Source organism: Aegilops tauschii, chromosome 7 (assembly GCF_002575655.3).
Source record: "Aegilops tauschii subsp. strangulata cultivar AL8/78 chromosome 7, Aet v6.0, whole genome shotgun sequence".
Taxonomy (NCBI): domain Eukaryota; kingdom Viridiplantae; phylum Streptophyta; class Magnoliopsida; order Poales; family Poaceae; genus Aegilops; species Aegilops tauschii.
The window spans coordinates 625,377,190-625,449,278 of NC_053041.3; positions in this window are offsets into that span (position 1 = coordinate 625,377,190).

The window sequence follows — 72,089 nt, forward strand, 5'->3', positions numbered from 1 at the left end:
ACTGGATACTAGCCCACGCAATTGATACGTACCAAGGAGTACCTAGTCATAGCCCCGGTAGTACGAAAAAGTTAATTGGGGCTGGGAATCCTGTTTCACATCGTGATATGTTTAGATGGTGCATTTTTTATTGGAAGTAAATCTGTATAACGGAAGCTTTATATGCTGTCCCATACACCAGGATTTAGTAGGCTCCTTGAAAATCTAATGACGAGTTGATGCCCCCGGCCTCTTATGAAAATACTCAAACAGAATAGACGCGGGAGTATACTTTAAGTCTTGTCTTAGTGTGCCACTTAAAATTAGCTAATCGATCAAGCTAGTTAACCATCAGCTTCGATGGTAGTTTTATTTTATATTCGATGTACTCCCTTCGTCCGAAAATACTTGTCAGGGAAATGGATGTATCTAGACATATTTTAATTCTAGATATCCAATTTTATCCATTTGTACGAAAAGTATTTTCGGACGGAGGAAGTACGACATGCCACCCATAGCCCGCACAAGATCGGTTTCTCATGATATGTTCTATAGCCATTGCATTGCTCAACAGAAGTTGGTTACACTCGTTTGCCAAAATACAAATCAGATAATGAAGACAAATTCTCATATCACAAAATTATTTTCGAATGGTTCCTGACCAAACCAAGAAACAAAAAACATATCTCTTTCTAGGAAAATAAAGGCAAGTAGACTATTACAGATTCACTAAATTGCACATGAAAACTTATTGATTCAAGAACCGGAGTGACACAAAATTTGTATTAAGAACAAAACATTTCGGATGAAGAAAGACGATGCCATGAGTTAAACATAAAGTTAGTCCCATGAGCAAAAAATTATTGTGTGATTACTCTGAGCGCACACAGCCTCATTCCGCTCTGCCGATTTTACCTGTTTGACTGTGAAGTGAAAAGTTGGTCTCGGTGGTGTCGCCTGTCGCGTAGTACTACTGGCCCGTGATCCTTGCGTAGTTATTGAGGTCACGTGCATGGCGTACGCTAGCCATCCTTTGCTTGCCAGCCTTGTCTGCGCGAGTGCAGCAAAGGTGCAGTTCGTCCACGAGAGCCCGGGATTGTGCGGATGGCCGGACCAAAGACGAAAGCCACTATGTTGGGCTGGTGTTCCAACGCCTTTCCCCATACCAAGTTGGGATTCCCTTGTGGATTTCATCTCTACTCTACTCGCTTATGTTGTTTGCTGCTGCTGCAGCAGCAGAGGGGGGTGAGATAGGCGAAATTTCGTGTTTTGACCATTTTCCCTAACAAAATCAGGATCTGACCCTGGTTTGAATTATTTTCAGGATTTGACCCTTTTGCTACCGCCAGGCCCTCTGGCGGTAGGGTTAGACAGGCTACCGCCAGAGCCCCTGGCGGTAGGGTGTGACGAAGGGGGACGGCGGCCGTTTGGCTGTGCTGACGTGGATAAGTACCTTACCGCCAGGGGCCCTGGCGGTAGGATGTCTAACCCTACCGCCAGAGTCCCTGGCGGTAGGGTGTGGCAGGGTTTTGCCGTACAAACCTTCTGTAACGAAATTGCAATGGCCCTGGCAGTAGGGTTCACCCTACCGCCATGGGGGCTGGCGTTAGGCTGTCTGACCCTACCGCCACGTCCCCTGGCGGTGGGTCCCGTGGGTTTAGGTTTTTACAAATTTTATTGATTGTTTGTTTTGTCACAAGTTTCACGAATAGCAAAATACGAGCTCACATATTAATAAAGGTCCCATATAGCAAATATCAAAGAGATTACACATAGATTCATAAGTACGAAATAGATAATAGCAAACTTGTCCCAAAGATTGACAACCCGTACTAAAACATAGATGCATATCCAATAGACATGTTTATAGGTTGGATAAACCTCCCCCCCCTCCCTCGTATGTTACGTCTGGCCGTGGAGACAGATACGGCAGCGGATCCACCGGTTCAGGCGGAGGCGGAACGCTGGTCGGCATCCGACCGTTCAAGCACTCCCACCTTGCCTTGCCCGCTGGAGTTTTCGCCTCCGCCCTTCCCCAACTGATGATATCGAACGTCGATGCACTTGGGGGCGGCATCCTGGCTCTCTCCTCCGCAGTGCTCTCGAACTAGATCCTTCGGCCCAAATTGCGCAGCTCCCAGTTGGAGTGCTGCTTGGCAACTTCAATGGTCCCTTCCCGGCGTTCACGGCAGATAGTTGGATCTCCCTCCATCTCTGCCTTCACTCTCTTCCACTCCTTCACACTCTGCGACCAACACTTCACATTGTCGGCGATCCGTTCTGCCCTCTCGTGCCACCGCACGTACTGCCCTCGTCTCCTGTAGGAACTCGTCTGAAGCGGTCACCGGCACCAGAAGCTCGGGGAAGGACTCGTACATGTACGGAAGTGGCAAGCCGGACGGGTCATGTTGGAGATGAATGGGCAATGGTTGCGCCATTGTTCCAGACCTACACATATGGATCAAATAAATAAAATACATATATCAAGATGTGTCAAATGCAAAATCATACCATATCATATTTACTCCAACCAAATCCACTACTTGCATCATATATATTTTGTTTACTCCAATATGCATCATATCATAAAAAAAATTCTCCAACATCTTCATATCATCATATCAACATGCATCATAAAACTACTATCAAGTCCTCCCACATGCATTACATCATAATTTTTTTAACAAAAAAATGTATGAACTAGGGTTCATCTTCACACTAACATATGAATATTGATTAGAGTTCATATTCAATACCACTACTTACTAAAGAACTAAGAACTACAACTACAATCAAGCTAAAACAATCTTAGGTACAAAAAAAATCCAATCTAAGTTCAAAAATATGAGGGATTTGAAGCAAATCATGCGTCGAATCGGAAGCAAGTTTGCAAAAACTAATTGGAGGGATTGGAGGAGCTTACGTTTCTCTCTTCGGGGCCATCTCGATCCGCAAAAACGGTGAAGAAACGATGAAGATCCGAGGGGGGAGTGGAGGAGATGAGAGAGGGAGAGAGGGGCGACTTGGGGGAGAAAATGAGGAACTGCCGACGGGGGAGGGGGAGGGGTGGGGAGATGGGCAGGGGCGCGGGGGTTTCGGGCAAAATAACTGTCCGGACCCTACCGCGAGGGGCTCTGGCGGTAGGGTTAGACAGGCTAGTGCGACGGAGGGGGACGGCGGCCATTTCCGCGTGCTGACGTGGATAAGTACCCTGGCGGTAGGCTGTATAACCCTACCGCCAGCTCCCCTGGCAGTAAGAAAAAGGGTCAAATCCCGAAATATTTTCAAACCAGGGTCAGATCGTAAAATTGTTAGGGAAAAGGGTCAAAACACAAAATTTTGCCGTTGAGAGAGACCCAGCCAAGCAAAGGCGCCGGGTTCCCACATTACCAAGAACCTGTGAATATTTGCCATCACTTGCCCTGTCGTTTAAAATATAATCATCACCCATCACTATACATGCCATTGTTTTGTTTGTCCTCATATATCCAGTCTAACAAACAATAAATTTGTTGCCTGAAATGACTAGGAAGAACATTCCGTTTTTAGTCTTGATGGCGACGATGCAGCCGTGGAGAATAATGTGTTCCTCACTCCGGTCCCATCGCAGGGCTTCTTCTTCGAAAGGCTCTGAGGAGTGTGCGGAAAGCGTCTTGTGCAGGAGTTTGCCATCGCATGTTGCTTCATATGGCGACGATGGTTTCTTCAGTGTGATTGTTGTTTTCGCATTGGGTTGCAGACTGCAGGCAGGCAGATCCGGTGTTCTTCGTCGACTACGTCGACCGGAGACGGCAGATCTAAGGCCCAAGGAGCACGGGGTTGAACCCCGGTCGACGCGCCACAGTGATAAATGCTCTGTCATCTACGGTAGTGCTTTCTTAGGCTCACAAAGCAGTGATGCGATAGTGCTCTGACAGTTTTTTGGTTTGCGGTGCATGTCTCCTCCTCCGATGGCGATGTCAATGGTGTTGCTGGTGGTTGGTGGACGGCGACGATTTGGTTCAGCAATCGAGTCCCTTAAAAGCCTATATGTAATTTTTTTTATGTGAGACGTTTTTTGTTTATGTGCCAAGATGGCTGTCCTCACTGGTATTGTTCAGTGTGGTCCACATATGTTGTATTTTTAAACTTTATGTAATGATGAATATGTGGTTTAAAAAAAACCCGCTATACAGCAGCGCACAACGGAAGGACGGGACGCTCGTGCTGGTTGCCACGTCCGGTTCTTTATGATTGGTTCAAATTTTCTTTTTTAGGTTTTTTCTGATATCTTGATTTCTCCTTTTCATTTTTTCTTCTGAAATTCTAGTTTATATTATTGTTTTCTCTGAGTTTAGGCTTTTTCGTCTTACCCATTTTTCTTTCTCCATTTTTTATTTGTGTCCCTGGTGTTCTGGATTTTTTCAATTTAATATTAACTAGTAGATTTAACATCTTTTCAAATACATGAAACTTTTAAAGCAGAGAGAAATTTCTAAATTACAAGGACACTATATCTTAAACGCGCAAACACTTTCTAAAATACATGAATATATTATTAAAAGTATGAATATTTGTCAAATTACATGGAGCACTTCCTAAAATTACATATTCTTAAGTGCGTAAATAGTTTTTAAAAATCACATGAACATTTAAAGATGCCAACACTTTTTCAAATTTCTATTAAAATCTTTTCAAAATTTATGAGCACTTTTTCCTGATTGCATGAGTGCCTTTCTATAACACAAGAAACTTTTTTTAAAAACATATTTTTAAATACACTAATATTTTTCAAAAGATGGTAAAACATTTTAGTTTCTCATGATTTTTTTATAAACATTCAGAAATATTTTTAAAAAGTCTACTGACAATTAGAAAAAACACACAAACACATTTTTGAAATGTTATGATCATTTTATAAAAATACCTGAATATAATCTTAAATGATCTTAACATGAAAAATTAAAATTAAAATGCAACAAATAACATAAAAATAAAAAAAATTCCGGCCAAACCTGCATAAACGTGGCATGCAGCAACGCTCACTCGACCACTCAGGGATGGTCACTTGATGTGCAGGCACAGCCAGAACGCGCGCAGGCGGCACCGAGCTTCACTCACCGCATCAAGCAGTGATATCAACAACCGATGTTTCCTCTGTAAATGCTATGTATTGCCCTCAGCGTCCTAATGGACGGCGCACTAGAAGAGATATTTTTCTTCTGCTCGTCAAGTGGGCCAACTAAGCTGGGTTTTCCATTTTGTGTGTATTCTGCTGCGTTCGCGCGAGCGCTATATCTCGCATTCAGCGAGGCCGAAGGTCCTCTCGCTGAAGCGTCTCTACTAATCAGGCCGGCCCACTAGCACATACTAAATAGAAAAAGTACGTAGAAAATGACGGCACGAGGGGATTCGCCACGTCGTTTCGGTTGTGCGTGGAGCTGCAAGCCACTGAGCACTTTTTCCTTATTGCATGAGTGCCTTTCTATAACACATGAACCTTTTTAAAAACATATATATTTTTAAATACACGAATATTTTTCAAAAGATGGTATAACATTTTAGTTTTTCATGATTTTTTAGAACCATTCACATATATTTTTAAAAAGTCTACAGACAATTACAAAAAACACACAAACACATTTTTAAAATGTTATGAACTTATGATCATTTTATAAAAAATACATGAATACAATCTTATATTATCTTAACATTTAAAACATAAAATCAAAATGCAACAAATAACATAAAAAGGAAAACAAGATTCCGGACAGACCCGCATAAACGTGGCATGCCACAACGTTTAATCGATCACTCCGGGAAGGTCGCTTGATGTGCCGGCACAGCCAGAGCGCGCAGTGGCGACACCGAGCTTCACTCCACGCCACCCATAGCGAGCACAAGATCGGTCTCTCATATATGTTCTATAGCCATCGCATTGCAACAGAAGTTGGTTACACTCGTTGGATGAACAAAGATGCTGCCATGAGTTGAACATAAAGTTAGTCGCATGAACAAAATTGTTGTGTGATTACTCTGAGCGTACACAGCACCGTTCCGCTCTAAGTTGATCTTGGCGTTGTCTCGTACGTACTACTGGCCTGCGGTCCTTGCGTAGTTAACGAGGTCACGTCCATGGCGTACGCTACCCCTCTTTGCTTGCCAGCCTTGTGTGCGCGAGTGCAGCAAAGGTGCAGTCCATCGAGGAGAGCCCTTGATTGCGCTAATGGCCGGACGAAAGACAAAGCCGTTGTGTTGGGCTGGTGTTCCCAACGTCTTTCTCCATACCAAGTTGGGCTGGTGTTCCCAACGTCTTTCTCCATACCAAGTTGGGCTGGCGTTCCATTGTGTGTGGTCACATCGCATTGGATTTCATTTCCTGTACTCTACTCGCTTATGTTATTTGTTGTGCAGCTGCTGCAGCAGGGGGAGGGGGAGACCGTCATAGAGACCCAGCCAAGCCAAGGCGCTGGGTTCCCACGTTACCAAGAACTTATAAATATAAAAATGGCATTGCGACTAAACTCCACCCCCGCGTCGCCTCTCTCTTGCGGCATGGGGGAACCCCTCCACCGCCGCCTCCTTCCCACCTCCCTCCACCCCCTCACCTCTGTTAGCAGCAAGCCATGCTTCTCACGGTGGCGACCACGTCGGGTGCGTGTGCGTGCGCGCACCGGACGCGTCGAAGCTGCATCGGGTCCGTGGCGGGAGTGTGTGCGTGTGTGTGTTAGTTAGACGAATGTGTCGGGGTGTGACCGCATAGGGCGCTGGACCCAGTCGCGTCCCGTTAGGCGTACGTGCGCGGCGGGCGCGGGAGGCCGTGGAGCGCAGGGGCGTGGGCAAGTGGGCAGCGGGGATGCGGCGGGAGCGGACAGGGCATTGGTGCGCGCGCGTGTATAAGCCCCGTTCTGCGTGTTGTAGCAAGTGCTTGAGTTTGTGGCTTGAGTGAAAAAATGGGTGTTCGTGCAGCCGGGCGGTGTTCGTGCGCCGGATATATCTGTTGTGTGCGCCTCGCTCTGCTTCCTCCTTTCTTCTATGTCCGCGAGAGAGAGGGTGAGAGCTCTGGTGAGAGGCAAGGCCAGGCTACGGCAACAACATTTGGTATCATGAGCTGGTTCATCTTGGGCGTCGTTCTCCTTGCCAGAGGCGTGCCGGCGGTGGCGGAGTTCGCCGGCGGCTGCGCGATGCTTCGGGCCGTGTGTCGTTCTATGGAAGTGCACGGCGCGGCGAGGAGGCCGCGGTGGCTGCGGCGGCACGGTGAGGAGGCCGCAGAGGACCTGCATGGTGGCGGTTTCAACGACACACAGCGGCATGGCGGCATGGAGGTGTTGCGCTGCAGTTGAGGCCGCAGCGGTGCAGGACAATAAGCCGCGGCGGCGAGCCGGGCGCGACCGGTGCGTGTTATGGGTGCGCACTGGACGCGTCGGGCGCATCGGGACCGCGGGCGCGCGTACGAGCGCGCGGTTGACGTTGGGTGGAGGCGTATGTCGCCATTGTGCTCGAGTCCGTGCTCGAGTTCGGCTACATCCTTGATCCTTCCGGCGTTTGTCGCTGGCTGCTCGGCGGCGTGGAGGAGAAGCCGTTCGTGCGGCGGGTGAGGCAGCTCGAGCGGCCACGTTGCTTGCGTCAGGGCGTGGCATGTGCGTGAGCTGAGGGCGTGCGGATCACCGGAGGAGAACACGTCCAGCGGAGCGCAGGGCAGCCGCGTCGATCACGTCAGTACGTGTGTGATCGTGTGCGCGAGCCGGGGCGTGTAGGGCGTGGTCGCCGAGGACCTCGACGTGGCCGGTGGAGAAGAAGCTCGGCGTGCGATCGTCGAGGAATAACATGGAGGCAGCGTCAAGCATCGAGGAGGCCGTAGGAGAGGCCACAGTGCGACGTCGACGACGAGCCTGACATGTGCAAGGTCATGGCTTGGGGCGTGAATGTTACCAGCAAGCCATGCTTGTCACGGTGGCGACCACGTCGGGTGCGTGTGCGTGCGCGCGCCGGACGCGTCGGAGCTGCATCGGGTCCGTGGCGGGAGTGTGTGCGTGTGTGTGTTAGTTAGACGAATGCGTCGGGGTGTGACCGCGTAGGGCGCTGGACCCGGTCGCGTCCCGTTAGGCATACGTGCGCGGCGGGCGGGGGAGGCCGTGGAGCGCGGGGCGGGAGGCCGTGGAGCGCGGGGGCGTGGGCAAGTGGGCAGCGGGGCTGCGGCGGGAGCGGACGTCGGAGTTAATGCGCGCGCGTGTATAAGCCCCGTTCCCTGCATGTTATAGCAAGTGCTTGAGTTTGTGGCTTGAGTGAAAAAATGGATGTTCGTGCAGCCGGGCGGTGTTCGTGCGCCGGATATATCTGCTGTGTGCGCCTCGCTCTTCTTCCTCCTTTCTTCTACGTCCGTGCGAGAGAGAGTGAGAGCTCCGGTGAGAGGCAAGGCGAGGCTACGGCAACAACAACCTCGCCGCCGCCTGAGGAGGCCACCGGCAAAGCCCGGTCAGGCTCCAGGGAGGGCGGCGGGGGGCATCTCTTCGCAAGGCGCAAGGGCGCATCTAGCGTGGTGGCGTGGCGGCCTTGGGCAGGCGCGCGAGCGTGGCTCCGGCGCGGGCTGGCGAAGTTCCGGCGCGGGCGGACGAGGCTCCGGTGGTCCGAGCGGAGGGGCGACGCATCGGTTGGCTCGTGGCGGCCTCAAGCGGCGCGGGATCTGGCATTCGGGGACGCCGTCAAGGGGTTCGTCATTCTAACGATGGCAAGGAGCGACGCGGTCACTCGAGGCCACGACGGAGGCTCCAGAGCGCGGTGCACGCATATCTGCAGAGCCTACCGTGCGGTTCATGCGATGTGGCAAGGGGCGGCGGTTCACGGCGCAGGTGTGGCGAGGTCGTGCAGTGCGCGTTGGCGCGGTTTCAGGCGCTCTGGCAGGGGCGCCAACGAGGCGCGGTGCGGATGCGGCAGGCGCGCATCTTGGGTTGGCGGCTAGGGCGGACTCCGTCGGCCTCTCTACATCAGGTCCGGCCTGGTGGTGGCTCTAGGCTGCGACCTGCAGACGAGATATCTCTTCCTGATGCGGTGAAGAGGCTGCAATTTTTGGCTGTCGAGGTGGAGGACATGTGGAGATGCCGGATTGGCTGTCGACCAGAGGATTACGAGGGCTGGGTGAAAGCCCGTCTCTGGCCATGGCCGGAGCCTGTGACGGCGGCGTCTGTGGATGCTGTAACCTTCTTGAAGGCATCGGCAGGATGCTCTCTCTTCCTCTGCGAGGGACAGCTCCGGGCGAAACCCCAGACCCGGAGGGTTGGTCGTTGGCACCATGTTGGCGTCGTTTCCCTCTCGAGGGCATCGATTTTGGAGTTCAATCTGGTCAGAGGGACCAGATGGTGTGTTGGGAGGTTGGTGGTATGCATTGGTCTGGCGTCGAGGCTTCTGTGGCAACGACGATAGGGCAAGTGAAGTCGGAGACATTGCAGTGGTAGTTGGCTCTTCTTCGGCGTGTTCGTGGGATTACCTCGGTTTGGTTGTTATGGTGAAGTCTGAGCTGCGGCGGCGGGGCCCCTGTGGCAACGATGACAGGCAGCATGTGGTCCGTTCGGTGGTCTTCCACGACGTCAGTCTTGCGTAGTTCTCCTTTGGATCTTTGCTTCAGAGTCGGAGTTGCGTCGCCCTCGATGCGGGAGGTTGAGTTCTGGCATGGATCTTCATGTTTTCCTACACAGCCTCTGTGGTGAGTGTTGGTTCGACGTTCATCTACGATGAAGTCGGAGTCGCTTGCTCGGGGATTAGGGATGGCGATGACGCCTGTTGGGAGAAGTGATGACGATGACGCTTGTGTGCTAGCTTGACGAGGCACTTTTTGTAAAGGTGTGCGTGGGATATCTTGGTGTGCTGCTCAGCGGTTTGTGACGGTTTTTGCCCGGTTTTCCTTTGATTAACTGGGCAATTCTCTTCTGCTTAATTAATGGATGAGGCAAATCTTTTGCCTCCGTTTCAAAAAAAAAGAACCTATAAATATAATTGCACCCTGTTGTTTAAATATAATCATCAGCCATCACCATACATGTGATTGTTTTGTTTGTGCCTCATATATCTAGTCTAACAAACTATAAATTTTGTTGCCATAAATGACGAGGGAGAACATTCCGTTTTTAATCTGCCATCAGTCGGTCATCCAATGGCCGATTCTTATGATTGGTTCAATTTTTCCTTTTTTGTTTTTTCTGATTTCTTGATTTCTCCTTTTCGTTTTTTCTTCTGAAATTCCTGTTTTTATTACTAGCATGGTGGCCCTCGCAAATGCGAGGGCATCATCTTTAGAGTGTTGAACCAAATGTGAGGGCATCATCTTTAGCATGGCGAGTGTTTAGAAATAAATAGAGTATTTTGTAAATAATAATATTGGTTGTATTCATTTGAGTGTGATGATTTATTTGTACATAAATAATAAAATTTTAGATCCCAAGGTAGGAGTTAGTTAGTGTGTGACATTGCATAGGTCTGTGGAGATAGATCCTCGCATGTGCACAACAATATTAATTGTTTTATTTAATGAGATGCGGTATAAAATGGTTGTTAATTACATAGAGATGTGTAGCATAATTTTCCACAATTAGAGTTTAATTTTAAAAATATTAAAAAGAAAAGGTTGCCAATAGTATGATATTGAATTGGATTAATGGTGGTCAATTTATGTTGAAAACAATGTATTTCCAGAATATATCTTTACGCATTCGGATCTTTCCTTTCACTACTCTCATAATTCAACTCATGTACTTTTTCTATGATTTTGCATGTTGATAAATATTAAATAGATTTAAATACATATATAGAATACACACATTTGATGGTACCACTTCTTCCAGTGATCATAATTTGTGAAATAAAGACATGGTTGTTATTTTCCTAAGTATGCCCAAAAGAGGAACCACCTATTGGCGATTTGATGCCCCCTCATCATAGGAAAATACTCAAACAGAACTGACACGGTCCTCTCACACGGCGTCCTTTATATTTGATGCCCTATAAAAGAAAGTATACTTCAAGTCTTGTCTTCTTGACCTGCTATTTTGTGTGTTAGTGTGCCACTTAAAATTAGCTAATCGATCAAGCTCGTTAACCATCAGCTTCGGTGGTAGTTTTATATTCAATGTAGAACACGCCACCCATAGCTAGCACAAGATCGGTCTCTCATAATATGTTGTATAGCCATCGCATTGCTGGACAGAAGTTTGCCAAAATACAAATCAGATAATGAAGACAAATTCTCATATTCACACCATTATTTTCGAATGGTTCCTGACCAAACCAAGAAACAAAAAAGCATATCTCTTTTCCTAAGAAAAATAAAGGCAAGTACTGTAGATTATTTTAGATCTATTAAATTGCACATGAAAACTTAGTGATTCAAAAACCCGAGAGACACAAAATTTGTAGAAAGAACAAACCATTTTGGATGAACAAAGATGCTGCCATGAGTTGAACATTTTGTCTGTCAGTAAATTAGTTTGCCATGAGTTGAACATTTTGGATGAACATTTTGTTGATGCTGCCATGAGTTGAACATTTTGGATGAACATTTTGTTGATGCTCGCTGGCCCATTATAATTTAGTTTGTCACGACTTTTTTTGGAAACATTCACAAACATTTTTAAAAAATGTATGGACAATTAGAAAAGGAACACAAACACACTTTTAAGTTTTATGAACATTATATAAAAGTACGTTAATGCAATCTTAAATTATATTAACATTTACCAGCAAAAAAAATTATATTAGCATGTAAAACATAAAATAAAATGTCAAAAACACACAAAAAAACAAATTCCGGCCAAACCCACGTAAACGTGGCATGCCACAACGCTCACTCGGGGATAGTCGTTTGATGTGCGGGCACAGCCAGAGCATGCGCGGGCGACACAGAGCTTCACTCCCCGCATCAAGCAGAGTATCGCAATAACGAGAGCAACTAATTGAGGAGCGCTTCTTCGGGAGCCTCCCCAATGATCACATGGGGTGGGTTGGACGCTCCCTTCGGATTTTGTTTTCTTGTTTCCACACGCGTTTACTGCTTTTTAGATAGGTTTTTTTTTTACTTTTCATTTTTCCATCGGTCTTTCTTAGCTTTTTGACAAAAAAAATTGAATTTCTTTTTACGCAAAAAAGTGTTTTTTCTTTTGTGGGAGGCATGGTTTTGCTTCCGCGAAAATCCTAATGGGCCAGCGCACTAGAAGAGATATTTTTCTGCTGCTCGTCAAGTGGGGCCACTAAGCTGGGCTTTTCGTTTTGTCTGTATTCTGTTGCCTTCGCGCCAGCCCTATATCTCACGTTCAGCGAGACCGAAGGTCCTCTCACTAAAACGTCTTGACTAATCGAACCGGCCCACTAACACATACAAAAATAGAGAAAGAAAATAGCGGCGCGAGGTGATTCAAACATGGGTCGTTTCCATTGTGCGTGGAGCCGCTAGACACTATGCAACTGACACATTCGTGTTTACATAGGAGGCTCACACTACTTGAGGTAGTAGAGAATTTTTTTATTTCTCCTTTTCTTTGGCTTCTTTGGTTATTTGTTTGCTTTTCTTATTTCTTCTCTGACTATATATTTTTGTCATTATACTTCATTTTTCCTTTTTGTTTTTGCATCGTTTTTTACTTTTTTATTTCTCATTTTCCTTCTTTTATTCTTCTCCGTTCTTTGATTATTTTATTTTATATTTTTGGGTTACATTTATTGTTTTGTTCGTTTCTTTTGGTTTTCATTGTACATTTTTATATGTCACCAACAATTTTTCTAATGCATGGTGAAAAATTCAAGTAAAACATTAACATTTTTTTAATAGATAAAAACATTTTTTCTAGACACATTTTTAATTTTTTGGATGAACAAACCATTTTGGATGAACAAAGATGCTGCCATGAGTTGAACATTTTGGATGAACATTTTGTTGATGCTCGCTGGCCCATTATAATTTAGTTTGTCACGACTTTTTTTGGAAACATTCACAAACATTTTTAAAAAATGTATGGACAATTAGAAAAGGAACACAAACACACTTTTAAGTTTTATGAACATTATATAAAAGTACGTTAATGCAATCTTAAATTATATTAACATTTACCCGCAAAAAAAATTATATTAGCATGTAAAACATAAAATAAAATGTCAAAAACACACAAAAAAAACAAATTCCGGCCAAACCCGCGTAAACGTGGCATGCCACAACGCTCACTCGGGGATAGTCGTTTGATGTGCGGGCACAGCCAGAGCATGCGCGGGCGACACCGAGCTTCACTCCCCGCATCAAGCAGAGTATCGCAATAACGAGAGCAACTAATTGAGGAGCGCTTCTTCGGGAGCCTCCCCAATGATCACATGGGGTGGGTTGGACGCTCCCTTCGGATTTTGTTTTCTTGTTTCCACACGCGTTTACTGCTTTTTAGATAGGTTTTTTTTTTACTTTTCATTTTTCCATCGGTCTTTCTTAGCTTTTTGACAAAAAAATTTGAATTTCTTTTTACGCAAAAAAGTGTTTTTTTCTTTTGTGGGGGGCATGGTTTTGCTTCCGCGAAAATCCTAATGGGCCAGCGCACTAGAAGAGATATTTTTCTGCTGCTCGTCAAGTGGGGCCACTAAGCTGGGTTTTTCGTTTTGTCTGTATTCTGTTGCCTTCGCGCCAGCCCTATATCTCACGTTCAGCGAGACCGAAGGTCCTCTCACTAAAACGTCTTGACTAATCGAACCGGCCCACTAACACATACAAAAATAGAGAAAGAAAATAGCGGCGCGAGGTGATTCAAACATGGGTCGTTTCCATTGTGCGTGGAGCCGCTAGACACTATGCAACTGACACATTCGTGTTTACATAGGAGGCTCACACTACTTGAGGTAGTAGAGAATTTTTTTATTTCTCCTTTTCTTTGGCTTCTTTGGTTATTTGTTTGCTTTTCTTATTTCTTCTCTGACTATATATTTTTGTCATTATACTTCATTTTTCCTTTTTGTTTTTGCATCGTTTTTTACTTTTTTATTTCTCATTTTCCTTCTTTTATTCTTCTCCGTTCTTTGATTATTTTATTTTATATTTTTGGGTTACATTTATTGTTTTGTTCGTTTCTTTTGGTTTTCATTGTACATTTTTATATGTCACCAACAATTTTTCTAATGCATGGTGAAAAATTCAAGTAAAACATTAACATTTTTTTAATAGATAAAAACATTTTTTCTAGACACATTTTCAATTTTTTTAAATGCTTGATTATCATTTTACAAGTACAAGTTTAACATTTTTTATATACATGGGCAACTTATTTCCTATACAGACTTTAAACTCTTTTCAAATGCTTGATTAATATTTTGCTTCCGCGAGAAGCACGTCTGTGCTTCTCGGAAAAGGAAAGAAACACGTTTTCTCTTTATTTTTTTCCACGACACGTTTTTTCTTTTTTTCTCTTTCATGAGAGACACGGTTTTGCTTCCGCGAGAGGCACGGTCGTGCCTCTCGGAAACGAAAAAAACATTTTTTTTCTTTGTTTTTTCTTCCGTGAAAGGAATGATTTTGTTTACGCGAGAGGCACGGTTTTGCATCCGCGAAAGGCATGGACGTTCCTCTCAGAAACGAAGAATTTTTTTCTCTTTTTTCTGAGCTAAAGGCCCGGTTTTGCTTCCGCTAGAGGCACGAATTTGCTGCAGTGAGAGCCACGGTCGTGCCTCTCGGAAATGTCTTCCGGAATGGGAAAAAAAGTGTTTTCGGTTTGGTTTTTTGTTCGGTTTTTTCGTGAAAAAAAGTTCGTCAAATCCTATCAACATGAGATCTAGTTTTGAAGAAGTTGACGTGAGGAATCCAATGGTGAAAACGGTTCGAGATTTGGACGTACGGTTTAAGAAAGAAAACGTTTTGAATAAACTGACCTAAAAAATGGGAAAATTCACAGGTTGCGACAAGTGGCGCACATCTTTGGAAGGAGTACTCAACTAGTGATTTTGCCCACAGCGTCCTAATGGGCCGGCGCACTAAAAGAGATATTTACATGCTGCTCGTCAAGTGGGCCGACTAAACTAGGTTATTCGTTTTGTCTGTACTCTGTTGCATTCGCGCCAGCTCTATATCTCGCATTCAGCGAGACCAAAGGTCCTCTCGCTAAAACGTCTCGACTAATCGGGTCGGCCCACTAACACATACAAAAATAGAGAAAGTAGGAAGAAAATAGCTGCGCGAGGGGATTCGAACCCGGGACGTTTCCATTGTGCGTGGATCCGCTAGCCACTACGCCACTGACACATTCGTGTTTACGCAAAAGGCACGGTCGTGCCTCTCGGAAACGAAAAAAAACATTTTTTTTCTTTGTTTTTTCTTCCGTGAAAGGAATGATTTTGTTTACGCGAGAGGCACGGTTTTGCTTCCGCGAAAGGCAGGGACGTGCCTCTCAGAAACGAAGAATTTTTTTCTCTTTTTTCTGAGCTAAAGGCCCGGTTTTGCTTCCGCTAGAGGCACGAATTTGCTTCAGTGAGAGCCACGGTCGTGCCTCTCGGAAATGTCTTTCGGAATTGGAAAAAAAGTGTTTTCGGTTTGGTTTTTTGTTCGTTTTTTCGTGAAAAAAAGTTCGTCAAATCCTATCAACATGAGATCTAGTTTTGAAGAAGTTGACGTGAGGAATCCAACGGTGAAAACGGTTCGAGATTTGGACGTACGGTTTAAGAAAGAAAACGTTTTGAATAAACTGACCTACAAAAATGGGAAAATTCACAGGTTGCGACAAGTGGCGCACATCTTTGGAAGGAGTACTCAACTAGTGATTTTGCCCACAGCGTCCTAATGGGCCGGCGCACTAAAAGAGATATTTACATGCTGCTCGTCAAGTGGGCCGACTAAACTAGGTTTTTCGTTTTGTCTGTACTCTGTTGCATTCGCGCCAGCTCTATATCTCGCATTCAGCGAGACCAAAGGTCCTCTCGCTAAAACGTCTCGACTAATCGGGTCGGCCCACTAACACATACAAAAATAGAGAAAGTAGGAAGAAAATAGCTGCGCGAGGGGATTCGAACCCGGGACGTTTCCATTGTGCGTGGATCCGCTAGCCACTACGCCACTGACACATTCGTGTTTACGCGAGAGGCACGGTCGTGCCTCTCGGAAACGAAAAAAAACATTTTTTTCTTTGTTTTTTCTTCCGTGAAAGGAATGATTTTGTTTACGCGAGAGGCACGGTTTTGCTTCCGCGAAAGGCATGGACGTGCCTCTCAGAAACGAAGAATTTTTTTCTCTTTTTTCTGAGCTAAAGGCCCGGTTTTGCTTCCGCTAGAGGCACGAATTTGCTTCAGTGAGAGCCACGGTCGTGCCTCTCGGAAATTTCTTCCGGAATGGGAAAAAAAGTGTTTTCGGTTTGGTTTTTTGTTCGGTTTTTTCGTGAAAAAAAGTTCGTCAAATCCTATCAACATGAGATCTAGTTTTGAAGAAGTTGACGTGAGGAATCCAACGGTGAAAACGGTTCGAGATTTGGACGTACGGTTTAAGAAAGAAAACGTTTTGAATAAACTGACCTAAAAAATGGGAAAATTCACAGGTTGCGACAAGTGGCGCACATCTTTGGAACGAGTACTCAACTAGTGATTTTGCCCACAGCGTCCTAATGGGCCGGCGCACTAAAAGAGATATTTAGATGCTGCTCGTCAAGTGGGCCGACTAAACTAGGTTTTTCGTTTTGTCTGTACTCTGTTGCATTCGTGCCAGCTCTATATCTCGCATTCAGCGTGACCAAAGGTCCTCTCGCTAAAACGTCTCGACTAATCGGGTCGGCCCACTAACACATACAAAAATAGAGAAAGTAGGAAGAAAATAGCTGCGCGAGGGGATTTGAACCCGGGACGTTTCCATTGTGCGTGGATCCGCTAGCCACTACGCCACTGACACATTCGTGTTTACATACGGTTTTGAAGATCTCGACATGAGGAATTCGATGGGAAAACGGTTCGAGATTTGGACGCGCGGTTTAAGAGATAAAATATTTTAAATAAACGGATCTAAAAAAAGAAAAACTCTCAAATTACGACAAATGGCGCACTTCTTTAGAAGGAGTACTCAATTAATGATTTTGCCCGCAGCGTCCGAATGGGATGGCGCACTAGAAGAGGTACTTTTCTGCTGCTCGTCAAGTGGGGTGACTAAGCTGGGTTTTTCGTTTTGTCTGTATTCTGTTGCCTTCGCGCCAGCCCTGTATCTCACATTCACCGAGACCGAAGGTCCTCTCACTTAAACGTCTCGACTAATCGGACCGGCCCACTAACACACACAAAAATAGAGAAAGAAAATAGTGGCGCGAGGTGAATCAAACATGGGTCGTTTTCATTGTGCGTGGAGCCGCTAGACACTGCGCCACTGACACATTCGTGTTTACATAGGAGGCGCACACTACTTGAGGTAGTAGAGACTTTTTTTGTTTCTCCTTTTTTTTGCTTCTTTGGTTCTTTGTTTGCTTTTCTTATTTCTTCTCCGACTATATATTTTCGTCATTATACCTTGTTTTTCTTTTGGTTACACTTTGTTTTTGCATTGTTTTTTTACTTTTTTGATTTCTCATTTTCCTTCTTTCATTCTTCTCCGTTCTTTGATTATTTTATTTATTTTTTGGGTTACATTTATTGTTTTCCTCGTTTCTTTTGGTTTTCATTGTACATTTTTGTATGTCACCAACAATTTTTCTAATGCATGGTTAAAAAAATTCAAGTAAAACATTAACTTTTTTTAATAGATAGAAACAACTTTTCTAGACACATTTTTATTTTTTAAATGCTTGATTATCATTTTACAAGTACAAGTTTAACATTTTTTATATATATGGGCAACTTTTTTCCTATACAAACTTTAAACTCTTTTCAAATGCTTGATTAATATTTTGCTTCCGCGAGAAGCACGTCTGTGCTTCTCGGAAACGGAAAGAAACGCGTTTTCTCTTTCTTTTTTTCAACGACACGTTTTTTTCTTTTTTTTTCTCTTTCGTGAGAGACACGGTTTTGCTTCCGCGAGAGGCACGGTCGTGCTTCTCGGAAACGAAAAAAACATTTTTCTTTGTTTTTTCTTCCGTGAAAGGAATGGTTTTGTTTACGCGAGAGGCACGGTTTTGCTTCCGCGAGAGGCATGGACGTGCCTCTCATAAACGAAGAATTGTTTTTCTCTTTTTTCTGCGCTAAAGGCCCGGTTTTGCTTCCGCGAGAGGCACGAATTTGCTTCCGGGACAGCCACGGTCATGCCTCACGGAAAACGGCTTCTAGAAAGGGAATACGTTCTTTCGGTTTGGTTTTTCGTTCGGTTTTTTCGTGAAAAAATGTCGTCAAAACCTATCAACATGAGATCTAGTTTTGAAGATCTTGACGTAGGGAATCCAATGGTGAAAACGGTTCAAGATTTGGACGCACGGTTTAAGAGAGAAAACGTTTTGAATAAATGGGTCTACAAAAAATGGAAAAGTCACAGGTTGCGACAAGCGGCGCACATCTTTGGAAGGAGTACTCAACTAGTGATTTTTCCCATAGCGTCCTAATGGGCCAGCGCACTAAAAGAACTGGCCACTGCATGTCATGTTTGAAAATTAATAGCATTGCATGCAATGAACTAGCCACTGCATGTCATGTTTGATACTCCCTCCGTCTAGGTGTGTAAGTCATCTTACGTTATGCACCGCGATCAAGGCGGAGAGGAAAACGAGAAAACTTAATGTCTTTTTGAAAATTAATAGCATTGCATGCAATGAACTAACCACTGCATATCATGTTTGGTAGTCTCAAGTCATTGAAAGAATGCACGGCCCACATCTCTTATTGGTTAATATGTCACAAAATAAAAAAACGAGAAGGGAGTTAATGTATCGTGCCTAAGTGTTTTGGGATTATTTTGTTTTCATAAGGTGACTTACACACCTATACAGAGGGAGTAAAAAAGATGTGGTGTGGAGTGGACTACACTGCTGTATGGGCGTTTTTGTAGGCGGATGCTACACTACTACTCCTACTCAACCAAGTCACGAGCACAAGCAACTCAGCAGCAGCAAAGTATCGTGGGGAGTTGGTCTTTCTCGCCCTCTCCCTCTCCTGCAAACAGTAAAAACGTGTAGTGGAGTAAAGAAACGGAAGCCACCTCTCTCCGGTCCGTACTCCAGCTGAGGCACAGCCCATGCATGTCTGCATCCTTATCTTCACCTGTCGTCAGGGGCGGAGCCAGGATTTGAGTATAGGGGGGCCAAAAATCCAATGACCGGGGGACCAAGAAGCAATGATCGGATAAGCGACATAATGTAGAAATATGATAAATCTTAGTATGAATATATAATGTAATAAGAATATATAATGTAACATCTGTCTTGTGATCCAACGACAATATCATGAAGACTATAGTTCTACGGCCATGACAAGGAAATAATCTGCAGCCATAACAAGTCAATTAATTTATATATACCCTAAAAAGCCTGCCACACTGAAGCTAGATGGGGCGTCCCAGGATTGAAAAGCCTGAATTAATCTGATTTTCTTTTTCTCTTCATAATTAACTGTCAAGCCACACTATATAGTGTAGCGCCTAGCTCTCAGGCGCTGCACACTGACTTAGTAATTTTCTGATCACACGGGTGCGACGCTGGCCGTGTAGCGCCTATCTGTGAGGCGTTGCACAGTGTAGTGTGACGCCTTCGTGTCGGGCGTCACACAAAAAGATCAGCCGCGTGAAATAGTTTCACGGATAGTTGATTCTGTGATTTGATTTCGTCTATAAGGCAAATTTCCTCGCTCGGTGAGCTATGACTTCAACGCACTGAGATCCAGTGCCTTACTGTGGCCAAGGCACAGCGTACCTTGCCCCCTCTCATCCACTGTTGGAATTGATCCAGCGACCAGCAGCAGTTCACAGCCAAAAGAAACTGAATGAGTGGACAAAACAACAAAAAAACAGAGTGCAGTTTCTTCAGACAAAGAATAGAGCAGACCATTGGTTCAGTTAACACAATACAGTACAGTTCAGTTTAGCAAACTTCAACAAAAAAGGAGTACGTCCCAACACTTCAATACAGATACAACTTCCTAAACTTACTAGAAGCTTAAGCACAACACAACAGCAGAAAGTTGAACACAATACAGATTCTTTTGCAAGTCTGAACAAACTAATTTTTAAAGCACTTGACATTGAAAATTGTTCTTACATAATCATTCAAGTACATAGAGTTGGCCCTTTTACTAGTACACATAGGCCACAAAAGACTATAGTTCACCCACAAGTCCAAAATACTATAGTCAACCGTGTCCAAAATACAGTCGACACCGCCCAAAATACAATCTAACAAGCTTGTACATGCTAGAACAGATTTTCACTCGTCCGGCGCGCCCAACGAAAAGGAAACCCCGAAAGCGATTTTAATTCGCAGCGCTGACTACCTGCACTGTCCCGGATTTGCAGCGCAAGCAAAAGATCCGCAATCGGCAGCTCGGTTCAGCTCGTGATTCTCCAACGAGTAAATCCAAAGGACAATGGGCAAGCTCGCTGTAAATCCAAACGACACTCTTTTCGGTCTTCTCTTCCTTCGGGAGAAGCAAAACACGGATGTTTTCTTTTTTAATCTTCGGATGCTGCATTATCTTGAATGATACTCTTGTGAGGCCATATATAAAAAGTTTGATTGGGTAAAGCAAGAGAGAACCAACTCAAACAAGAGGTTATTGTTTTCCAGGGACTTGCTCTCATTTTTTCCCTTAACCCTAGGTGGTTAGGGCAAACTTTTCTCCCCAGACTTCATCCACGAGCTTGTGGATTCACCCTAGATGGTTGGCGCAAATTCTCCCCTCCAGACTTCACCGCCGAGCCCGTGGTTTCGCCTTCCCTTTCCATGACGCTCCGGCGGCCGGTGACGGGGAGGAGAATCCTGGTGCCTCCACTTCGGTTGGCAGTTCAGGTTAGGATTTTTAGTCCTCGTAGGTGCGGCACTCGGAAGGATGGCGACGCTTCTTCTTTGAGTTTGTCTTCCGAGTTTCAATCCTCCTGGAGTTGGTACTTTTGGACGTAGTCGACGAAGCTCCGGCATAGATTCTTGCCGTCTCCTTGGGGCGCTGAGGTTAGAGTTTCCTGTCATGTGCCGAGAGTTGGTGTCCGATGCTTCAGATCTATGCAAGGGTTCAACCGCGACGACTATGGCTCCAGGGCGCTGGCCCTTAGGGGCATGTGCACGAAGATGATGGGAATCGTAGCATAATTTAAAATTTTCCTACGCTCACCAAGATGCATCTATGGAATCTACTAGCAACGAGGGGAAAGGAGTGGATCTACGTACCCTTGTAGATCGCGAGCGGAAGCGTTCCAATGAACGTGGATGACGGAGTCGTACTCGCCTTGATCCAAATCACCGATGACCGAGTGCCGAACGGACGGCACCTCCGCGTTCAACACACGTACGGTGCAGCGACGTCTCCTCCTTCTTGATCCAGCAAGGGGGAAGGAGAGGTTCATGGAGATCTAGCAGCACGACGGCGTGGTGGTGGATGTAGCGGGTCTCCGGCAGGGCTTCGCCAAGCTTCTGCGAGAGAGAGAGAGGTGTAGCAGGGAGGAGGGAGGCGCCCAAGGCTGTTGTGTGTTGCCCTCCCTCCCCCCCTTTATATAGGCCCCCTGGGGGGGCGCCGGCCCTGGGGATCAGATCCAAGAGGGGGGCGGCGGCCAAGTGGGGGGGAAGGGGTGCCTTGCCCCCCAAGGCAAGGGAGAACTCCCCCCTAGGGTTCCCAACCCTAGGCGCATGGGGGGGAGGCCCAAGGGGGGCGCCCCAGCCCACTAGGGGCTGGTTCCCTTCCACTTTCAGCCCACGGGGCCCTCCGGGACAGGTGGCCCCACCCGGTGGACCCCCGGGACCCTTCCGGTGGTCCCGGTACAATACCGATAACCCCCGAAACTTTCCCGGTGGCCGAAACTGGACTTCCTATATATAATTCTTCACCTCCGGACCATTCCGGAACCTCTCGTGACGTCCGGGATCTCATCCCGGACTCCGAACAACTTTCGGGTTTCCGCATACATATATCTCTACAACCCTAGCGTCACCGGACCTTAAGTGTGTAGACCCTACGGGTTCGGGAGACATGCAGACATGACCGAGACGCCTCTCCGGTCAATAACCAACAGCGGGATCTGGATACCCATGTTGGCTCCCACATGCTCCACGATGATCTCATCGGATGAACCACGGTGTCGAGGATTCAATCAATCCGTATGCAATTCCCTTTGTCAAACAGTATGTTACTTGCCCGATATTCGATCGTCGGTATCCCAATACCTTGTTCAATCTCGTTACCGGCAAGTCTCTTTACTCGTACCGCAATGCATGATCCCGTGACTAACGCCTTAGTCACATTGAGCTCATTATGATGATGCATTACCGAGTGGGCCCAGAGATACCTCTCCGTCACACGGAGTGACAAATCCCAGTCTCGATCCGTGCCAACCCAACAGACACTTTCGGAGATACCCGTAGTGCACCTTTATAGTCACCCAGTTACGTTGTGACGTTTGGCACACCCAAAGCACTCCTATGGTATCCGGGAGTTGCACGATCTCATGGTCTAAGGAAAAGATACTTGACATTGGAAAAGCTCTAGCAAACGAAACTACACGATCTTTTATGCTATGCTTAGGATTGGGTCTTGTCCATCACATCATTCTCCTAATGATGTGATCCCGTTATCAATGACATCCAATGTCCATAGTCAGGAAACCATGACTATCTGTTGATCAACGAGCTAGTCAACTAGAGGCTTACTAGGGACACGTTGTGGTCTATGTATTCACACATGTATTACGATTTCCGGACAATACAATTATAGCATGAATAATAGACAATTACCATGAACAAAGAAATATAATAATTACCATTTATTATTGCCTCTAGGGCATATTTCCAACAGTCTCCCACTTGCACTAGAGTCAATAATCTAGTTACATTGTGATGAATCGAACACCCATTGCGTTCTGGTGTTCATCATGTTTTGCCCTAGGGAGAGGTTTAGTCAACGGATCTGCTACATTCAGGTCCGTGTGTACTTTACAAATATCTATATCTCCATTTTGAACACTTTCACGAATGGAGTTGAAGCGACGCTTGATATGCCTGGTCTTCCTGTGAAACCTGGGCTCCTTCGCAAGGGCAATAGCTCCAGTGTTGTCACAGAAGAGAGTCATCGGGCCCGACGCATTGGGAATCACCCCTAGGTCGGTAATGAACTCCTTCATCCAGACTGCTTCCTGTGCTGCCTCCGAGGCTGCCATGTACTCCGCTTCACATGTAGATCCCGCCACGACGCTTTGCTTGCAACTGCACCAGCTTACTGCTCCTCCATTCAAAATATACACGTATCCGGTTTGAGACTTAGAGTCATCCAGATCAGTGTCGAAGCTAGCGTCGACGTAACCCTTTACGACGAGCTCTTCGTCACCTCCATAAACGAGAAACTTATCCTTAGTCCTCTTCAGGTACTTCAGGATATTCTTGACCGCTGTCCAGTGTTCCTTGCCGGGATTACTTTGGTACCTCCCTACCAAACTTACGGCAAGGTTTACATCAGGTCTGGTACACAGCATGGCATACATAATAGACCCTATGGCCGAGGCATAGGGGATGACACTCATCTCTTCTATATCTTCTGTCGTGGTCGGGCATTGAGCCGTGCTCAATTGCACACCTTGCAATACAGGCAAGAACCCCTTCTTGGACTGATCCATATTGAACTTCTTCAATATCTTGTCAAGGTATGTACTCTGTGAAAGACCAATGAGGCGTCTTGATCTATCTCTATAGATCTTGATGCCTAATATATAAGCAGCTTCTCCAAGGTCCTTCATTGAAAAACACTTATTCAAATAGGCCTTTATACTTTCCAAGAATTCTATATCATTTCCCATCAACAGTATGTCATCCACATATAATATGAGAAATGCTATAGAGCTCCCACTCACTTTCTTGTAAACACAGGCTTCTCCATACGTCTGTGTGAACCCAAACGCTTTGATCATCTCATCAAAGCGAATGTTCCAACTCCGAGATGCTTGCACCAGCCCATAGATTGAGCGTTGGAGCTTGCATACTTTGTTAGCATTCTTAGGATCGACAAAACCTTCTGGCTGCATCATATACAACTCTTCCTTAAGGAAGCCGTTAAGGAATGCCGTTTTGACGTCCATCTGCCATATCTCATAATCATAGTATGCGGCAATTGCTAACATGATTCGGACGGACTTCAGCTTCGCTACGGGTGAGAAAGTCTCATCGTAGTCAACCCCTTGAACTTGTCGATAACCCTTAGCGACAAGTCGAGCTTTGTAGATGGTCACATTACCATCCGCGTCCGTCTTCTTCTTCTTAAAGATCCATTTGTTTTCTATGGCTCGCCGCTCATCGGGCAAGTCAGTCAAAGTCCATACTTTGTTTTCATACATGGATTCTATCTCGGATTTCATGGCTTCTAGCCATTTGTCGGAATCCGGGTCCGCCATCGCTTCTTCATAGTTCGAAGGTTCACCGTTGTCTAACAACATGATTTCCAGGACAGGGTTGCCGTACCACTCTGGTGCGGAACGTGTCCTTGTGGACCTACGAAGTTCAGTAACTTGATCTGAAGTTTCATGATCATCATCATTAACTTCCTCCCCAGTCGGTGTAGGCACCACAGGAACATTTTCCCGCGCTGCGCTACTTTCCGGTTCAGAGGGGGTGACTATCACCTCATCAAGTTCCACTTTCCTCCCACTCAACTCTTTCGAGAGAAACTCCTTCTCTAGAAAGGACCCGTTCTTGGCAACGAATATCTTGCCTTCGGATCTGAGGTAGAAGGTATACCCAATAGTTTCCTTAGGGTATCCTATGAAGACGCATTTTTCCGATTTGGGTTCGAGCTTTTCAGGTTGAAGTTTCTTGACATAAGCATCGCATCCCCGAACTTTTAGAAACGACAGCTTAGGTTTCTTCCCAAACCATAGTTCATACGGTGTCGTCTCAACGGATTTCGACGGAGCCCTATTTAAAGTGAATGCGGCAGTCTCTAAAGCATAACCCCAAAATGAGAGCGGTAAATCGGTAATAGACATCATAGATCGCACCATATCCAATAGAGTGCGATTACGACGTTCGGACACACCATTTCTCTGAGGTGTTCCAGGCGGCGTAAGTTGTGAAACTATTCCACATTTCCTTAAGTGTGTACCAAATTCGTGACTTAAATATTCTCCACCACGATCTGATCGTAAGAATTTTATTTTTCTGTCACGTTGATTCTCAACTTCACTCTGAAATTCCTTGAACTTTTCAAAGGTTTTAGACTTGTGTTTCATTAGGTAGACATACCCATATCTACTTAAATCATCAGTGAGAGTGAGAACATAACGATATCCTCCGCGAGCCTCAACACTCATTGGACCGCACACATCGGTATGTATGATTTCCAATAAGTTGGTTGCTCGCTCCATTGTTCCGGAGAACGGAGTCTTGGTCATCTTACCCATGAGGCATGGTTCGCACGTGTCAAATGATTCGTAATCAAGAGACTCCAAAAGTCCATCTACATGGAGCTTCTTCATGCGCTTGACACCAATGTGACCAAGGCGGCAGTGCCACAAGTATGTGGGACTATCGTTATCAACTTTACATCTTTTGGTATTCACACTATGAACATGTGTAACATCACGTTCGAGATTCATCAAAAATAAACCATTGACCAGCGGGGCATGACCATAAAACATATCTCTCAAATAAATAGAACAACCATTATTCTCAGATTTAAATGAGTAGCCATCTCGAATTAAACGAGATCCAGATACAATGTTCATGCTCAAAGCTGGCACTAAATAACAATTATTGAGGTTTAAAACTAATCCTGTGGGTAGATGCAGAGGTAGCGTGCCGACGGCGATCACATCAACCTTGGAACCATTCCCGACACGCATAGTCACCTCGTCCTTCGCCAGTCTCAGTTTATTCCGTAGTTCCTGCTTTGAGTTACAAATATGAGCAACCGCACCGGTATCAAATACCCAAGAGCTACTACGAGTACTGGTAAGGTACACATCAATTACTTGTATATCACATATACCTTGGGTGTTGCCGGCCTTCTTCTTGTCCGCTAAATATTTGGGGCAGTTCCGCTTCCAGTGACCACTTCCCTTGCAATAAAAGCACTCAGTCTCGGGCTTGGGTCCATTCTTTGACTTCTTCCCGATAACTGGCTTACCGGGCGCGGCAACTCCCTTGCCGTCCTTCTTGAAGTTCTTCTTACCCTTGCCCTTCCTGAACTTAGTGGTTTTATTCACCATCAACACTTGATGTTCTTTTCTGATCTCTACCTCAGCTGATTTTAGCATTGAATATACCTCGGGAATGGTCTTTTCCATCCCCTGCATATTGTAGTTCATCACAAAGCTCTTGTAGCTTGGTGGAAGTGACTGGAGGATTCTGTCAATGACCGCGTCATCCGGGAGATTAACTCCCAGCTGAGACAAGCGGTTGTGCAACCCAGACATTCTGAGTATATGCTCACTAACAGAACTGTTCTCCTCCATTTTACAGCTGAAGAACTTGTCGGAGACATCATATCTCTCGACCCGGGCATGAGCTTGAAAAACCAGTTTCAGCTCCTCGAACATCTCATATGCTCCATGTTTCTCAAAACGCTTTTGGAGACCCGGTTCTAAGCTGTAAAGCATGCCGCACTGAACGAGGGAGTAATCATCAGCACGCTGCTGCCAAGCGTTCATAACGTCTTGGTTCTCAGGGATTGGTGCTTCACCTAGCGGTGCTTCTAAGACATAATCTTTCTTGGCTGCTATGAGGATGATCCTCAGGTTCCGGACCCAGTCCGTATAGTTGCTGCCATCATCTTTCAGCTTGGTTTTCTCTAGGAACGCGTTGAAATTGAGGACAACGTGGGCCATTTGATCTACAATACATAGTGTAAAGATTTTAGACTAAGTTCATGATAATTAAGTTCATATAATCAAATTATTTAATGAACTCCCACTCAGATAGACATCCCTCTAGTCATCTAAGTGAAACATGATCCGAGTTCAACTAGGCCGTGTCCGATCATCACGTGAGACGGACTAGTCAAGATCGGTGAACATCTCCATGTTGATCGTATCTTCTATACGACTCATGCTCGACCTTTCGGTCCTCCGTGTTCCGAGGCCATGTCTGTACATGCTAGGCTCGTCAAGTCAACCAAAGTGTATTGCGTGTGTTCCGAGGCCATGTCTGTACATGCTAGGCTCGTCAACACCCATTGTATTCGAACGTTAGGATCTATCACACCCGATCATCACGTGGTGCTTCGAAACAACGAACCTTCGCAACGGTGCACAGTTAGGGTGAACACTTTCTTGAAATTATTATAAGGGATCATCCTACTTGCTACCGTCGTTCTAAGCAAATAAGATGAAAAAACATGATAAACATCACATGCAATCAAATAGTGACATGATATGGCCAATATCATCATGCTCCTTTGATCTCCATCTTCGGGGCACCATGATCATCTTCGTCACCGGCATGACACCATGATCTCCATCATCATGATCTCCATCATTGTGTCTTCATGAAGTTGTCACGCCAACGATTACTTCTACTTGTATGGCTAACGCGTTTAGCAACAAAGTAAAGTAAATTACATGGCGTTTATTTAATGACACGCAGGTCATGCAAAATAATAAAGACAACTCCTATGGCTCCTGCCGGTTGTCATACTCATCGACATGCAAGTCGTGATTCCTATTACAAGAATATGATCAATCTCATACATCAAATATATCATTCATCACATCTTCTGGCCATATCATATCACATATATCACTTGCTGCAAAAACAAGTTAGACGTCCTCTAATTGTTGTTGCAAGTTTTTACGTGGTTTGTAGGTTTCTAGCAAGAACGTTTTCTTACCTACGTATGACCACAACGTGATTTGCCAATTTCTATTTACCCTTCATAAGGACCCTTTTCATCGAATCCGTTCCGACTAAAGTAGGAGAGACAGACACCCGCTAGCCACCTTATGCAACTAGTGCATGTCAGTCGGTGGAACCTGTCTCACGTAAGCGTACGTGTAAGGTCGGTCCGGGCCGCTTCATCCTACAATGCCGCCAAAACAAGAAACGACTAGTAGCGGCAAGAAGAATTGGCAAACTCAATGCCCACAACTGCTTTGTGTTCTACTCGTGCATAGTAACTACGCATAGACCTGGCTCATGATGCCACTGATGGGAATCGTAGCATAATTTAAAATTTTCCTACGCTCACCAAGATGCATCTATGGAATCTACTAGCAACGAGGGGAAAGGAGTGGATCTACGTACCCTTGTAGATCGCGAGCGGAAGCGTTCCAATGAACGTGGATGACGGAGTCGTACTCGCCGTGATCCAAATCACCGATGACCGAGTGCCGAACGGACGGCACCTCCGCGTTCAACACACGTACGGTGCAGCGACGTCTCCTCCTTCTTGATCCAGCAAGGGGGAAGGAGAGGTTGATGGAGATCCAGCAGCACGACGGCGTGGTGGTGGATGTAGCGGGTCTCCGGCAGGGCTTCGCCAAGCTTCTGCGAGAGAGAGAGAGGTGTAGCAGGGAGGAGGGAGGCGCCCAAGGCTGTTGTGTGCTGCCCTCCCTCCCCCCCTTTATATAGGCCCCCTGGGGGGGGGGCCGGCCCTGGGGATCAGATCCAAGAGGGGGGGCGGCGGCCAAGTGGGGGGGAAGGGGTGCCTTGCCCCCCAAGGCAAGGGAGACTCCCCCCTAGGGTTCCCAACCATAGGCGCATGGGGGGGAGGCCCAAGGGGGGCGCCCCAGCCCACTAGGGGCTGGTTCCCTTCCACTTTCAGCCCACGGGGCCCTCCGGGACAGGTGGCCCCACCTGGTGGACCCCCGGGACCCTTTCGGTGGTCCCGGTACAATACCGATAACCCCCGAAACTTTCCCGGTGGCCGAAACTGGACTTCCTATATATAATTCTTCACCTCCGGACCATTCCGGAACCTCTCGTGACGTCCGGGATCTCATCCCGGACTCCGAACAACTTTCGGGTTTCCGCATACATATATCTCTACAACCCTAGCGTCACCGGACCTTAAGTGTGTAGACCCTACGGGTTCGGGAGACATGCAGACATGACCGAGACGCCTCTCCGGTCAATAACCAACAGCGGGATCTGGATACCCATGTTGGCTCCCACATGCTCCACGATGATCTCATCGGATGAACCACGGTGTCGAGGATTCAATCAATCCGTATGCAATTCCCTTTGTCAAACGGTATGTTACTTGCCCGAGATTCGATCGTCGGTATCCCAATACCTTGTTCAATCTCGTTACCGGCAAGTCTCTTTACTCGTACCGCAATGCATGATCCCGTGACTAACGCCTTAGTCACATTGAGCTCATTATGATGATGCATTACCGAGTGGGCCCAGAGATACCTCTCCGTCACACGGAGTGACAAATCCCAGTTTCGATCCGTGCCAACCCAACAGACACTTTCGGAGATACCCATAGTGCACCTTTATAGTCACCCAGTTACGTTGTGACGTTTGGCACACCCAAAGCACTCCTATGGTATCCGGGAGTTGCACGATCTCATGGTCTAAGAAAAAGATACTTGACATTGGAAAAGCTCTAGCAAACGAAACTACACGATCTTTTATGCTATGCTTAGGATTGGGTCTTGTCCATCACATCATTCTCCTAATGATGTGATCCCGTTATCAATGACATCCAATGTCCATAGTCAGGAAACCATGACTATCTGTTGATCAACGAGCTAGTCAACTAGAGGCTTACTAGGGACACGTTGTGGTCTATGTATTCACACATGTATTACGATTTCCGGACAATACAATTATAGCATGAATAATAGACAATTATCATGAACAAAGAAATATAATAATAACCATTTATTATTGCCTCTAGGGCATATTTCCAACAGAAGACTCATTGTCATCGACAAGGTCAGGTCGGCTCTGGTAGGGGAGCGACGACATCAACGCGTCGGCGGCTCTTTCTGACAGTAACAGTGGTTATTCGATGGTCTTGAAATCTCGATGTAATTTTTAGTATATTTAAGATGATTTATACTTTCGATGATCTTTTACAATAGATCTCATCCTTTTCACACAAAAAAAGGCCAACTCAAAAAAAAATTCTCTTGCCACTTTAACATGAGTTTCATTTAAAAAATACTAGTCCCATGGTATTAACAATGAAAAACTTCTCTCCCGCGATGCCCGCCGCAATCGCCATGCGAGGAAGCCTAGGGCAACCACCATTGGGCTGCCTCCCCCCCTTCGCCACAAGGCGCACCCTGGTGAAACCTGTGCAGCGTTGCGTGTAGCGAGGCTCCTCTCCCTCTCTCACTTGGTGCACTGGGCAAAGCGGGGTGTATTTGTTGTAAGAGGCATGGGTCTGATGAAGCCCCGATAATCTCTTCGTTTGTTCTCCGCTATTAGTGACTTTGGAGTGACTCTTTGTTGCATGTTGAAGGATAGTTATATGATCCAGTTATGTTATTATTGTCGAGAGAACTTGCGCTAGTGAAAGTATGAACCTTAGGCCTTGTTTCCTAGCATTGCAATACCGTTTGTGCTCACTTTTATCATTAGTTACCTTGCTGTTTTTATATTTTCAGATTACAAAAACTTATATCTACCATCCATATTGCACTTGTATCACCATCTCTTCGCCGAACTAGTGCACCTATACAATTCACCATTGTATTGTGTGTGTTGGGGAGACAAGAGACTCTTTGTTATTTGGTTGCAGGGTTGTTTGAGAGAGACTATCTTCATCCTACGCCTCCCACGGGTTGATAAACCTTAGATCATCCACTTCAGGGAAATTTGCTACTGTCCTACAAACCTCTGCATTTGGAGGCCCAATAACATCTACAAGAAGAAGGTTGTGTAGTAGACATCACGGCGCCGTCCATGAGGGGGGCCACACCCCGGAGACACGTGCCGCCTCTTCGGACATGCCAACCCCCCCCCCCCCCCCCCCCCCCGCGCGCGCGCATGTATGAGGGCCCGGTGCGACGCTCTGGTGGCATTGCTACCCCCGGGCCCCCGCGCCTAACCCTGGAGCGGTTGACCACGAAATCTAGCCCTTTGACTTCCCACGGACGGGCTTTGACCAGTGGACCTCTCCACCCGGTTGTGTTAGGTCAACCCATAGGGACATCTAGGAGCAACATCCGGGCCAAACCCACAGCAACATCCCCTCCGTGTGGACCCGACGCGTCCGTTTCCCCCTCCAGGTGCCGGCGGCGGCGCCATCCGTGAGGGGGGCCACACCCCGGAGACGCGTGCCGCCTCTTCAGACATGCCACCACACCACCCGGTTGTGGTAGGTCATCCCATATAAACACTTGGGAGGAACGTCCCCTCCGTATAGCCCCGATGCGGCTGTTTCCCCCTCCACATGTTGGCCTCCATATATAATCGAAAAGTAAGGTATTTATGATTATATTAACACATGCTACATGTAAGTTAATTAAAAATAATACGTAAAAGAACAAAAAAATCTATATGAAAAGAATATATATATATATATATGCCGACGGCAAAGCCGTCAGCATAGCTAAGGCCAGGGGCAGATGAACGGCGCGCCGCGGATCGATGACGTGGCATCTATGCCGACGGTGGCCGTCGGCATAGATGATGGTCGGTGCGCCTCGGATCGATGACATGGCACGCGCCTCTATGCCGACGGCCGCCCGTCGAGGCTGTCGTTATAGATCGGACGCCGTTAGCCGCTCGTCACGAGCCGGGCCACCGGGCCCGCAACTATGCCGACGGCTCATGTATGCCGACGGCCGCTGTAGGCGTAGGCTGGGATAAGCCGACGGCTAATCTGTGCCGACGGGGGCCGTCGGCATAGCTCGGTAAGCCCGACGACCTCTGTACGCCGACGGCCTGGAACCGGCTGTCGGCATTTCTCGGAGTAGGCCGACGGGGGCCGTCGGCACTGGCCCCTATTCCGGTAGTGGGGCCACCAGACTCCACGCCGCTGCACCCACCAGTCTGGTCCCCAGAGAGGGGTCCGCGGTCACTACGGTCGCCGCCGCGACCAGCGCCGTAGTCGTTCTGGATCGTGAGCACCTGCTGTCAGCGCGTGCCTTCTTGTCGATGGACACCTCGGCAAGCTGGAGAAGCGCGCGAGCCTGCACGAACTTGGTGAAGGGATCAAGGGATTGGAAGATCTTGGCCTGTACCTCCAATTTCTCTCCCAGCCCGTCCACCATCTATTCAGTGAGTGCTCGATCTGAGATGGGCTCGCCCAGGTCCGCGAGGGCGTCAGCAAGATGCTTGAGGCGGCCACAGTAGGCCGGATAGTCATCTCACCGTGTACAGTGGCGCGGAACTCCTTGCTCAGGTGCAAGAGTTGCGCCGATTGATTGTCGAGGAAGAAAAGCCAGATGGCGTGCCAGGCGGCGAAGGCGGACTTGTTGTTCTCCATGATGACATCGACAAGATCGTCGCAGACAGTGGCGTGCATCTAGAGGATGATGTCGACGTCTGCACCCCGCCAGGCATCGGCAGGCATGAAAGGCGTTGAGGAAGAAGGTCATGGAGCGACGCCAGCGAGAGTAGTTGTTTGCGGTGGGATCAAGCTTGTACGGGATGAATTGGGTGATGGGGAAGTCGCCGAGGGATTTGGGAAGGGAAGCTTTGCCGCCAGAGAGTAACCGGGAGAGGGGAGGGCAGAGGCGTCAGCGGGAAGGTCATGCTGGGAGGGGCTAATGGGAGCATGAGGCATGGGACTCTGAGGGTGGGTTTCGAAGAGCAGAGACGAAGAGGAGCCGCCGGAGACCACAGCGGCGACCGCCGCGGCGGCGCCGAGTGAAGGAGAGGTAGACATGAGTGAGAAGGCTTTGATTACCATGAAGATTACTGTATTCTCACACCTTACATTGATCTCAATCAAGCGTACATATACAGAGGAGGCTGCCCATGTAACACCTTACATTTCCTTTGTGTGTTTCCCTTTTGCTTCCATAATATTTAAAAAAACGATTTGCACATACTCCTTTCGTATCAAAACATAAGACGTTTGTTGACACTTATTTTTGCGAATATACTTTTTTGACACTGTCATAGTGTCAAAAAAACATCTTAAATTTTGTTTTTTAGGGTGTCTTATATTTGATACAGAGGGAGTACATATTAACACATGGCGCATTGAAGTGGCGCGGCGTGGACGCGGGCCTCAGTCGAACGAGCCGATGGTACGTCGCACATGTTATAATGCGGCAAGGTACCATGGTCTGCTCGACCGCAACTCCACAGTTGAATAGTCTCCTTATCAGCTTTCAGAATATGGCTCAACTTTGACCTGATGGTGCGTGGTAAAGATATGCCTCGCATCTCATCGACTTGCTGGCTTGCTTGCTGCGCCTCAATAATCTTTTCTTTGCCTGGCAATCAATCTGAATAAGACGGGTACTGTTATGTCAGGGAATTACTTGTGTAAATCTTATCAACGGGAAATCCTAGGACCGTATCGTGACAAAGAAAATCCTCGCTCTCGGCGGGTTAGCATGGAGCCCGCGCTACTCGAGTACCATCGCAGATATATAGCCAGGAGCCCCATTTGGATTGCGGCTGTACTGTACTACTGTTCCACAAGTTTATCCATTCTTTTCTTCTTCTTTTTGATGGCCAGCCGTAATCGCACCTGCCTTGCTTCGTTTGCATGGAATGCACGTAGGAATGTCACTCGGGTTAGTTTGGCGAGCTCCAGTAGTACTCGTACTCGTGATGCAGCGTTGAGAGGAGGAGCACGGCGCAGGTTGCTACGCGCGCTGTAGCTTGGAGGGAACAGGAGATCCCACTCGCTGCAGGTGCAGCTGAACAAAAACTGGGGGGCGAGGCGGCCAAGATGCAGAGGCGTGCTGCGCCGAAAGGCCCGCTGCCGCTCAAAACGGGAGGGCTGCGCCGCCACCAACGCGAGAGGCAGGCGAATCCTTGCCGAAACCGGAATCGGCTCAGTCACGCCGCAGGCAGGACGCAGGCGACCAAGATGCATCAGCTACCACGGTATCCACTGCACGCATGCATGGAATCTTGAGACGTGGCGGGTGGGCAGAGGGACCACGCCCAGCCCCAGCATGCATGCCCACGCCCAGGCAGACGGAGGAGATGCGCACCAGCCCGTGGGTGCATGTTTCCATGCAGGCAGGGGAGGCCACGATGCGCGGGACTCTGTTCACCCAATGCGACTGCAACAATTGGGCAGTCCTTGTTAGCTGCTACCAGTACTAGCAAATGGCAGCAAGATCGACTTGTCAAAGAGGAATTAACAGCTTTTTTTGGCGAATTAATCAAGAATTAAGAGTTAAGCACGTGGCGAGGAGGTCCTGATCGAGGGCAGTCTGTTGCGGAGGTGTCTCACACGGCGTCCTTTATATTTGATGCCCTATATATGAAAGAAGGTGTACTCCAAGTCTTGTCCTCTTGACCTGCTATTTTGTGTGTAAGTGTGCCACTTAAAATTGGTTAATCGATCAAGCTGGTTAACCATCAGCTTCGGTGGTAGTTCCAACTCAAAAAAAAAACTTCGGTGGTAGTTTTATATTCGATGTAGAACACGCCACCCATATATAGCCAGCACAAGGTCGGTCTCTCATAATATGTTGTATAGCCATCGCATTGCTAAACAGAAGTTGGTTACACTCGTTTGCCAAAGTACAAAAGTCATAATTACAAAAGTCATATAATTAAACATATATTTTTCTTGGAAAAACATATAATTACAAAAGTCATAAGAAATTGGAAAGTTGCTGCCAGGAGTTAAACATAAAGTTAGGAGGTCACATGAACAAAATTACTGTGTGACATCGTTCGGCTCTGCCGGTTCTACCTGTTGGACTGTGAAATGAAAAGTTGATTTTGGGGGTGCCCGTGGTCCTTGCCTAGTTAAGGAGGTCTCGTCCTAAGGCGTACGCTGCTACCCCTCCTTTGCTTGCCAGCCTTGTGTGCGCGAGTGCAGCAAAGGTGCAGCCCGTCCACGAGACCCCGGGATTGCGCTAATGGCCGGACGAAAGACAAAGCCATTGTGTTGGGCTGGTGTTCCCAACGTCTTTCTCCATACCAAGTTGGGCTGGTGTTCCATTGTGTGTGGTCACATCGCATTGGATTTCATTTTCTGTACTCTACTCGCTTATGTTATTTGCTGTGCAGCTGTTGCAGCAGGGGGAGGGGGAGAGAGACCCAGCCAAGGCAAGGCCCGGGTTCCCACGTTACCAAGAACCTATAAATATAATTGCGCCCTGTTGTTTAAATATAATCATCAACCATCACCATACATGTCATTGTTTTATTTGTGCCTCATATATCTAGTCTAACAAACTATAAATTTGTTACCCTAAAAAAACTATAAATTTGTTGCCATAAATGACGAGGAAGAACATTCCGTTTTTAATCTGCCATCAGTCGGTCATCGAATGGCTGATTCTTTATGATTGGTTCAATTTTTCATTGTTCTTCTCTTTTGTTTTTTCTGATTTCTTGACTTCTCCTTTTCTTTTTTCTTCTGAAATTCCTGTTTTTATTACTAGCATAGTCGCCCTCGCAAATGCGAGGGCATCATCTTTAGATTGTTGAACCAAATGTGAGGGCATCATCTTTAGCATGTCGAGTGTTTAGAAATAAATAGAGTATTTTGTAGATAATAATATTGGTTGTATTCATTTGGCTGTGATGATTTATTTGTACATAAATAATCAAAGTTTAGATCCCAAGGTAGGAGTTAGTTAGTGTGTGACATTGCATAGGTCTGTGGAGATAGATCCTCGCATGTGCAAAGCAATTAATTGTTTTATTTAATGAGACGCAGCATAAAATGGTTGTTAATTACATAGAGATGTGTAGCATAATTTTCCACATTTAGAGTTTAATTTTAAAAATATCAAAAAGAAAAGGTTGCCAATAGTATGATATTGAATTGGATAATGTGGTCAATTTAAGTTGAAAACAATGCATTTCCAAAATATATCTTTACGCATTCGGATATTGGCTTTCACTTCTCTCATAATTATATTCATGTACTTTTTCTATGATTTTGCATGTTGATAAATATTAATAGATGTAAATGCATATACAGAATACACACATTTGATGGTACTTCTTCCAGGGATCATAATTTATGAAATAAAGACATGGTTGTTGTTTTCCTAAGTATGCCCAAAAGAGGAACCACCTATTGGCGATAAATATTCATCATCAAGTATAAATATAATGGATTTTCAAGCTATCATTTTGCAAGAAGAGATATATGACTAAAATTTCATGTGATTTCAGAAAAATAGTTATGTCACGCAACTTAGAATGCAATGTTCTCTGTGTCACATGTCTCCTCCCTTTTGTCTAAGTTGATTGCATACATCCTAGCTTTTGCCATAAAAAATCAAGTATAATGGAAAATGAGAAATAGCAGGGGTCTCCATCTGGAGCACTCACAATTATTTCATTTTATTTTAAAATTCCCTCTTATACGTTGTAGTTTTGTTGGCATGGAAATACTAACAACCTAAGTTGCTGGTCATTTCATCGCATCACCTTCTAATTTTGAGCTACATTATACATGACAACATCAATACAATAAAATTTGTACCCTCACAAAGAAAAATCACATCGAATTACTATATGACATGGCATATTCTTCATGATCAAATGTTGATCATCATTTTCTCAACCAACATGTTTTTTCACATAATATAGCTATATCTTGCAGAAGTATATTTCAAAATAAATATAGCGACATCCTTTTGATGTTTTAGGCGCAAGTACTTATTTCCTTATATATGATCAAACATAGAAAATTATTTGTCGGGTAATATTCAGAAATGACATGTAACTTGGATTGGAAATGGTAAACAATACATAACCAAATCCATCTCTAATAACTTACTTTAGCAAAATACTATTGAAAAGGGAAAAAAATATAAATGCTAAAGTATGACTAAGAATACAGTACCTAAAATATATGGATGCCTCTAGCTAACCTTTAAATCTTATGAAAGCCAAGTATGTGTCATCATGTTTCCTGGAAACAGTTGAACACATTTGTATTGGCTTCTTGACATTCAAAAATTATTAGAGAGAAATATTATATTACAATTTTTCAAAAGATTATTTTTATAGAATTCTTTCAAAATGTCTTAATTTTTGTTGCTAAATTAGATAAGTAAGAGTAAGGAAGATTGTAATGCTTCAACATTATTTTATGGAAGAGCATGAAAGAAAAGGATAAAAGATAAATATATTCATAAAATATTTCAAGAATGTTAATTATAAATGGACTGAGAATTATAATATTTGAATATGATTTTCTTAGTCTGTATCGACATACTCCATACGTTTTTTTTCCTTCGGATGTTAGACGCTAGAGTTCATGCAATCATATTCTGTTATGACCTTGTTACAACCGATATTAGACGCTAGAGTAATTCCACTTCGAATGGCCCTGATTTCTGCGGATTCTGCCGACGAAACATGCAGTAATGTCCAGGAGGCCGCCGTAAGGAAGTTACCATGTTCATCCCTGGCTACAGCACCGCAAGCTCCTGACATATTTTCGGCATGAAATGATGCGTCCATGACCCTAAGCCTGCGCGCTCACTCAGGCGCGCCACTGTGTGGGCGGGAGGGTCATCAGGGATGTTAGGAATCTGGAGGCGCCACAGTTGGTGACTGACTACCGGACGCATCTTTTGCGGCGGTGATTTCTACTATAGCTATATCCGCGGAGACATAATTGGAGTGCCCTCGATGAGGAGGCCGAAAGAAAGAGCCTTTCTATATATGTGTAGAGCGATGGAGCGGTCGGCGTCATATATTTACCCGGAGTCTTACTGACCACGGGATACGGGAAAGTAAATAACAGAAAATCAGCAAAACCGTCCTAGAACAGGAAATATAGACAAAAACCATCACTAAACCAGAAGTGAAGCAGATTGAGAAAAAGGTACACATGTCAGTCACACAAGAGCTCATGCCCAACACTTGAAATGCATGGCGGGCAAGCTATCTTAGCCACTTTAATTATTGTGTACTCCCTCCGTTCCTAAATATAAGTCTTTGAAGAGATTCCGTTATGGACTACATACGGAGCAAAATGAGCGAATTCACACTCTAAAATATGTCTATGTACATCCGTATGTAGTTTATAGTGCAATCTCTAAAAAAGACTTGCATTTAGGAACGGAGGGAGTATATGATAGGATTGTAGGTGCCGATTGAAATTCATGTAAGGAACAATGGTATGCTACCTGATGGCTAGCTTTTCCATTGTTTTTCTTGTTCAAGTTAGACAGATAGGTAGACGTGTAAAGTTTGTAGTGTTTCTACAAGCACAACCCGACTAATGGGAGCTAGATAGATCTCACAGATTCAGGGTTGAATGTGGAAAGATAAATAGGAACCAAAGCAAGGATTAGCCCTAGATGTTGAACAAGATTTCAACACCAAATTTGCCTAGAGAACTATCAAGATTAGGACAAAAGCCTACGCCTAATTAGCAGGCAATTCATTCTTTTTGTTTTGATGATGGCTAGTCGTAATTGCATCACCCTTGAATGATTTTCCCAACGAAACTGCTCCACACACGACAATGCACACAGGAATGCCGGACATAGACACTGGTTAGTTTAACGAGTTGCAGCACTCGTGATGTAAAATTAAGGCACCGTTGAGGGACGGAGCATAGCACGGCGCAGGCTGCCGCTCAGTTGTGACGCGGTGGACCATCCGGGAACAGGAGATCCCACTCGCTGCAGCTGGACCAGAGAGGCGGGACGAGCCGAGCAATATGCAGAGGCGTGCTGCGCCTAAAGGCCGCTGCCGCTCAAAACGGGATGGCAGCGCCTCCACCGATGCGGGAGGCAGGCGAATCCTTGCCGAAACCGGAAAGGGAATCGGCTCGGTCGACTAAGATGCATCAGGCAGCACAGAGGCCAGCACTTGGTTGGGTTCCGCTGCATGCATGGCATCTTGATGAGGGGCAGGGCAGGGGGGTTCACTGACCGCATGGCGCACAAACCGAGGGCATCCACTGCATCTGCATGCATGGAATCTTGAGACGACGAGTGGGACTCTATCGCAACATTTAGACCGTCCACGTAAACTACTCCCTCCGTTTTAAAATATAAGATCAGTTTTCACAGTTATGCTGGGACAGAAGGGGTAGTTAGCAAATCGCAGCAAGATAAGACTTGTCGATCAAGAGTTAAGAGTTAAGCACGTGGTCATCAACGTAACGCTTTGTGCGTGCGAAATGGCAGAGGCGGAGACGAGTCAAAGATGGGAAAGGCTCCAGTTGAAGCCCTTGCAGCCTAGTATGTAGCAGGTAGTACTGCGTACTGGATACTAGCCCACGCAATTGATACATACCAAGGAGTACCTAGTCATAGCCCCGGTAGTACGAAAAAGTTAATTGGGGCTGGGAATCCTGTTTCACATCGTGATATGTTTAGATGGTGCATTTTTTATTGGCAGTAAATCTGTATAACGGAAGCTTTATATGCTGTCCCATACACCAGGATTTAGTAGGCTCCTTGAAAATCTAATGACGAGTTGATGCCCCCGGCCTCTTATGAAAATACTCAAACAGAATAGACGCGGGAGTATACTTTAAGTCTTGTCTTAGTGTGCCACTTAAAATTAGCTAATCGATCAAGCTAGTTAACCATCAGCTTCGATGGTAGTTTTATTTTATATTCGATGTACTCCCTTCGTCCGAAAATACTTGTCGGGGAAATGGATGTATCTAGACATATTTTAATTCTAGATATATCCAATTTTATCCATTTGTACGACAAGTATTTTCGGACGGAGGAAGTACGACATGCCACCCATAGCCCGCACAAGATCAGTTTCTCATGATATGTTCTATAGCCATCGCATTGCTCAACAGAAGTTGGTTACACTCGTTTGCCAAAATACAAATCAGATAATGAAGACAAATTCTCATATCACAAAATTATTTTCGAATGGTTCCTGACCAAACCAAGAAACAAAAAACATATCTCTTTCTAGGAAAATAAAGGCAAGTAGACTATTACAGATTCACTAAATTGCACATGAAAACTTATTGATTCAAGAACCGGAGTGACACAAAATTTGTATTAAGAACAAAAAATTTCGGATGAAGAAAGACGATGCCATGAGTTAAACATAAAGTTAGTCCCATGAGCAAAAAATTATCGTGTGATTACTCTGAGCGCACACAGCCTCATTCCGCTCTGCCGATTTTACCTGTTTGACTGTGAAGTGAAAAGTTGGTCTCGGTGGTGTCGCCTGTCGCGTAGTACTACTGGCCCGTGATCCTTGCGTAGTTACTGAGGTCACGTGCATGGCGTACGCTAGCCATCCTTTGCTTGCCAGCCTTGTCTGCGCGAGTGCAGCAAAGGTGCAGTTCGTCCACGAGAGCCCGGGATTGTGCGGATGGCCGGACCAAAGACGAAAGCCACTATGTTGGGCTGGTGTTCCAACGCCTTTCCCCATACCAAGTTGGGATTCCCTTGTGGATTTCATCTCTACTCTACTCGCTTATGTTGTTTGCTGCTGCTGCAGCAGCAGAGGGAGGGTGAGAGAGGCGAAATTTCGTGTTTTGACCATTTTCCCTAACAAAATCAGGATCTGACCCTGGTTTGAATTATTTTCGGGATTTGACCCTTTTGCTGCCGCCAGGCCCTCTGGCGGTAGGGTTAGACAGGCTACCGCCAGAGCCCCTGGCGGTAGGGTGTGACGAAGGGGGACGGCGGCCGTTTGGCTGTGCTGACGTGGATAAGTACCTTACCGCCAGGGGCCCTGGCGGTAGGATGTCTAACCCTACCGCCAGAGTCCCTGGCGGTAGGGTGTGGCAGGGTTTTGCCGTACAAACCTTCTGTAACGAAATGTGCAATGGCCCTGGCAGTAGGGTTCACCCTACCGCCATGGGGGCTGGCGGTAGGCTGTCTGACCCTACCGCCACGTCCCCTGGCGGTGGGTCCCGTGGGTTTAGGTTTTTACAAATTTTATTGATTGTTTGTTTTGTCACAAGTTTCACATAGTTTCACGAATAGCAAAATACGAGCTCACATATTAATAAAGGTCCCACATAGCAAATATCAAAGAGTTTACACATAGATTCATAAGTACGAAATAGCAAATAGCAAACTTGTCCCAAAGATTGACAACCCGTACTAAAACATAGATGCATATCCAATAGACATGTTTATAGGTTGGATAAACCTCCCCCCCTCGTATGTTAGGTCTGGCCGTGGAGACAGATACGGCAGCGGATCCACCGGTTCAGGTGGAGGCGGAACGCTGGTCGGCATCCGACCGTTCAAGCACTCCCACCTTGCCTTGCCCGCTGGAGTTTTCGCCTCCGCCCTTCCCCAACTGATGGTATCGAACGTCGATGCACTTGGGGGCGGCATCCTGGCTCTCTCCTCCGCAGTGCTCTCGAACTAGATCCTTCGGCCCAAATTGCGCAGCTCCCAGTTGGAGTGCTGCTTGGCAACTTCAATGGTCCCTTCCCGGCGTTCACGGCAGATAGTTGGATCTCCCTCCATCTCTGCCTTCACTCTCTTCCACTCCTTCACACTCTGCGACCAACACTTCACATTGTCGGCGATCCGTTCTGCCCTCTCGTGCCACCGCACTGCCCTCGTCTCCTGTAGGAACTCGTCTGAAAAAGCGGTCACCGGCACCAGAAGCTCGGGGAAGGACTCGTACACGTACGGAAGTGGCAAGCCGGACAGGTCATGTTGGAGATGAATGGGCAATGGTTGCGCCATTGTTCCAGACCTACACATATGGATCAAATAAATAAAATACATATATCAAGATGTGTCAAATGCAAAATCATACCATATCATATTTACTCGAACCAAATCCACTACTTGCATCATATATATTTTGTTTACTCCAATATGCATCATATCAACATGCATCATATCATAAAAAAAAATCCTCCAACATCTTCATATCATCATATCAACATGCATCATAAAACTACTATCAAGTCCTCCCACATGCATTACATCATAATTTTTTTAACAAAAAAATGTATGAACTAGGGTTCATCTTCACACTAACATATGAATATTGATTAGAGTTCATATTCAATACCACTACTTACTAAAGAACTAAGAACTACAACTACAATCAAGCTAAAACAATCTTAGGTACAAAAAAAATCCAATCTAAGTTAAAAAATATGAGGGATTTGAAGCAAATAATGCGTCAAATCGGAAGCAAGTTTGCAAAAACTAATTGGAGGGATTGGAGGAGCTTACGTTTCTCTCTTCGGGGCCATCTCGATCCGCAAAAACGGTGAAGAAACGATGAAGATCCGAGGGGGAGTGGAGGAGATGAGAGAGGGAGAGAGGGGCGACTTGGGGGAGAAAATGAGGAACTGCCGACGGGGGAGGGGGAGGGGTGGGGAGATGGGCAGGGGCGCGGGGGTTTCGGGCAAAATAACTGTCCGGACCCTACCGCGAGGGGCTCTGGCGGTAGGGTTAGACAGGCTAGTGCGACGGAGGGGGACGGCGGCCATTTCCGCGTGCTGACGTGGATAAGTACCCTACCGCCAGGTCCCCTGGCGGTAGGCTGTATAACCCTACCGCCAGCTCCCCTGGCGGTAAGAAAAAGGGTCAAATCCCGAAATATTTTCAAACCAGGGTCAGATCGTAAAATTGTTAGGGAAAAGGGTCAAAACACGAAATTTTGCCGTTGAGAGAGACCTAGCCAAGCAAAGGCGCCGGGTTCCCACATTACCAAGAACCTGTGAATATTTGCCATCACTTGCCCTGTCGTTTAAAATATAATCATCACCCATCACTATACATGCCATTGTTTTGTTTGTCCTCATATATCTAGTCTATCAAACAATAAATTTGTTGCCTGAAATGACTAGGAAGAACATTCCGTTTTTAGTCTTGATGGCGACGATGCAGCCGTGGACAATAATGTGTTCCTCACTTCGGTCCCATCGCAGGGCTTCTTCTTCGAAAGGCTCTGAGGAGTGTGTGGAAAGCGTCTTATGCAGGAGTTTGCCATCGGATGTTGCTTCATATGGCGACGATGGTTTCTTCAGTGTGATTGTTGTTTTCGCATTGGGTTCCAGACTGGAGGTAGGCAGATCCGGTGTTCTTCGTCGACTACGTCGACCGGAGACGGCAGATCTAAGGCCCAAGGAGCACGGGGTTGAACCCCGGTCGACGCGCCACAGTGATAAATGCTCTGTCATCTACGGTAGTGCTTTCTTAGGCTCACAAAGCAGTGATGCGATAGTGCTCTGACAGTTTTTCGGTTTGCGGTGCATGTCTCCTCCTCCGATGGCGATGTCAATGGTGTTGCTGGTGGTTGGTGGACGGCGACGATTTGGTTCAGCAATCGACTCCCTTAAAAGCCTATATGTAATTTTTTTTATGTGAGACGTTTTTTGTTTATGTGCCAAGATGGCTGTCCTCACTGGTATTGTTCAGTGTGGTCCACATATGTTGTATTTTTAAACTTTATGTAATGATGAATATGTGGTTTAAAAAAAACCGCTATACAGCAGCGCACAACGGAAGGACGGGACGCTCGTGCTGGTTGCCACGTCCGGTTCTTTATGATTGGTTCAAATTTTCCTTTTTAGGTTTTTTCTGATATCTTGATTTCTCCTTTTCATTTCTTCTTCTGAAATTCTAGTTTATATTATTGTTTTCTCTGAGTTTAGGCTTTTTCGTCTTACCCATTTTTCTTTCTCCATTTTTTATTTGTGTCCCTGGTGTTCTGGATTTTTTCAATTTAATATTAACTAGTACATTTAACATCTTTTCAAATACATGAAACTTTTAAAGCAGGGAGAAATTTCTAAATTACAGGGACACTATATCTTAAACGCGCAAACACTTTCTAAAATACATGAATATATTATTAAAAGTATGAATATTTGTCAAATTACATGGAGCACTTCCTAAAATTACATATTCTTAAGTGCGTAAATAGTTTTTAAAAATCACATGAACATTTAAAGTTGTCAACACTTTTTCAAATTTCTATTAAAATCTTTTCAAAATTTATGAGCACTTTTTCCTGATTGCATGAGTGCCTTTCTATAACACAAGAAACTTTTTTTAAAAACATATTTTTAAATACACTAATATTTTCAAAAGATGGTAAAACATTTTAGTTTTTCATGATTTTTTATAAACATTCAGAAATATTTTTAAAAAGTCTACTGACAATTAGAAAAAACAAACAAACACATTTTTGAAATGTTATGATCATTTTATAAAAATACCTGAATATAATCTTAAATGATCTTAACATTAAAAAAATAAAGTTAAAATGCAACAAATAACATAAAAATAAAAAAATCCGGCCAAACCTGCATAAACGTGGCATGCAACAACGCTCACTCGACCACTCAGGGATGGTCACTTGATGTGCAGGCACAGCCAGAGCGCGCGCAGGCGGCACCGAGCTTCACTCACCGCATCAAGCAGTGATATCAACAACCGATGTTTCCTCTGTAAATGCTATGTATTGCCCTCAGCGTCCTAATGGACGGCGCACTAGAAGAGATATTTTTCTTCTGCTCGTCAAGTGGGCCAACTAAGCTGGGTTTTCCATTTTGTGTGTATTCTGCTGCGTTCGCGCGAGCGCTATATCTCGCATTCAGCGAGGCCGAAGGTCCTCTCGCTGAAGCGTCTCTACTAATCAGGCCGGCCCACTAGCACATACTAAATAGAAAAAGTACGAAGAAAATGACGGCACGAGGGGATTCGCCACGTCGTTTCGATTGTGCGTGGAGCTGCAAGCCACTGAGCACTTTTTCCTTATTGCATGAGTGCCTTTCTATAACACATGAACCTTTTTAAAAACATATATATTTTTAAATACACGAATATTTTTCAAAAGATGGTATAACATTTTAGTTTTTCATGATTTTTTAGAACCATTCACATATATTTTTAAAAAGTCTACAGACAATTACAAAAAACACACAAACACATTTTTAAAATGTTATGAACTTATGATCATTTTATAAAAAAAATACGTGAATACAATCTTATATTATCTTAACATTTAAAACATAAAATCAAAATGCAACAAATAACATAAAAAGGAAAACCAGATTCCGGACAGACCCGCATAAACGTGGCATGCCACAACGTTCAATCGATCACTCCGGGAAGGTCGCTTGATGTGCCGGCACAGCCAGAGCGCGCAGTGGCGACACCGAGCTTCACTCCACGCCACCCATAGCGAGCACAAGATCGGTCTCTCATATATGTTCTATAGCCATCGCATTGCAACAGAAGTTGGTTACACTCGTTGGATGAACAAAGATGCTGCCATGAGTTGAACATAAAGTTAGTCGCATGAACAAAATTGTTGTGTGATTACTCTGAGCGTACACAGCACCGTTCCGCTCTAAGTTGATCTTGGCGTTGTCTCGTACGTACTACTGGCCTGCGGTCCTTGCGTAGTTAACGAGGTCACGTCCATGGCGTACGCTACCCCTCTTTGCTTGCCAGCCTTGTGTGCGCGAGTGCAGCAAAGGTGCAGTCCATCGAGGAGAGCCCTTGATTGCGCTAATGGCCGGACGAAAGACAAAGCCGTTGTGTTGGGCTGGTGTTCCCAACGTCTTTCTCCATACCAAGTTGGGCTGGTGTTCCTAACGTCTTTCTCCATACCAAGTTGGGCTGGTGTTCCATTGTGTGTGGTCACATCGCATTGGATTTCATTTCCTGTACTCTACTCGCTTATGTTATTTGCTGTGCAGCTGCTGCAGCAGGGGGAGGGGGAGACCGTCAGAGAGACCCAGCCAAGCCAAGGCGCTGTGTTCCCACGTTACCAAGAACTTATAAATATAAAAATGGCATTGCGACTAAACTCCACCCCCGCGTCGCCTCTCTCTGGCGGCACGGGGGAACCCCTCCGCCGCCGCCTCCTTCCCACCTCCCTCCACCCCCTCACCTCTGTTAGTAGCAAGCCATGCTTCTCACGGTGGCGACCACATCGGGTGCGTGTGCGTGCGCGCACCGGACGCGTCGAAGCTGCATCGGGTCCGTGGCGGGAGTGTGTGCGTGTGTGTGTTAGTTAGACGAATGTGCCGGGGTGTGACCGCGTAGGGCGCTGGACCCAGTCGCGTCCCGTTAGGCGTACGTGCACGGCGGGCGCGGGAGGCCGTGGAGCGCAGGGGCGTGGGCAAGTGGGCAGCGGGGATGCGGCGGGAGCGGACGGGGCGTTGGTGCGCGCGCGTGTATAAGCCCCGTTCTGCGTGTTGTAGCAAGTGCTTGAGTTTGTGGCTTGAGTGAAAAAATGGCTGTTCGTGCAGCCGGGCGGCGTTCGTGCGCCGGATATATCTGTTGTGTGCGCCTCCCTCTGCTTCCTCCTTTCTTCTATGTCCGCCAGAGAGAGGGTGAGAGCTCCGGTGAGAGGCAAGGCCAGGCTACGGCAACAACATTTGGTATCATGAGCTGGTTCATCTTGGGCGTCGTTCTCCTTGCCACAGGCGTGCCGGCGGTGGCGGAGTTCGCCGGCGGCTGCGCGATGCTTCGGGCCGTGTGTCGGTCTATGGAGGTGCACGGCGCGGCAAGGAGGCCGCGGTGGCTGCGGCGGCACGGTGAGGAGGCCGCAGAGGACCTGCGTGGTGGCGGTTTCAACGACACACAGCGGCATGGCGGCATGGAGGTGTTGCGCTACAGTTGAGGCCGCAGCGGTGCAGGACAATAAGCCGCGGCGGCGAGCCGGGCGCGACCGGTGCGTGTTATGGGTGCGCACTGGACGCGTCGGGCGCATCGGGACCGCGGGCGCGCGTACGAGCGCGCGGTTGACGTTGGGTGGAGGCGTATGTCGCCGTTGTGCTCGAGTCCGTGCTCGAGTTCGGCTACATCCTTGATCCTTCCGGCGTTTGTCGCTGGCTGCTCGGCGGCGTGGAGGAGAAGCCGTTCGTGCGGCGGGTGAGGCAGCTCGAGCGGCCACGTTGCTTGCGTCAGGGCGTGGCATGTGCGTGAGCTGAGGGTGTGCGGATCACCGGAGGAGAACACGTCTAGCGGAGCGCAGGGCAGCCGCGTCGATCACGTCAGTACGTGTGTGATCGTGTGCGCGAGCCGGGGCGTGCAGGGCGTGGTCACCGAGGACCTCGACATGGCCGGTGGAGAAGAAGCTCGGCGTGCGATCGTCGAGGAATAACATGGAGGCAGCGTCAAGCATCGAGGAGGCCGTAGGAGAGGCCACGGCACGACGTCGACGACGAGCCTGACATGTGCAAGGTCATGGCTTGGGGCGTGAATGTTACCAGCAAGCCATGCTTGTCACGGTGGCGACCACGTCGGGTGCGTGTGCGTGCGCGCACCGGACGCGTCGGAGCTGCATCGGGTCCGTGGCGGGAGTGTGTGCGTGTGTGTGTTAGTTAGACGAATGCGCCGGGGTGTGACCGCATAGGGCGCTGGACCCGGTCGCGTCCCGTTAGGCATACGTGCGCGGCGGGCGCGGGAGGCCGTGGAGCGCGGGGGCGTGGGCAAGTGGGCAGCGGGGCTGCGGCGGGAGCGGACGTCGGAGTTGATGCGCGCGTGTGTATAAGCCCCGTTCCCTGCATGTTGTAGCAAGTGCTTGAGTTTGTGGCTTGAGTGAAAAAATGGATGTTCGTGCAGCCGGGCGGTGTTCGTGCGCCGGATATATCTGCTGTGTGCGCCTCGCTCTTCTTCCTCCTTTCTTCTACGTTCGCGCGAGAGAGAGTGAGAGCTCCGGTGAGAGGCAAGGCGAGGCTATGGCAACAACAACCTCGCCGCCGCCTGAGGAGGCCACCGGCAAAGCCCGGTCAGGCTCCAGGGAGGGTGGCGGGGGGCATCTCTTCGCAAGGCACAAGGGCGCATCTAGCGTGGTGGCGTGGCGGCCTTGGGCAGGCGCGCGAGCGTGGCTCCGGCGCGGGCTGGCGAAGTTCCGGCGCGGGCTGACGAGGCTCCGGCGGTCCGAGCGGAGGGGCGACGCATCGGTTGGCTCGTGGCGGCCTCAAGCGGCGCGGGATCTGGCATTCGGGGACGCCGTCAAGGGGTTCGTCGTTCTAACGACGGCAAGGAGCTACGCGGTCACTCGAGGCCACGACGGAGGCTCCAGAGCGCGGTGCACGCAAATCTGCAGAGCCTACCGTGCGGTTCATGCGATGTGGCAAGGGGCGGCGGTTCACGGCGCAGGTGTGGCGAGGTCGTGCAGTGCGCGTTGGCGCGGTTTCAGGCGCTCTGGCAGGGGCGCCAACGAGGCGCGGTGCGGATGCGGCAGGCGCGCATCTTGGGTTGGCGGCTAGGGCGGACTCCGTCGGCCTCTCTACATCAGGTCCGGCCTGGTGGTGGCTCTAGGCTGCGACCTGCAGACGAGATATCTCTTCCTGATGCGGTGAAGAGGCTGCAATTTTTGGCTGTCGAGGTGGAGGACATGTGGAGATGCCGGATTGGCTGTCGACCAGAGGATTACGAGGGCCCTATAAAAGAAAGTATACTTCAAGTCTTGTCTTCTTGACCTGCTATTTTTTGTGTTAGTGTGCCACTTAAAATTAGCTAATCGATCAAGCTCGTTAACCATCAGCTTCGGTGGTAGTTTTATATTCGATGTAGAACACGCCACCCATAGCTAGCACAAGATCGGTCTCTCATAATATGTTCTATAGCCATCGCATTGCTGGACAGAAGTTTGCCAAAATACAAATCAGATAATGAAGACAAATTCTCATATTCACACCATTATTTTCAAATGGTTCCTGACCAAACCAAGAAACAAAAAAGCATATCTCTTTTCCTAAGAAAAATAAAGGCAAGTACTGTAGATTATTTTAGATCTATTAAATTGCACACGAAAACTTAGTGATTCAAAAACCGGAGAGACACAAAATTTGTAGAAAGAACAAACCATTTTGGATGAATAAAGATGCTGCCATGAGTTGAATTAAAGTTAGTCGCATGAACAAAATTGTTGTGTGATTACACTGAGCGCACACAGCATGGTTCCGCTCTGCCTGTTCTACCTGTTTGACTGTGAAATGAAAAGTTGTTCTTGGCGTTGGCAGTGTCTCGTAGTACAACTGGCCTGCGGTCCTTGTGTCCATGGCATACGCTACCCCTCCTTTGTTTGCCAGCCTTGTCTGCGCAGTGCAGTAGAGGTGATTGCGCGGATGGCCCGGACGAGTTCCCACGTTACCAAGAACCTGTAAATATAACTGCGCCATGTCGTTTAAATATAACCATCAGCCATCAGCATACATACCATTGTTTTGTTTGTCCTCGTGTATCCAGTCTAACGAACTATAATTTGTTGCCTTAAATGATGAGGACGAACATTCCGTTTTTAATCTGCTATCAGTCGGTCATCCAACGTCCGATTCTTTATGATTGGTTCAATTTTTCTTTTTTCTTTTCTTTTTGGGTTTTTCTGATTTCTTGATTTCTCCTTTTCGTTTCTTCTTCTGAAATTCCCATTTCTATTATTGTTTTATCTGAGTTTAGGCTTTTTCTTCTTATCCTTTTTTCTTTCTCCATTTTTTTATATGTTCCCTGGTTTTCTGGGTTTTTTTATTTAATATTAAATCGTGCATTTAACACCTTTTCAAATAGATGATTTTTTAAAAGGCGGGACAAGTTTATAAATTACAAGGGCATTATATCTTAAACGCGCAAACACTTTCTAAAGTACATGAATATTTTCTTAAAAGTATGAATATATGTCAAATTACATGGAACATTTTCTAAAATTACATGTTTTTAAGTGCGTCAATTTTTTTTAAATCACACCAACATTTTAAAGATGCCAACACTTTTTAAAATATATATTCACATCTTTTCAAAATTCATGAACATTAAAAAAAATGCGAACTTCTCTTGATTGCATGAGTCCTTTCTATAGCACATGAATCTTTCTTTAAAACAATAAAGAAATACATGAATATTTCTAAAAAGATGGTAAAACATTTTAGTTTGTCACGACTTTTTTTGAAAACATTCACAAACATTTTAAAAAAATGTACGGACAATTAGAAAAGAAACACAAACACACTTTTAAGTTTTATGAACATTATATAAAAGTACGTTAATGCAATCTTAAATTATATTAACATTTACCCGCAAAAAAATTATATTAGCATGTAAAACATAAAATAAAATGTCAAAAACACACAAAAAAACAAATTCCGGCCAAACCCGCGTAAACGTGGCATGTCACAACGCTCACTCGGGGATAGTCGTTTGATGTGCCGGCACAGCCAGAGCATGTGCGGGCGACACCGAGCTTCACTCCCCGCATCAAGCAGAGTATCGCAATAACGAGAGCAACTAATTGAGGAGCGCTTCTTCGGGAGCCTCCCCAATGATCACATGGGGTGGGTTGGACGCTCCCTTCGGATTTTGTTTTCTTGTTTCCACACGCGTTTAATGCTTTTTAGATAGGTTTTTTTTTACTTTTCATTTTTCCATCGGTCTTTCTTAGCTTTTTGACAAAAAAATTTGAATTTCTTTTTACGCAAAAAAGTGTTTTTTTCTTTTGTGGAAGGCATGGTTTTGTTTCCGCGAAAATCCTAATGGGCCAGCGCACTAGAAGAGATATTTTTCTGCTGCTCGTCAAGTGGGGCCACTAAGCTGGGTTTTTCGTTTTGTCTGTATTCTGTTGCCTTCGCGCCAGCCCTATATCTCACGTTCAGCGAGACCGAAGGTCCTCTCACTAAAACGTCTTGACTAATCGAACCGGCCCACTAACACATACAAAAATAGAGAAAGAAAATAGCGGCGCGAGGTGATTCAAACATGGGTCGTTTCCATTGTGCGTGGAGCCGCTAGACACTATGCAACTGACACATTCGTGTTTACATAGGAGGCTCACACTACTTGAGGTAGTAGAGACTTTTTTTATTTCTCCTTTTCTTTGGCTTCTTTGGTTCTTTGTTTGCTTTTCTTATTTCTTCTCTGACTATATATTTTTGTCATTATACTTCATTTTTCCTTTTTGTTTTTGCATCGTTTTTTACTTTTTTATTTCTCATTTTCCTTCTTTTATTCTTCTCCGTTCTTTGATTATTTTATTTTATATTTTTGGGTTACATTTATTGTTTTGTTCGTTTCTTTTGGATTTCATTGTACATTTTTATATGTCACCAAAAAATTTTCTAATGCATGGTAAAAAATTCAAGTAAAACATTAACATTTTTTTAATAGATAAAAACATTTTTTCTAGACACATTTTTAATTTTTTTAAATGCTTGTTTATCATTTTACAAGTACAAGTTTAACATTTTTTATATACATGGGCAACTTATTTCCTATACAAACTTTAAACTCTTTTCAAATGCTTGATTAATATTTTGCTTCGGCGAGAAGCATGTCTGTGCTTCTCGGAAAAGGAAAGAAACGCGTTTTCTCTTTTTTTTTTCCACGACACGTTTTTTCTTTTTTTTCTCTTTCATGAGAGACACGGTTTTGCTTCCGCGAGAGGCACGGTCGTGCCTCTCGGAAACGAAAAAAACATTTTTTTTCTTTGTTTTTTCTTCCGTGAAAGGAATGATTTTGTTTACGCGAGAGGCACAGTTTTGCTTCCACGAAAGGCATGGACGTGCCTCTCAGAAACGAAGAATTTTTTTCTCTTTTTTCTGAGCTAAAGGCCCGGTTTTGCTTCCGCTAGAGGCACGAATTTGCTTCAGTGAGAGCCACGGTTGTGCCTCTCGGAAATGTCTTCCGGAATGGGAAAAAAAGTGTTTTCGGTTTGGTTTTTTGTTCGGGTTTTTCGTGAAAAAAAGTTCGTCAAATCCTATCAACATGAGATCTAGTTTTGAAGAAGTTGACGTGAGGAATCCAACGGTGAAAACGGTTCGAGATTTGGACGTACGGTTTAAGAAACAAAACGTTTTGAATAAACTGACCTACAAAAATGGGAAAATTTCCAGGTTGCGACAAGTGGCGCACATCTTTGGAAGGAGTACTCAACTAGTGATTTTGCCCACAGCGTCCTAATGGGCCGGCGCACTAAAAGAGATATTTACATGCCGCTCGTCAAGTGGGCCGACTAAACTAGGTTTTTCGTTTTGTCTGTACTCTGTTGCATTCACGCCAGCTCTATATCTCGCATTCAGCTAGACCAAAGGTCCTCTCGCTAAAACGTCTCGACTAATCGGGTCGGCCCACTAACACATACAAAAATAGAGAAAGTAGGAAGAAAATAGCTGCACGAGGGGATTCGAACCCGGGACGTTTCCATTGTGCGTGGATCCGCTAGCCACTACGCCACTGACACATTCGTGTTTACATACGGTTTTGAAGATCTCGACATGAGGAATTCGACGGGGAAAACGGTTCGAGATTTGGACGCGCGGTTTAAGAGATAAAATATTTTAAATAAACGGATCTAAAAAAAGAAAAAACTCTCAGATTGCGACAAATGGCGCACATCTTTAGAAGGAGTACTCAATTAATGATTTTGCCCGCAGCGTCCTAATCGGATGGCGCACTAGAAGAGGTACTTTTCTGCTGCTCGTCAAGTGGGGCGACTAAGCTGGGTTTTTCGTTTTGTCTGTATTCTGTTGCCTTCGCGCCAGCCCAGTATCTCACTCTCACTAAAACGTCTCGACTAATCGGACCGGCCCACTAACACACACAAAAATAGAGAAAGAAAATAGTGGCGCGAGGTGAATCAAACATGGGTCGTTTCCATTGTGCGTGGAGCCGCTAGACACTGCGCCACTGACACATTCGTGTTTACATAGGAGGCGCACACTACTTGAGGTAGTAGAGACATTTTTTGTTTCTCCTTTTTTTTGCTTCTTTGGTTCTTTGTTTGCTTTTCTTATTTCTTCTCCGACTATATATTTTCCTCATTATACCTTGTTTTTCTTTTGGTTACACTTTGTTTTTGCATTGTTTTTTTTACTTTTTTGATTTCTCATTTTCCTTCTTTCATTCTTCTCCGTTCTTTGATTATTTTATTTATTTTTTTGGGTTACATTTATTGTTTTCCTCGTTTCTTTTGGTTTTCATTGTACATTTTTGTATGTCACCAACAATTTTTCTAATGCATGGTTAAAAAAATTCAAGTAAAACATTAACTTTTTTTAATAGATAGAAACAACTTTTCTAGACACATTTTTATTTTTTTTAAATGCTTGATTATCATTTTACAAGTACAAGTTTACCATTTTTTATATATATGGGCAACTTTTTTCCTATACAAACTTTAAACTCTTTTCAAATGCTTGATTAATATTTTGCTTCCGCGAGAAGCACGTCTGTGCTTCTCGGAAACGGAAAGAAACGCGTTTTCTCTTTCTTTTTTTCCACGACACGTTTTTTTCTTTTTTTTTTCTCTTTCGTGAGAGACACGGTTTTGCTTCCGCAGAGGCACGGTCGTGCCTCTCGGAAACGAAAAAAACATTTTTCTTTGTTTTTTCTTCCGTGAAAGGAATGGTTTTGTTTACGCGAGAGGCACGGTTTTGCTTCCGCGAGAGGCATGGACGTGCCTCTCATAAACGAAGAATTGTTTTTCTCTTTTTTCTGCGCTAAAGGCCCGGTTTTGCTTCCGGGACAGCCACGGTCATGCCTCACGGAAAACGGCTTCCAGAAAGGGAATAAGTTCTTTCGGTTTGGTTTTTCGTTCGGTTTTTTCGTGAAAAAAATTTCGTCAAAACCTATCAACATGAGATCTAGTTTTGAAGATCTTGACGTAGGGAATCCAATGGTGAAAACGGTTCAAGATTTGGACGCACGGTTTAAGAGAGAAAACGTTTTGAATAAATGGGTCTACAAAAAATGGAAAAGTCACAGGTTGCGACAAGTGGCGCACATCTTTGGAAGGAGTACTCAACTAGTGATTTTTCCCACAGCGTCCTAATGGGCCGGCGCACTAAAAGAACTAGCCACTGCATGTCATGTTTGAAAATTAATAGCATTGCATGCAATGAACTAGCCACTGCATGTCATGTTTGATACTCCCTCCGTCTAGGTGTGTAAGTCATCTTACGTTATGCACCGCGATCAAGGTGGAGAGGAAAACGAGAAAATTTAATGTCTTTTTGAAAATTAATAGCATTGCATGCAATGAACTAACCACTGCATATCATGTTTGGTAGTCTCAAGTCATTGAAAGAATGCACGGCCCACATCTCTTATTGGTTAAGATGTCACAAAATAAAAAACGAGAAGGGAGTTAATGTACCGTGCCTAAGTGTTTAGTGATTATTTTGTTTTCGTAAGGTGATTTACACACCTAGACGGAGGGAGTAGTCTCAAATCATTGAAAGCATGCATGGCCCACATCTCTTATTGGTTGATATGTCACAAAACAAAAAACGAGAAGGGATTTAATGTACCGTGCCTAAGTGTTTTGGGATTATTTTGTTTTCGTAAGGTGACTTACACACCTATACGGAGGGAGTAAAAAAGATGTGTGGAGTGGACTACACTGCTTTATGGGCGTTTATGTAGGCGGATGCTACACTACTACTCCTACTCAACCAAGTCACGAGCACAAGCAACTCAGCAGCAGCAAAGTATCGTGGTGGGGAGTTGGTCTTTCTCGCCCTCTCCCTCTCCTGCAAACAGTAAAAACGTGTAGTGGAGTAAAGAAACGGAAGCCACCTCTCTCGACACACACCGTAGAAAAAAGTGAGAGAGGGGGGGGGTGGTGTTGGTGGCTGAGGTGAGGAAATCTTTTGCCCGGTCCATACTCCAGCTGAGGCACAGCCCATGCATGTCTGCATCACCTGTCGTAGTAGCCAGTCTACGTCTTCATAAGCATCTTGTTGGTATAAGTAGTGTGTAGGGAGTACTAGTACGATGCAATACGTGTGTAGTGTACACCATGCTGTCGCACACAATTGACTGTGACCGTAGTGAAACCAGAACTTTGATGGAGAAATGTCGTTGCATTATTGTTTTCTTTTCACCGTGGCCAGATGCAAAATTACACTGCCTCGTGCCTCAGAGCCGGCGATATCTACAACGTCCACCGTTTTGTCAGTTGAGCTGTGCCACTATAAAACCGCTCGGCCACCATATTTCTAATGTCTTTGTTTACCGGGAACGGAGACGATGGCGAGCGTTTTTTCTTAGTCCTGTATTTGCTCATCTACTATATTTGTTAAGAACCACTAATGTTCCTGTTATCCACGCATGCATGCTTTAGGCAGCACAGTCACCACCTTTACTCACGCTACATTACTCAGCCCTCTCCTCGCTGGCAAATTTGACAAATTTGACCTATGGACGAAATCAAATCACAGAATGAACTGTCCGTGAAACTATTTCACGCGGCTGACCCGTGGTGCCTAGCTCTCAGGCGCTGTGCAACGCCTAGGAGCTAGGCGCCACACTATATAGTGTAGCGCCTAGCTCTCAGGCGCTGCACACTGACTTAGTAATTTTCTGATCACACGGGTGCGACGCTGGCCGTGTAGCGCCTATCTGTGAGGCGTTGCACAGTGTAGTGTGGCGTCTTCGTGTCGGGCGTCACACAAAAAGATCAGCCGCGTGAAATAGTTTCACGGATAGTTCATTCTGTGATTTGATTTCGTCTATAAGGCAAATTTCCTCGCTCGGTGAGCTATGACTTCAACGCACTGAGATCCAGTGCCTTACTGTGACCAAGGCACAGCGTACCTTGCCCCCTCTCATCCACTGTTGGAATTGATCCAGCGACCAGCAGCAGTTCACAGCCAAAAGAAACTGAATGAGTGGACAAAACAACAAAAAACAGAGTGCAGTTTCTTTAGACAAAGAATAGAGCAGACCATTGGTTCAGTTAACACAATACAGTACAGTTCAGTTTAGCAAACTTCAACAAAAAAGGAGTACGTCCCAACACTTCAATACAGATACAACTTCCTAAACTTACTAGAAGCTTAAGCACAACACAACAGCAGAAAGTTGAACACAATACAGATTCTTTTGCAAGTCTGAACAAACTAATTTTTAAAGCACTTGACATTGAAAATTGTTCTTACATAATCATTCAAGTACATAGAGTTGGCCCTTTTACTAGTACACATAGGCCACAAAAGACTATAGTTCACCCACAAGTCCAAAATACTATAGTCAACCCTGTCCAAAATACAGTCGACACCGCCCAAAATACAATCTAACAAGCTTGTACATGCTAGAACAGATTTTCACTCGTCCGGCGCGCCCAACGAAAAGGAAACCCCGAAAGCGATTTTAATTCGCAGCGCTGACTACCTGCACTGTCCCGGATTTGCAGCGCAAGCAAAAGATCCGCAATCGGCAGCTCGGTTCAGCTCGTGATTCTCCAACGAGTAAATCCAAAGGACAATGGGCAAGCTCACTGTAAATCCAAACGACACTCTTTTCGGTCTTCGCTTCCTTCGGGAGAAGCAAAACACGGATGTTTTCTTTTTTAATCTTCGGATGCTGCATTATCTTGAATGATATTCTTGTGAGGCCATATATAAAAAGTTTGATTGGGTAAAGCAAGAGAGAACCAACTCAAACAAGAGGTTATTGTTTTCCAGGGACTTGCTCTCATTTTTTCCCTTAACCCTAGGTGGTTAGGGCAAACTTTTCTCCCCAGACTTCATCCACGAGCTTGTGGATTCACCCTAGATGGTTGGCGCAAATTCTCCCCTTCAGACTTCACCGCCGAGCCCGTGGTTTCGCCTTCCCTTTGCATGACGCTCCGGTGGCCGGTGACGGGGAGGAGAATCCTGGTGCCTCCACTTCGGTTGGTAGTTCAGGTTAGGATTTTTAGGCCTCGTAGGTGCGGCACTCGGAAGGATGGCGACGCTTCTTCTTTGAGTTTGTCTTCCGAGTTTCGATCCTCCTGGAGTTGGTACTTTTGGACGTAGTCGACGAAGCTCCGGCATAGATTCTTGCCGTCTCCTTGGGGCGCTGAGGTTAGAGTTTCCTGTCATGTGCCGAGAGTTGGTGTCCGATGCTTCAGATCTATGCAAGGGTTCAACCGCGACGACTATGGCTCCAGGGCGCTGGCCCTTAGGGGCATGTGCACGAAGACTCATTGTCATCGACAAGGTCAGGTCGGCTCTGGTAGGGGAGCGACAACATCAACGCGTCGGCGGCTCTTTCTGACAGTAACAGTGGTTATTCGATGGTCTTGAAATCTCGATGTAATTTTTATTATATTTAAGATGATTTATACTTTCGATGATCTTTTACAATAGATCTCATCCTTTTCACACAAAAAAAGGCCAACTAAAAAAAATTCTCTTGCCACTTTAACATGAGTTTCATTTCAAAAATACTAGTCCCATGGTATTAACAATGAAAAACTTCTCTCCCGCGATGCCCGCCGCAATCGCCATGGGAGGAAGCCTAGGGCAACCACCATCGGGCTGCCTCCTCCCCTTCGCCACAAGGCGCACCCAGGTGAAACCTGTGCAGCGTTGCGTGTAGCGAGGCTCCTCTCCCTCTCTCACTTGGTGCACTGGGCAAAGCGGGGTGTATTTGTTGTAAGAGGCATGGGTCTGATGAAGCCCCGATAATCTCTTCGTTTGTTCTCCGCTATTAGTGACTTTGGAGTGACTCTTTGTTGCATGTTGAAGGATAGTTATATGATCCAGTTATGTTATTATTGTCGAGAGAACTTGCGCTAGTGAAAGTATGAACCTTAGGCCTTGTTTCCTAGCATTGCAATACCGTTTGTGCTCACTTTTATCATTAGTTACCTTGCTGTTTTTATATTTTCAGATTACAAAAACTTATATCTACCATCCATATTGCACTTGTATCACCATCTCTTCGCCGAACTAGTGCACCTATACAATTTACCATTGTATTGTGTGTGTTGGGGAGACAAGAGACTCTTTGTTATTTGGTTGCAGGGTTGTTTGAGAGAGACTATCTTCATCCTACGCCTCCCACGGGTTGATAAACCTTAGATCATCCACTTCAGGGAAATTTGCTATTGTCCTACAAACCTCCGCATTTGGAGGCCCAATAACATCTACAAGAAGAAGGTTGTGTAGTAGACATCACGGCGCCGTCCATGAGGGGGGCCACACCCCGGAGACACGTGCCGCCTCTTCAGACATGCCACCCCCCCCCCCCCCCCCCCGCGCGCGCGCGCATGTATGAGGGCCCGGTGCGACGCTCTGGTGGCATTGCTACCCCCGGGCCCCTGCGCCTAACCCTGGAGCGGTTGACCACGAAATCTAGCCCTTTGACTTCCCACGGACGGGCTTTGACCAGTGGACCTCTCCACCCGGTTGTGTTAGGTCAGCCCATAGGGACATCTAGGAGCAACATCCGGGCCAAACCCACAGCAACATCCCCTCCGTGTGGACCCGACGCGTCCGTTTCCCCCTCCAGGTGCCGGCGGCGGCGCCATCCGTGAGGGGGGCCACACCCCGGAGACGCGTGCCGCCTCTTCAGACATGCCACCACACCACCCGGTTGTGGTAGGTCATCCCATATAAACACTTGGGAGGAACGTCCCCTCCGTATAGCCCCGATGCGGCTGTTTCCCCCTCCACATGTCGGCCTCCATATATAATCGAAAAGTAAGGTATTTATGATTATATTAGCACATGCTACATGTAAGTTAATTAAAAATAATATGTAAAAAAAATCTATATGAAAAGAATATATATATATATATATATATATATGCCGACGGCAAAGCCGTCAGCATAGCTGAGGCCAGGGGCAGATGAACGGCGCGCCGCGGATCGATGACGTGGCATCTATGCCGACGGTGGCCGTCGACATAGATGATGGTCGGTGCGCCTCGGATCGATGACATGGCACGCGCCTCTATGCCGACGGCCGCCCGTCGAGGCTGTCGTTATAGATCGGACGCCGTTAGCCGCTCGTCACGAGCCGGGCCCGCAACTATGCCGACGGCTCATGTATGCCGACGGCCGCTGTAGGCGTAGGCTCGGATAAGCCGACGGCTAATCTGTGCCGACGGGGGCCGTCGGCATAGCTCGGTAAGCCCGACGACCTCTGTACGCCGACGGCCTGGAACCGGCTGTCGGCATTTCCCGGAGTAGGCCGACGGGGGCCGTCGGCACTGGCCCCTATTCCGGTAGTGGGGCCACCAGACTCCACGCCGCTGCACCCACCAGTCTGGTCCCCAGAGAGGGGTCCGCGGTCACTACGGTCGCCGCCGCGACCAGCGCCGTAGTCGTTCTGGATCGTGAGCACCTGCCGTCAGCGCGTGCCTTCTTGTCGATGGACACCTCGGCAAGCTGGAGAAGCGCGCGAGCCTGCACGAACTTGGTGAAGGGATCAAGGGATTGGAAGATCTTGGCCTGTACCTCCAATTTCTCTCCCAGCCCGTCCACCATCTATTCAGTGAGTGCTCGATCCGAGATGGGCTCGCCCAGGTCCGCGAGGGCGTCAGCAAGATGCTTGAGGCGGCCACAGTAGGCCGGATAGTCATCTCACCGTGTACAGTGGCGCGGAACTCCTTGCTCAGGTGCAAGAGTTGCGCCGATTGATTGTCGAGGAAGAAAAGCCAGATGGCGTGCCAGGCGGCGAAGGCGGACTTGTTGTTCTCCATGATGACATCGACGAGATCGTCGCAGACAGTGGCGTGCATCTAGAGGATGATGTCGACGTCTGCACCCCGCCAGGCATCGGCGGGCATGAAAGGCGTTGAGGAAGAAGGTCATGGAGCGACGCCAGCGAGAGTAGTTGTTTGCGGTGGGATCAAGCTTGTACGGGATGAATTGGGTGATGGGGAAGTCGCCGAGGGATTTGGGAAGGGAAGCTTTGCCGCCAGAGAGTAACCGGGAGAGGGGAGGGCAGAGGCGTCAGCGGGAAGGTCATGCTGGGAGGGGCTAATGGGAGCATGAGGCATGGGACTCTGAGGGTGGGTTTCGAAGAGCAGAGATGAAGAGGAGCCGCCGGAGACCGCAGCGGCGACCGCCGCGGCGGCGCCGAGTGAAGGAGAGGTAGACATGAGTGAGAAGGCTTTGATTACCATGAAGATTACTGTATTCTCACACCTTACATTGATCTCAATCAAGCGTACATATACAGAGGAGGCTGCCCATGTAACACCTTAAATTTCCTTTGTGTGTTTCCCTTTTGCTTCCATAATATTTAAAAAAACGATTTGCACATACTCCTTTCGTATCAAAACATAAGACGTTTGTTGACACTTATTTTTGCGAATATACTTTTTTGACACTGTCATAGTGTCAAAAAAACATCTTAAATTTTGTTTTTTAGGGGTGTCTTATATTTGATACAGAGGGAGTACATATTAACACATGGCGCATTGAAGTGGCGCGGCGTGGACGCGGGCCTCAGTCGAACGAGCCGATGGTACGTCGCACATGTTATAATGCGGCAAGGTACCATGGTCTGCTCGACCGCAACTCCACAGTTGAATAGTCTCCTTGTCAGCTTTCAGAATATGGCTCAACTTTGACCTGATGGTGCGTGGTAAAGATATGCCTCGCATCTCATCGACTTGCTGGCTTGCTTGCTGCGCCTCAATAATCTTTTCTTTGCCTGGCAATCAATCTGAATAAGACGGGTACTGTTATGTCAGGGAATTACTTGTGTAAATCTTATCAACGGGAAATCCTAGGACCGTATCGTGACAAAGAAAATCCTCGCTCTCGGCGGGTTAGCATGGAGCCCGCGCTACTCGAGTACCATCGCAGATATATAGCCAGGAGCCCCATTTGGATTGCGGCTGTACTGTACTACTGTTCCACAAGTTTATCCATTCTTTTCTTCTTCTTTTTGATGGCCAGCCGTAATCGCACCTGCCTTGCTTCGTTTGCATGGAATGCACGTAGGAATGTCACTCGGGTTAGTTTGGCGAGCTCCAGTAGTACTCGTACTCGTGATGCAGCGTTGAGAGGAGGAGCACGGCGCAGGTTGCTACGCGCGCTGTAGCTTGGAGGGAACAGGAGATCCCACTCGCTGCAGGTGCAGCTGAACAAAAACTGGGGGGCGAGGCGGCCAAGATGCAGAGGCGTGCTGCGCCGAAAGGCCCGCTGCCGCTCAAAACGGGAGGGCTGCGCCGCCACCAACGCGAGAGGCAGGCGAATCCTTGCCGAAACCGGAATCGGCTCAGTCGCGCCGCAGGCAGGACGCAGGCGACCAAGATGCATCAGCTACCACGGTATCCACTGCACGCATGCATGGAATCTTGAGACGTGGCGGGTGGGCAGAGGGACCACGCCCAGCCCCAGCATGCATGCCCACGCCCAGGCAGACGGAGGAGATGCGCACCAGCCCGTGGGTGCATGTTTCCATGCAGGCAGGGGAGGCCACGATGCGCGGGACTCTGTTCACCCAATGCGACTGCAACAATTGGGCAGTCCTTGTTAGCTGCGACCAGTACTAGCAAATGGCAGCAAGATCGACTTGTCAAAGAGGAATTAACAGCTTTTTTTGGCGAATTAATCAAGAATTAAGAGTTAAGCACGTGGCGAGGAGGTCCTGATCGAGGGTAGTATGTTGTATAGCCATCGGATTGCTAAACAGAAGTTGGTTACACTCGTTTGCCAAAATACAAAAGTCATAATTACAAAAGTCATATAATTAAACATATATTTTTCTTGGAAAAACATATAATTACAAAAGTCATAAGAAATTGGAAAGTTGCTGCCAGGAGTTCAATATAAAGTTAGGAGGTCACATGAACAAAATTACTGTGTGACATCGTTCGGCTCTGCCGGTTCTACCTGTTGGACTGTGAAATGAAAAGTTGATTTTGGGGGTGCCCGTGGTCCTTGCCTAGTTAAGGAGGTCTCGTCCTAAGGCGTACGCTGCTACCCCTCCTTTGCTTGCCAGCCTTGTGTGCGCGAGTGCAGCAAAGGTGCAGCCCGTCCACGAGACCCCGGGATTGCGCTAATGGCCGGACGAAAGACAAAGCCATTGTGTTGGGCTGGTGTTCCCAACGTCTTTCTCCATACCAAGTTGGGCTGGTGTTCCATTGTGTGTGGTCACATCGCATTGGATTCCATTTTCTGTACTCTACTCGCTTATGTTATTTGCTGTGCAGCTGCTGCAGCAGGGGGAGGGGGAGAGAGACCCAGCCAAGGCAAGGCCCGGGTTCCCACGTTACCAAGAACCTATAAATATAATTGCGCCCTGTTGTTTAAATATAATCATCAGCCATCAGCATACATGTCATTGTTTTGTTTGTGCCTCATATATCTAGTCTAACAAACTATAAATTTGTTACCCTAAAAAAACTATAAATTTGTTGCCATAAATGACGAGGAAGAACATTCCGTTTTTAATCTGCCATCAGTCGGTCATCGAATGGCTGATTCTTTATGATTGGTTCAATTTTTCCTTTTTCTTCTCTTTTGTTTTTTCTGATTTCTTGACTTCTCCTTTTCTTTTTTCTTCTGAAATTCCTGTTTTTATTACTAGCATAGTCGCCCTCGCAAATGCGAGGGCATCATCTTTAGATTGTTGAACCAAATGTGAGGGCATCATCTTTAGCATGTCGAGTGTTTAGAAATAAATAGAGTATTTTGTAGATAATAATATTGGTTGTATTCATTTGGCTGTGATGATTTATTTGTACATAAATAATCATAGTTTGGATCCCAAGGTAGGAGTTAGTTAGTGTGTGACATTGCATAGGTCTGTGGAGATAGATCCTCGCATGTGCAAAGCAATTAATTGTTTTATTTAATGAGACGCAGCATAAAATGGTTGTTAATTACATAGAGATGTGTAGCATAACTTTCCACATTTAGAGTTTAATTTTAAAAATATCAAAAAGAAAAGGTTGCCAATAGTATGATATTGAATTGGATTAATGTGGTCAATTTAAGTTGAAAACAATGCATTTCCAAAATATATCTTTACGCATTCGGATATTGGCTTTCACTTCTCTCATAATTATATTCATGTACTTTTTCTATGATTTTGCATGTTGATAAATATTAATAGATGTAAATGCATATACAGAATACACACATTTGATGGTACTTCTTCCAGGGATCATAATTTATGAAATAAAGACATGGTTGTTGTTTTCCTAAGTATGCCCAAAAGAGGAACCACCTATTGGCGATAAATATTCATCATCAAGTATAAATATAATGGATTTTCAAGCTATCATTTTGCAAGAAGAGATATATGACTAAAATTTCATGTGATTTCAGAAAAATAGTTATGTCACGCAACTTAGAATGCAATGTTCTCTGTGTCACATGTCTCCTCCCTTTTGTCTAAGTTGATTGCATACATCCTAGCTTTTGCCATAGAAAATCAAGTATAATGGAAAATGAGAAATAGCAGGGGTCTCCATCTGGAGCACTCACAATTATTTCATTTTATTTTAAAATTCCCTCTTATACGTTGTAGTTTTGTTGGCATGGAAATACTAACAACCTAAGTTGCTGGTCATTTCATCGCATCACCTTCTAATTTTGAGCTACATTATACATGACAACATCAATACAATAAAATTTGTACCCTCACAAAGAAAAATCACATCGAATTACTATATGACATGGCATATTCTTCATGATCAAATGTTGATCATCATTTTCTCAACCAACATGTTTTGTCACATAATATAGCTATATCTTACAGAAGTATATTTCAAAATAAATATAGCGACATCCTTTTGATGTTTTTGGCGCAAGTACTTATTTCCTTATATATGATCAAACATAGAAAATTATTTGTCGGGTAATATTCAGAAATGACATGTAACTTGGATTGGAAATGGTAAACAATATATAACCAAATCCATCTCTAATAACTTACTTTAGCAAAATACTATTGAAAAGGGAAAAAATATAAATGCTAAAGTATGACTAAGAATACAGTACCTAAAATATATGGATGCCTCTAGCTAACCTTTAAATCTTATGAAAGCCAAGTATGTGTCATCATGTTTCCTGGAAACAGTTGAACACATTTGTATTGGCTTCTTGACATTCAAAAATTATTAGAGAGCAATATTATATTACAATTTTTCAAAAGATTATTTTTATAGAATGCTTTCAAAATGTCTTAATTTTTGTTGCTAAATTAGATAAGTAAGAGTAAGGAAGATTGTAATGCTTCAACATTATTTTATGGAAGAGCATGAAAGAAAAGGATAAAAGATAAATATATTCATAAAAAATTTCGAGAATGTTAATTATAAATGGACTGACTGAGAATTATAATATTTGAATATGATTTTCTTAGTCTGTATCGACATACTCCATACGTTTTTTTCCTTCGGATGTTGGTTCTATCTTAAGTCAATTTTCATGTTTTTTTAGAAAATAATACTCCCTTCGTTCCTGACCTTTTAGAGATTCCACTAGGACTACATACAGATGTATATAGACATACTTTAGAGTGTAGATTCACTCATTTTGCTCCATATGTAGTCTATAGTGGAATCTCTAAAAGGTCTTATATTTAGGAACGGAGGGAGTATTCACATTCACAATAAGAGATCAATATCCATGAAGGTACATGATTTCATATAGTATTATTTGGTGTTGTAGATGTTGATAATTCAACTATAAATGTGGCAAAACTTTAAAAAGTTTCCCTTTAGATAGGAGGAGTAAACAGAGTGGAGTATAATTTGTTACCAACTCATTCAAACATTTAACTTGAAGAACTGACTAATGATCGCAATAAAAAACTGAACATCAATAGTATTTAATCTGAACATACCACAATGCCATTTTAGGCTAAAATGTGACTAACATCTGCCATGTAACAATACAAAATGTTTGATTATGAGATAACTTTTTAAAACATAATTAATAGGAGTCGAGACAAATGTTAACTATAAAGTACCATGTTATGAAAGAGACAGTCGACTTATCATTACTTAATTATATATTTCCCAATCATGGGATTAATATGTTGCTTGTAATATAAACAAATCAACTTAGAAGACATGTGCATAAGATACATAGATGAAAGTAGATACTACAAATAAATTAGCCGAGATTCATACCATTGCTTGAAGGATGGAAAACATAGTACAGATAGCAAATGCCAAATGGTATACCAATGTTTGTAATAAAATTAAGCATTTTTTGTATAGAAGTCTATTCCTTCATGTGAATTTTGAAGGTTCTTTTGAATTGATTATATTGGTTGTTTTGTTATATTCGCTAGCACATTTGGGCCACCAGTATGGGCCATCCTCACTGTGTTATGCTAAAAAAAACACATTTGAGTGAATTTGCTCAAAGCACTATTTAGTTGACCAGAAAATAGTGCTCTAAAGAAATGAAGCTTTGTGGCGTGCGGCATATGTTTCATGCATGATACAGTATATACATACTCATGATAGATAGATGCCTGGAATTGAATTACCGATATTGGACGCAGCTAATCTGCACCAGGGCTCAGAAGGGCCCGGAGATGAACAGTAAAATCATAATAAATAGGAAAAACAATTAAAAATCATATTATTCTGGAGTGCAAGATGCTCTTGTGCGTGATGTCAGTGCAAAATTTGGTGAAGTTTGGACATTCCAGGAGCCACAAGTTCCTCAAATGTCCAAACACCCTGAAATATTGCACGTACATCACACATCTGAGCACCTTGGACGAGAAAAAAAATGTTCTTTTAACTTTCTACCGTTCAAGCACTCCCACCTTGCCTTGCCCGCTGGAGTTTTCGCCTCCGCCCTTCCCCAACTGATGATATCGAACGTCGATGCACTTGGGGGCGGCATCCTGGCTCTCTCCTCCGCAGTGCTCTCGAACTAGATCCTTCGGCCCAAATTGCGCAGCTCCCAGTTGGAGTGCTGCTTGGCAACTTCAATGGTCCCTTCCCGGCGTTCACGGCAGATAGTTGGATCTCCCTCCATCTCTGCCTTCACTCTCTTCCACTCCTTCACACTCTGCGACCAACACTTCACATTGTCGGCGATCTGTTCTGCCCTCTTGTGCCACCGCACTGCCCTCGTCTCCTGTAGGAACTCGTCTGAAAAAGCGGTCACCGGCACCAGAAGCTCGGGGAAGGACTCGTACACGTACGGAAGTGGCAAGCCGGACGGGTCATGTTGGAGATGAATGGGCAATGGTTGCGCCATTGTTCCAGACCTACACATATGGATCAAATAAATAAAATACATATATCAAGATGTATCAAATGCAAAATCATACCATATCATATTTACTCGAACCAAATCCACTACTTGCATCATATATATTTTGTTTACTCCAATATGCATCATATCAACATGCATCATATCATAAAAAAAAATCCTCCAACATCTTCATATCATCATATCAACATGCATCATAAAACTACTATCAAGTCCTCCCACATGCATTACATCATAATTTTTTTAACAAAAAAATGTATGAACTAGGGTTCATCTTCACACTAACATATGAATATTGATTAGAGTTCATATTCAATACCACTACTTACTAAAGAACTAAGAACTACAACTACAATCAAGCTAAAACAATCTTAGGTACAAAAAAAATCCAATCTAAGTTAAAAAATATGAGGGATTTGAAGCAAATAATGCGTCGAATCGGAAGCAAGTTTGCAAAAACTAATTGGAGGGATTGGAGGAGCTTACGTTTCTCTCTTCGGGGCCATCTCGATCCGCAAAAACGGTGAAGAAACGATGAAGATCCGAGGGGGGAGTGGAGGAGATGAGAGAGGGAGAGAGGGGCGACTTGGGGGAGAAAATGAGGAACTGCCGACGGGGGGAGGGGGAGGGGTGGGGAGATGGGCAGGGGCGCGGGGGTTTCGGGCAAAATAACTGTCCGGACCCTACCGCGAGGGGCTCTGGCGGTAGGGTTAGACAGGCTAGTGCGACGGAGGGGGACGGCGGCCATTTCCGCGTGTTGACGTGGATAAGTACCCTACCGCCAGGTCCCCTGGCGGTAGGCTGTATAACCCTACCGCCAGCTCCCCCGGCGGTAAGAAAAAGGGTCAAATCCTGAAATATTTTCAAACCAGGGTCAGATCGTAAAATTGTTAGGGAAAAGGGTCAAAACACGAAATTTTGCCGTTGAGAGAGACCCAGCCAGGCAAAGGCGCCGGGTTCCCACATTACCAAGAACCTGTGAATATTTGCCATCACTTGCCCTGTCGTTTAAAATATAATCATCACCCATCACTATACATGCCATTGTTTTGTTTGTCCTCATATATCCAGTCTAACAAACAATAAATTTGTTGCCTGAAATGACTAGGAAGAACATTCCGTTTTTAGTCTTGATGGCGACGATGCAGCCGTGGAGAATAATGTGCTCCTCACTCCGGTCCCATCGCAGGGCTTCTTCTTCGAAAGGCTCTGAGGAGTGTGCGGAAAGCGTCTTGTGCAGGAGTTTGCCATCGGATGTTGCTTCATATGGCGACGATGGTTTCTTCAGTGTGATTGTTGTTTTCGCATTGGGTTGCAGACTGCAGGCAGGCAGATCCGGTGTTCTTCGTCGACTACGTCGACCGGAGACGGCAGATCTAATTAAGGCCCAAGGAGCACGGGGTTGAACCCCGGTCGACGCGCCACAGTGATAAATGCTCTTTCATCTACGGTAGTGCTTTCTTAGGCTCACAAAGCAGTGATGCGATAGTGCTCTGACAGTTTTTCGGTTTGCGGTGCATGTCTCCTCCTCCGATGGCGATGTCAATGGTGTTGCTGGTGGTTGGTGGACGGCGACGATTTGGTTCAGCAATCGACTCCCTGAAAAGCCTATATGTAATTTTTTTTATGTGAGAAGTTTTTTGTTTATGTGCCAAGATGGCTGTCCTCACTGGTATTGTTCAATGTGGTCCACATATGTTGTATTTTTAAACTTTATGTAATGATGAATATGTGGTTTAAAAAAACCCGCTATACAGCAGCGCACAACGGAAGGACGGGACGCTCGTGCTGGTTGCCACGTCCGGTTCTTTATGATTGGTTCAAATTTTCTTTTTTAGGTTTTTTCTGATATCTTGATTTCTCCTTTTCATTTTTTCTTCTGAAATTCTAGTTTATATTATTGTTTTCTCTGAGTTTATGCTTTTTCGTCTTACCCATTTTTCTTTCTCCATTTTTGATTTGTGTCCCTGGTGTTCTGGATTTTTTCAATTTAATATTAACTAGTACATTTAACATCTTTTCAAATACATGAAGCTTTTAAAGCAGGGAGAAATTTCTAAATTACAAGGACACTATATCTTAAACGCGCAAACACTTTCTAAAATACATGAATATATTATTAAAAGTATGAATATTTGTCAAATTACATGGAGCACTTCCTAAAATTACATATTCTTAAGTGCGTAAATAGTTTTTAAAAATCACATGAACATTTAAAGATGCCAACACTTTTTCAAATTTCTATTAAAATCTTTTCAAAATTTATGAGCACTTTTTCCTGATTGCATGAGTGCCTTTCTATAACACAAGAAACTTTTTTTAAAAACATATTTTTAAATACACTAATATTTTTCAAAAGATGGTAAAACATTTTAGTTTTTCATGATTTTTTTATAAACATTCAGAAATATTTTTAAAAAGTCTACTGACAATTAGAAAAAACACATAAACACATTTTTGAAATGTTATGATCATTTTATAAAAATACCTGAATATTATCTTAAATGATCTTAACATTAAAAAAATAAAGTTAAAATGCAACAAATAACATAAAAATAAAAAAATCCGGCCAAACCTGCATAAACGTGGCATGCAACAACGCTCACTCGACCACTCAGGGATGGTCACTTGATGTGCAGGCACAGCCAGAGCGCGCGCAGGCGGCACCGAGCTTCACTCACCGCATCAAGCAGTGATATCAACAACCGATGTTTCCTCTGTAAATGCTATGTATTGCCCTCAGCGTCCTAATGGACGGCGCACTAGAAGAGATATTTTTCTTCTGCTCGTCAAGTGGGCCAACTAAGCTGGGTTTTCCATTTTGTGTGTATTCTGCTGCGTTCGCGCGAGCGCTATATCTCGCATTCTGCAAGGCCGAAGGTCCTCTCGCTGAAGCGTCTCTACTAATCAGGCCGGCCCACTAGCACATACTAAATAGAAAAAGTACGAAGAAAATGACGGCACGAGGGGATTCGCCACGTCGTTTCGATTGTGCGTGGAGCTGCAAGCCACTGAGCACTTTTTCCTTATTGCATGAGTGCCTTTCTATAACACATGAACCTTTTTAAAAACATATATATTTTAAAATACACTAATATTTTTCAAAAGATGGTATAACATTTTAGTTTTTCATGATTTTTTAGAACCATTCACATATATTTTTAAAAAGTCTACAGACAATTACAAAAAACACACAAACACATTTTTAAAATGTTATGAACTTATGATCATTTTATAAAAAAATACGTGAATACAATCTTATATTATCTTAACATTTAAAACATAAAATCAAAATGCAACAAATAACATAAAAAGGAAAACCAGATTCCGGACAGACCCGCATAAACGTGGCATGCCACAACGTTCAATCGATCACTCCGGGAAGGTCGCTTGATGTGCCGGCACAGCCAGAGCGCGCAGTGGCGACACCGAGCTTCACTCCACGCCACCCATAGCGAGCACAAGATCGGTCTCTCATATATGTTCTATAGCCATCGCATTGCAACAGAAGTTGGTTACACTCGTTGGATGAACAAAGATGCTGCCATGAGTTGAACATAAAGTTAGTCGCATGAACAAAATTGTTGTGTGATTACTCTGAGCGTACACAGCACCGTTCCGCTCTAAGTTGATCTTGGCGTTGTCTCGTGCGTACTACTGGCCTGCGGTCCTTGCGTAGTTAACGAGGTCACGTCCATGGCGTACGCTACCCCTCTTTGCTTGCCAGCCTTGTGTGCGCGAGTGCAGCAAAGGTGCAGTCCATCGAGGAGAGCCCGTGATTGCGCTAATGGCCGGACGAAAGACAAAGCCGTTGTGTTGGGCTGGTGTTCCCAACGTCTTTCTCCATACCAAGTTGGGCTGGTGTTCCATTGTGTGTGGTCACATCGCATTGGATTTCATTTCCTGTACTCTACTCGCTTATGTTATTTGCTGTGCAGCTGCTGCAGCAGGGGGAGGGGGAGACCGTCAGAGAGACCCAGCCAAGCCAAGGCGCTGGGTTCCCACGTTACCAAGAACTTATAAATATAAAAATGGCATTGCGACTAAACTCCACCCCCGCGTCGCCTCTCTCTGGCGGCACGGGGGAACCCCTCCGCCGCCGCCTCCTTCCCACCTCCCTCCACCCCCTCACCTCTGTTAGCAGCAGGCCATGCTTCTCATGGTGGCGACCACGTCGGGTGCGTGTGCGTGCGCGCACCGGACGCGTCGAAGCTGCATCGGGTCCGTGGCGGGAGTGTGTGCGTGTGTGTGTTAGTTAGACGAATGTGCCGGGGTGTGACCGCGTAGGGCGCTGCACCCAGTCGCGTCCCGTTAGGCGTACGTGCGCGGCGGGCGCGGGAGGCCGTGGAGCGCAGGGGCGTGGGCAAGTGGGCAGCGGGGCTGCGGCGGGAGCGGACGGGGCGTTGGTGCGCGCGTGTGTATAAGCCCCGTTCTGCGTGTTGTAGCAAGTGCTTGAGTTTGTGGCTTGAGTGAAAAAATGGATGTTCGTGCAGCCGGGCGGCGTTCGTGCGCCGGATATATCTGTTGTGTGCGCCTCGCTCTGCTTCCTCCTTTCTTCTATGTCCGCAAGAGAGAGGGTGAGAGCTCCGGTGAGAGGCAAGGCCAGGCTACGGCAACAACATTTGGTATCATGAGCTGGTTCATCTTGGGCGTCGTTCTCCTTGCCAGAGGCGTGCCGGCGGTGGCGGAGTTCGCCGCTGCGCGATGCTTCGGGCCGTGTGTCGGTCTATGGAAGTGCACGGCGCGGCGAGGAGGCCGCGGTGGCTGCGGCGGCACGGTGAGGAGGCCGCAGAGGACCTGCGTGGTGGCGGTTTCAACGACACACAGCGGCATGGCGGCATGGAGGTGTTGTGCTGCAGTTGAGGCCGCAGCGGTGCAGGACAATAAGCCGCGGCGGCGAGCCGGGCGCGACCGGTGCGTGTTATGGGTGCGCACTGGACGCGTCGGGCGCATCGGGACCGCGGGCGCGCGTACGAGCGCGCGGTTGACGTTGGGTGGAGGCGTATGTCGCCGTTGTGCTCGAGTCCGTGCTCGAGTTCGGCTACATCCTTGATCCTTCCGGCGTTTGTCGCTGGCTGCTCGGCGGCGTGGAGGAGAAGCCGTTCGTGCGGCGGGTGAGGCAGCTCGAGCGGCCACGTTGCTTGCGTCAGGGTGTGGCATGTGCGTGAGCTGAGGGCGTGCGGATCACCGGAGGAGAACACGTCCAGCGGAGCGCAGGGCAGCCGCGTCGATCACGTCAGTACGTGTGTGATCGTGTGCGCGAGCCGGGGCGTGTAGGGCGTGGTCGCCGAGGACCTCGACGTGGCCGGTGGAGAAGAAGCTCGGCGTGCGATCGTCGAGGAATAACATGGAGGCAGCGTCAAGCATCGAGGAGGCCGTAGGAGAGGCCACGGCGCGACGTTGACGACGAGCCTGACATGTGCAAGGTCATGGCTTGGGGCGTGAATGTTACCAGCAAGCCATGCTTGTCACGGTGGCGACCACGTCGGGTGCGTGTGCGTGCGCGCACCGGACGCGTCGGAGCTGCATCGGGTCCGTGGCGGGAGTGTGTGCGTGTGTGTGTTAGTTAGACGAATGTGCCGGGGTGTGACCGCGTAGGGCGCTGGACCCGGTCGCGTCCCGTTAGGCATACGTGCGCGGCGGGCGCGGGAGGCCGGGGAGCACGGGGGCGTGGGCAAGTGGGCAGCGGGGCTGCGGCGGGAGCGGACGTCGGAGTTGATGCGCGCGCGTGTATAAGCCCCGTTCCCTGCATGTTGTAGCAAGTGCTTGAGTTTGTGGCTTGAGTGAAAAAATGGATGTTCGTGTAGCCGGGCGGTGTTCGTGCGCCGGATATATCTGCTGTGTGCGCCTCGCTCTTCTTCCTCCTTTCTTCTATGTCCGCGCGAGAGAGAGTGAGAGCTCCGGTGAGAGGCGAGGCGAGGCTACGGCAACAACAACCTCGCCGCCGCCTGAGGAGGCCACCGGCAAAGCCCGGTCAGGCTCCAGGGAGGGCGGCGGGGGGCATCTCTTCGCAAGGCGCAAGGGCGCATCTAGCGTGGTGGCGTGGCGGCCTTGGGCAGGCGCGCGAGCGTGGCTCCGGCGTGGGCTGGCGAAGTTCCGGTGCGGGCTGACGAGGCTCCGGTGGTCCGAGCGGA